The 72,089-nt window shown below is 37.5% G+C and overlaps 2 protein-coding genes and 1 long non-coding RNA gene across 4 annotated transcripts; 2 read left to right on the top strand and 1 right to left on the bottom strand.

Annotated features, from left to right (window-relative positions):
• The first annotated feature begins 19,134 nt into the window (after positions 1 to 19,134).
• On the top strand, positions 19,135 to 20,329 carry LOC147475416 (uncharacterized). Its single transcript, XR_015207483.1, has 3 exons — positions 19,135 to 19,428; positions 19,973 to 20,138; positions 20,249 to 20,329. It is a non-coding gene; the product is annotated as an uncharacterized LOC147475416 (long non-coding RNA).
• Positions 20,330 to 29,150: 8,821 nt separating this feature from the next.
• LOC147475415 (P-loop containing nucleoside triphosphate hydrolases superfamily protein) lies at positions 29,151 to 46,232 on the top strand. Of its 2 annotated transcripts, XM_086581819.1 has the most exons (14): positions 29,158 to 29,255; positions 29,365 to 29,420; positions 29,491 to 29,679; positions 29,745 to 29,875; positions 30,053 to 30,194; positions 30,289 to 30,566; positions 31,159 to 31,283; positions 33,773 to 33,816; positions 39,256 to 39,387; positions 39,534 to 39,611; positions 42,776 to 42,858; positions 42,945 to 43,067; positions 45,758 to 45,818; positions 45,909 to 46,232. In XM_086581819.1, the coding sequence occupies exons 2-14, from the start codon at positions 29,388 to 29,390 to the stop codon at positions 46,074 to 46,076; spliced, it is 1,587 nt and encodes a 528-aa protein (XP_086437945.1). In that variant the 5' UTR covers positions 29,158 to 29,255; positions 29,365 to 29,387; the 3' UTR covers positions 46,077 to 46,232. The 2 variants fall into 2 exon arrangements, with proteins under 2 accessions (XP_086437944.1, XP_086437945.1); XM_086581818.1 differs by having other exon boundaries at positions 29,151 to 29,420.
• A 582-nt stretch (positions 46,233 to 46,814) lies between these two features.
• Positions 46,815 to 51,791, bottom strand: LOC147475414 (homeobox protein knotted-1-like LET6). Its single transcript, XM_086581820.1, has 4 exons — positions 51,332 to 51,791; positions 50,836 to 51,079; positions 48,112 to 48,356; positions 46,815 to 47,260 (listed from the first exon to the last, which is right to left on the bottom strand). Exons 1-4 carry the CDS (start codon positions 51,638 to 51,640, stop codon positions 47,060 to 47,062), a joined length of 999 nt encoding a protein of 332 aa, XP_086437946.1. The 5' UTR covers positions 51,641 to 51,791; the 3' UTR covers positions 46,815 to 47,059.
• Between the last annotated feature and the right edge of the window lie 20,298 nt (positions 51,792 to 72,089).

The following is a 72,089-nucleotide window of genomic DNA, read 5'->3' as shown; positions in this document are numbered from 1 at the left end:
TGAGGTTTCTTCCGTGTTTTCGCGAGCTGTTCTACAGAGTAGTTTTGAGATGACACCTCCTATAGTGATTCCCGAACAGTCATTTGAAGACTTGATGGGAACCGATACCTATGGAGCATCGTTCAGCGGCCGGATCGTCTGCGATTAGGATGGCGGCATCTTAAAGTGAGTGATGACGATTCTTTTTCACCTAAACTAACTGAATTCTTCTATAATAATATTACTTTTTTTTACCTAAGAAGGAGAACAAAAATTTTCCTTTGCTATTCATGGCGACTATGGAATTCAATAAGCAATTGATAGCTTTGGTTTGGGGTTGCCATTACGACCTATGCACACGTGGGGATATATGACGGAGATAACTTCATACCTATATGAATATGCCTATTTCCATGAGTATTATGGGGAGGGTGTTTAAATATCATGGACCAAGACCAATATAACATATACTCGGTAGCCTATCGAATGTAGGCACAACCATGTTGTTCATCATGATGAACATTCTAGGGAACGGCGGTTTATACGCCAATAATATCGGTGGTGGCGTTTTCCTTGCTTTAGGCGAGGGGCGTCGTCGGTATGACATTCCCGAGTTTTAGTTGCTACTCTGAAGCGAGGCCATACCTTGAGGCATAAGTACCTTCTTATGCCTATCTTGGTTTGCCGCATTATCGCGGCGCTTGCCTACCCATATTTTGTTACCACGATACCTGAGTTGGGAAAAGGTCGAAACCATGAGACCCACCAATGTCAGCGTGGTAAGATCATTCCGAGCCATGACTTGGCGGGATGGCAAGTGCAACTACATTTGGTTGCCCCTTACACCCCATCGGACCAAGTAACACTAGAGGTTAGCACTAGTTGATGATACCGCGGCCGGGCGTGGCAAGTTGTTATGGCATGGCGGGATCGCGAAAGAACCTCATATAGAAGAGGAGGATGGCGAGAAAATCTTTGGGGTGCGGGTAAGTTTTAGTTAAGTTAGTGTCTGCTTATGTCCCAAGCAATTTCATTCATTAACCCCATAATGGGTGGAACCCTCTTATAGAGTTCGCGTCGGTTTTTATATTACTATATTTGTATGTTTTAACCTTGTTTTGCGGATGTTCACGAATTTCACGCTTTCAATGGTATTTTTCTACCCTCTTTATTTAAATGCTTTGAGGACAAAGCATGCTTCTTGTTTGGGGGCATAGAAACACGTGTAATTAAGACATCTGTTAGGATATAGATATGTATAATATGCACTTGTTTTCTAGTTAAAATTTCAAAAATTCAAAAATATAAATAAAAAGTATGATATACACTTAGGAATATTGGTATTGTTTTCTTTCTCTATGCTCTTAACAATTTAGAAGTCTCACATAGCTTTTGTATCGTAATAATTGTTAGAAACTTAGGTTAATATGTAGGTAATAATCTTTGCATCTATCTATAAATCTATTACATGAGTATCTATGATTGTTAGCGATAAGTTTAAAATCTAGGCTAGAGTACTTATTCTACAAATCCTGTGAGAATATAGCCTAAAAGCCGTATATGAGCAAAACATTTGAGAAATGACACAAGGGAGAAGTAAAATCGGGATAGAGAAATCACACGTCCACTTGCTTGATCACTAAACCATATCCTAAGCGAGAATTTAGGCCCTCTTTGGATCGATATAGCCAAATTCAAACCTATGAATTATTTTCCGCTAGTTAAGCCCCTCGAGCCTTTCTTTAGCCTTCCATAAACCACAATTCCTTTACCCATTACAAAAACAAAACAAAATAAAAAAAAAAATAAAAATCAACCTACCCATTTTAGAATAAGTCCGAGAATAGAATGAGGAAGAAAGAAAAAGAGAAAAACCTCAGTATAAACAAAAATTAGTTAGTTGCTTGGAAATAAAGAAAAGAAGTTTCCATTCAAAGAAAAAGAAAAATAGAAATAAATCAAAACTCCAAAATAGAATAAAGGGAGTCAAAAAGCCAAAGAAAAGAAAAAGAAAAATATGGCTAAGGATGGAAACAAAGTGTAGAAGCAAAAGTAAATAACAAGGTTTCTCTAGTTACATAATATGAAGACTCTATTATCTCGGACTTGTCCTTTTTGAATATCCATTTCCTTCCTTCTTAAACCATCTCCTAATCCCATGAACACCTAATAAAGACCTCTAGCTCAATTAGGAATAGGTTAGTGTGATAGTAAGTGGCAGATGTGTTTGATCGACTCCGGCTTCCTTGTTGTCATTGAGATTGTAAGGTAAAGTGTGCCCACTTTTAATCGGAGCAAATGAAACTTGAGTGGAAAAATCGAGTGGTTTTGTCTTGACATTTATGTGAGGACCTACTTAAGGACGCTTATTCGAAGTTTTCAGAAACGGACCTGCTATTACATTTCATAGTATTACTCATTGTTATATGTTTATTTTAGATGATTGATTATTATGCATATATTAGCTTAGGGTTATTTGGGTTATTCTTATGTATTTGCTAGTGAGAGGTATAGATAGTTGAGACATGAATGAGAAAACAATAGTTTTATTTCTTAGTCGTTGTAGTATAGATGAAGTTTGTGAGTACCTTCACTGGAAAACTCTCACGAGGCTATAACTTCGTCCACTAGGAATTCCTAGTGGTTTAAAGACCTTATTGCATATGGTCAATGCAATCGCTTTTCAGTGAGGCAGTAGATAGAACTCCATTTTTGGTCACTTATGCTAATTTCTCATATTTGCTTGAGGACAAGCAAAATGCTGTTTGGGGTGGTTGATAAGAGCCCAAAACTGTAGTTTTAACCCCTTAGCAGTCATACTTTTAGACCAATTATGTGAGTAATAAGTAAGAGTTAAGGCCCGATTACATGTTTTTATGTATTTCAGGCTTCAAAGTCAATTATGTGCAGGAATGTGCCACTTTGATGAGATAAAGGAGCAATGGTTGGTTACTAAGGAGTTTGGTGATTAAAGGCCAAGATTCAAGAAGACAAAGCCTTTGTAAAGCCTGGTCAAAAGATGAAAAGTCAAAGTCCACGCAGGCAGAAATAGTGCACAAAGTCAACAGAACTTCCGAAGACCATATCTTTAGACTCAGACCTCGGAATTGGGCCTACCTTATGTCAAAACGACCGGCTCGGAAAGAGCTTTCTAATGGTCCAAGCCTTGACCCAATCAGAGGAGCAAAAGTGGACGAAAAGTCTGTTGAAGAGAACTGCAGCTGAAGAGTCCTTTTTGGACTGAAAGAATTGGGTTTTGGGCCTGATTCTCTGGCCCAAAACATGGCTCCAAGCCCATGCACGATTTTTGGATCTGGATGTATAAAAACAAAAGCTTCACTCTTTGTTAATGGTAGCTAGTTAGACCTAAATTAATATATAGAATTCTAGATCTAGTTTTATTAATTAATTAAGTGTTAGTTCCATTTCAATTCCTGTTTTAGATTAAATTCTTGAATCATTGTTCTTGATTGATTAGATAAATAAAATAGTTAGTTTGTTAATTTCGATTTTGTCATTTCCATTCTAGATCTAATTTCAATTCTTGTTCTTATTTCATTCCAGCCATTAAATTAGATTCATTATTGTTTAATTAAGTAAATCAACATTTCTTACATTATGTTTAGTTTAAATTCAATGGGAAATGTTAGTTTGATGAATCAAGGCTAAAACCTCCATTAGAGGGGTTGATGAAGCCTTGATGAAAACTTAGTGGTTAGTATAGAATTGGTTGTAGAATCTATTCCACTCTAGAAGGTCGTGTTTCGCCATGAGAATGGGTGGACGACCTCACATGCTAGTTAGTATCCGGTAGGAATGCCATGAACACTAGGGATTAGAACTTCGAAATTCTCACGTAAGAACGTGAGAATTGAGATACAACATTCTACGCTAGGTCGTTAAGTTAGATTCGAGGTGGATTCAATTCCCCTCTAATTTATTTATCTAGATTCAAACAATCGTATTTCCGTAGCTTCGTAGATTAACTTTAGTTTATATTTTATCTTGTTATTTATTATATCTAGTTATTTAAAATAACGCGTCTTGTTAGCATAACATTTTGTAAAGCTCTCATTGACTTAAGACTGATTTCTTAGATTTAGAAGACAATCCATGCTAGGGAACTAGGAGTGGAACGAACTTCCTACTCCACTTAGTGCAATTTGCATCGAGAGTAGAAACTTTGATAATTGAGATAGTAAAAGATTAGTTTTAGTTTACTTACGGGTTGAATTCATCTTTCATTTCGTAGGTAAACTATACATTTTACGGTTATCACATCTCCTTCTTTCCCTTTTATCTGTGACTTCCTTTCCCGCCAAAAAGTCCTTAATAGGCTCCATCCAACCCTCATTCTCTTCCGCGACCTGACCAATCTCCATCTCATCCTCGGTGCTCGGTTTCTCCAACCTTCCCACGTGTATTATTCTCTCCTCCAACCCAGGAATTGCAGCTGCTACATATGCTAGAGCATCGGCGTGTCTGTTCTCTCCTCGGCCCAAGTGAAGGAAATAGAGTTTTGTGAATTTCTCAGCTCGTTTACACACCACATCCAAATATCTTGCCATCCTGGGGCATCGAGCGGTGAACCTTCCGTTCACTTGACACACCACTAAGTTTGAATCAGAATAGACTGTCAGCTCCTTCACTCCCAAATCCTCGGCCATTCTCAATCCGGCGATCATCGCTTCGTACTCTGCCTCATTGCTAGACGCCGTGAACCCGAGTTTCATGGTTTGCTCTATTCTGCTATTATCAGGTGTAACCAACACGACTCCTATGTCGCTGCATGCATCGGTAGCCGATCCATCCGCGAATACCCTCCACCCATTTCCTCTTATCCCACAGGTCTAGAAGGTCTGGCTCACTCTCCCTCTCCGGCTCCATAATCATTTCCTCTCCCCACGTGAGATCCTCTGTGGGAAACTCTGCCAGAAACTCAGCCACCGCCTGCGCTTTCTCCGCGGTTCTTATTTGATAATGTATCTCATAGGAACTCAGCATCACTGCCCACTTCAACATTCTACCAGATTTTTCCGTTCTCAGTGCTTGTCTCAGAGGCAAATTCGTTACCACCATCACCACATGTGCTTCAAAATAGGGTTTCAGCTTTAGGGTTGAAAATACTAATGTCAAGGCATACCTCTCGATTCTACTATATCGTGTTTCTGCATCTAACAAAGTCTTGCTCTGAAAATATACCGGCTTCTCCACCTTGTCTACCACCCGAACTAAAACCGAGTTGACTGCATACTTCGTGCCCCCCAAGTACAAATACAACTTCTCCCCGGTCTCGGGCCGTGACAGCAAAGGCGCTTTGCCCAAATATTTTTTCAATTCCTGGAATGCCTCCTCACACTCTGCGGTCCATACAAAATTTGGTGTGCTCCTCAACAGTCGGTACAGCGGTCTGCACTTATCAGATGACTTGAAAATGAATCTATTCAGGGCCGCGACCCTTCCTGCTAACCGTTGTACTTCCTTCACATTTTGCGGAGATAGCATCTCTATCAAGGACCTTATCTGCTCGGGGTTAGCCTCGATTCCCCTATAAGTAACGATATACCCCAAAAACTTTCCTGTAGTCACCCCGAAAGTACACTTCTCAGGGTTCAGTTTCAAGTTGTATTTACGTAGTATCCCGAAGGTTTCTCGTAACCCCTTTATATGTTCCTCTTCTGACATACTTTTCTCCCCCATGTCGTCTATATAAATCTCAATTCTCTTTTGAATCTTGCTTTCGAACATTTTCTCACCCAACCGCTGGAAGGTTGCCCCTGCATTTTTCAAACCAAACGGCATCCTCGTATAGCAGTAAGTACCACCCTCCACCACAAACGAGGTCTTCTCCTGATCGGGTCCATACATCGCGACCTGATTATACCCCATCGATGCGTCCATAAAGGAAAAAATCTTGAACCCGGTCGTCCTGTCCACCAACTCATCTACTCGCGGCATGGGATAGCTGTCCTTTGGACACTCTAGATTTACATCAGTAAAGTCCACGCACATACGCACTTTCCCATTCTTTTTTTGATACCGTAACTATATTAGATAACCAGTCTGTGAACTCTACCTCTCAGATTATCCCCGCCTCTTTCAATCTAGCGACCTCTTCCCGGATCCCTTCAGCGTATTTTGGCCTAATACTGCGCGTCTTTTGCCTCACGGGTTTGGCATTCTCTTTCATATGTGATGACATGCGAACTCGGGGTCCAACTCAGTAACATCCTCTATTGTCCAAGCGAAGACATCTCTATTATCTGACAAGAACTGTATCAACTTACCCCTCCACTCCTCAGGTAAACTAGATCCTATCGATGTAAACTTCTCATCTTCCCTTATCCCAATATTCACCACCTCTATCTCATCGAGCGTCTTTGAATCCGCCGCTGTCTCACCCTCCCCCGCCTCCGAGGTGCACTGTAATTGCTATGTCAGCCTCTTCCTAGGATTGGAAGCCTCTCCTTCTGATCTGCCGATCAGCCGCTTCACGGTTCCCCGATGACTGTTTTTTGCCGTAACCTGATCACTGTAGACCTCATACATGCCAGTAGGGGTGGGGAATTGTATTACCTGATAATACGTTGATAGGACCGCCTTCATCTCGTGAATCCACCGCTTTCCCAAGATTGCATTATATTGCGAAGCCAAATCCACCACCATGAAATGGGCGAAGACTGTCACCAGCCCTGTTGTCACGGGCAGTAAGAGTTCCCCCATGGCCTCTATCATACTTCCGTTAAATCCATACAAATTAGTTTGCGAAGGACGCAGCTGCTTATGATCAACTCCCATTTCCTCCAGAGCACCTCTGAACAACAGATCTACCGCACTCCCACAATCAATCAATACCCTTTTCACCATGTAATTCTCCATTGCCACTATAATGACCAATGCGTCTTCATGTGGTGAGTCCACTGCTCGTAGGTCCGCATTGCTAAACACGATTCTATCATTTTCTGTCGTTGCCACCGCTCGCTGCCGAGGCCTATCCATTCTCTCATTAATCTGCTGGATGCTCGCAGTCCGTCGTATCTCGTCTCTATGAACGTTATGACTCATAACCTCCCCGCTGTAAATCACGTTGATGGTTCCCAGTATCCTTCCCTGCGGCGGCATGCGCTCCTCATTTCGACCGTCTCTCACAAATTCACCCATCCTCCATTTTTCCACCATTCTCTGAACCAACCATTTTAGAGCTTAACAGTCATTCGTCTCATGATTCCTTATCTGATGATATGCACAGAAGAGCTTCTCCGGTATCTCCATTAGCATGGTTCGCGGTCCTTCATACCCCGACATATTCTTTATTAAGGGCAAGATCTCACTGAGCGGTTTGTTCAATGGAGTCTGCTCCATCTCGCGGTATGACTTCCTCTCTCTGTACTCTCTTCGGATTCCTTCCCGGCTTCCCTCTGCTCGCGCTCCGTACCCGCGGTATCTCCCACTTTCTTTTTCCGACGTCCCCACTTTCTAGCGTTCCCGATCCTTCTCCAAAGACAACACGGCCTTCCTCGTCCTCTTGGAATCCTTCTGCATAGAATCTTCATATCTTATATACTTTTCCACTCGTGGATACAGCTCATGTAGTGTCGCAATCTCATTCTTGGCCATGGATTGGTGCACTCCTGTCCCCGGGCGCAAGCCTTTCTCAAAGGCTATCACCGCTGTCTTCTCATCCAGATTTTCAACTTTCAGTGTCTCTGCCTTGAACCGACACAGAAACTCCCTAACTGATTCCGTGGATCTTTATCACACATTGAATAGAGCCGTGATGTCCACCACCCGCTTTTTTTTATGTATGAAGTGATTTATGAACGCCTGCTCCAACTCCTGGAAATTCTTGATCCTCCCCACTGGCAGTCGGTAATACCAATCTGACGCCCCTCCTTTAAGACTAGCCGGGAACATCATACATCGTAGACCGTCATATCGAGCCTCCTGCCATAGTGGCATCTGTTGCCGAAAATGATGAATGTGGTCTGCTGGATCCCCTTTACCGTCATACCTCTCGAACCTCGGTTGGGCGAACCGCTTTGGAACCTCTGAAGCCCATATGTCATCTGCTAGCGGGTTGCGATTCAACCTAACCACCACCTAACTGGCCGCTCCCCCGTGCTCCTTCGACTGTCGCCGGTTTGCCTCCCTATGTCTATCATTTCTTGGACTTGCTCCATTGTCAACCCCGCTATCGGGTTTTCTACTAGATTCGGTCCAGGCTCCTCCTCATCTTCAGATCCCTCATTTTCGGACCCCTCGCTAAACTCTTCCCTGGCTTCCTCCTCCGTCTTCTCTCTCTCTTTTCGCAGTTCATCATTCTCCTCTCTCAGCCTCTCAATCTCCTCTCGCATCAAGCGTGTTTCTTCCACTGCTCGCCCTTCTTCTAGTTCTTCTCCCTCCTCAATCACCACTTCTGGCGACGGCTCATGAACCCTAACCTTCTTTGGCCTACCCACTACTCTCTTCGGTGCCATTTTTAAGTTGCTTTTTTCTAGTCCCCACAGATGGTGCCAAATGTATGAACCCTAACTCTCTCACTCACCTCTATCACTGTTCTCTCCTTTTCTTTACCCTAGCGGCCTCTCCCCTTTTCCTCATCCCACCTCTTCTTTTTATATCTCTCTCCTCCTCTTCTAGGTCGTCCATCTGTCGCATCATCACATGGCTCTCCTTCCTGCCGTATGTATGCCACGTCGTGGTCTAGGGTTCCGCAGTATTGATCTCGTACTTCCCCTCTTTTCCATCTTATGTTGCGTCCTATCCGCTGCGCCGCTAACCTAGTCCAATTTCCTACACTATGCCACTACAAATCTGTTGAGATTTGTTTTGGTGCTAAATCTATCGTACTTAGGGTCACTTTTGTCGCCAGGAGAACATTAAAGCTCAGTTTGATTAAGGGAATCATGATTTCCTGGGAAATGGAGAGTAAGTAGAGAATGTCGTTATGTTTGAAGAGGGAGAGGGGTAGAGATCTATGTTTGTAGAAATTTTAGTGGAAAATAACTTTTTAAATATAGAGTTGTTGCTTTTCTCTAGAGCTTTTATAAATAATTTGCTCTTTGCCACACTTTGCCTATTAAAGAAAAAATGACGCCGCCTGACTCTATCTTCATTTCGCTGAATCAGGATTCCGTGAACCAAACGAGCCTATTTCCGGTTATACGCTCTTGTTAGCTTTGACCATCATTGGTAATGTAGGTTAAATTGAAGATTAAAATAGCAATAATGTTTAGATTTGTCCTAAAATTCATGTGTTAGACCCACTTGGACGAAAGTTCTAATAAGAAAGGCATTGGGTCTTTTTGTCAATTAGTGATTGTCAACAAGTAAAGTATGATGTGCTCGACTGAAAATTCCTTTTGAGTTTCCAGGTAATGCCATTGCAGCTTGACTAGAAGGTCTAGTATGCGAGCAACAGTAGCAAGTAGTATGAAGGACCAAGTTTTAGCACTAAAGTATACAAATCTATTTACACTCTATATGGTGGATTTAACATTTATGACCACTTAGTATTTGTAATAGTGCAGTTTCAGCCTCAATTCTTTTGCAGGCAAAAACTTAGCTAGCAGCATAAATGCATAATGTACCAATCGAATCTAAACACATAAAGTAACCTGAGCATGAAGTATGCAATCATACGATAGTAATATCGGTAAAGCTTCTCTCTCGCACATCGGTTGGTTCAACAAATCCAACTTCCTCGATACTGCATTGCACAAAAATTACCACTACTCAAAATCTCAAACACAAATATACAACCCCTTCTTTATTCTCTCAACTTTATGAGTTCAACACAATCATATAATCAAAATATAAGACAAACAAGAAAAAGAGTATCACTTTTCTTTGAAGTATATGTTTTGGAACATGCCCTTCACATATTTCTCTAAGTGTTAAAGCTCTCTCTGCAATCTCAACTGTGTTGGGGACACAAGAAATGGGGAGAGAGGTTTGTGAAGGACTGAAAGTAGTGGAAATGAGAGAAGTATTTGGAAATTTAAGGATTGGGATTTTTGAAGGGGGTAGAAAATGAGGGAGTCCGGGGTTGTTGTGGGAGAAAAACAAGTTAGAGAAATTGAGAGGGAAGCCATTGAAGGGGAGTGAAGTGAACAGAGCAGTAACTGGATTAGCTTTAAAGTTCAAAGACCATTATTCCAAGTGATAGTATATACTAATGTGGGAAAGACAAAAACAGCCATTACCATTTCACAGCGGATTGAATTGGTTTAGTTGAAACCACAAATACTTGCAAGCCTATGAGACATAACCTAATTTTTTGGATTAAAAAGAAAACCAAACCATTTAGTTTAACATGAATTCCAGAAATATGCTATTCAATGCGGGGGGGTTTTCTCTTTTCTTACCCATTAGGGTGGCGATGAACATATTGAGTATGCCTGGACTGGATTTATGAAATCTGAAAACAATAAGGAGGAGATTAGAGCTATCAATCTATGTCACCAACACAAGACACAAAAACGAGACAAGAAATATATAAGTAAAGTAAAGACTAACCAGGCTAAATATGTAACAAAATTGGAGTCGGATGAGGGAGGGCGACCGGGCGATCGTCGATATTGGGTACAAGAAGGCCATGTAGCTCTTCGTCTTCTTCCTCTTGCTGATGAGGTGACGCTGTTTTTGGTATTTTGTGCCCGTCGTTCATTGGATTATCTAGGACACTGAAAAGAAGAGAAGAGAAGAGAACACAAGCGAGAGTGTTTTTCAGATTTAAAGTCATTCGGTGAAGAAGGAGGCGATGAAGGTTGACAATGAAGAGTAATTTTTTTTTCTTTGGATTTTGGAAGCATTAGAGACTTGGTAACTTGGTGCGGCCGGTTACACAACTAATCTACCGGTTTTACCCTTTATACATTTTCTTATCTTTATAGTGTAAGATGATAGATATGTGGTCCGGATATGTGCGCATTGATACTCATTTCAAGCCCTGCGCATTGTAGATTTGGTATAAATAAATATAAGGAAATAATAAGTGGGTGATTCTTTGGTCTTTCCATTTTGGGCCGTAGCATTATTATATCAAGGACTGTAGAGAACAGTGTTTTGTGATAATGACTCACAAAACCATTTTCATCAATGAAATAACTCACGGACTCAATTTCTTTATGTTAATAACTCTCAAGGACAAAATAAGTTGGCCTGGTTTATTTTATATTTCTTAAATACCACTTTTACCATTTTCTATTAATAAACAAAATTACGAGTGAGAAAACCCAAAACTCCTTTCTTCTCCAACTAACCTGACTTTTTGATTCATGACGCACCTCATCAAACTACAAATTGAATTCTTTCTCTGTTTTAATCAAACGAAATTACGAGAGAGAAAACCCAAAACCCCTTCTCTGTTTTAATCAAACGAAGTTACGAGAGAAAAAACCTAAAACCATTGTCACCAAGTTCGGCATTTTTTTGAAAAAAACGCGTTTAAAACCCGAGATATTGGCAAGGCGTCTGGTTCCAGTTTAAAACCCGGGTTTTTAAAAAAAAAACCCCGTTTTAAACGCATTTTAAACTTAAAAAACGTTTAAAACCTGAGATTTTGAAAATCTCTCGTTTAAAACTTTTTTTTTTTTTTTTAATCTAAAAGAAAACATAAAGAAGAAAAAGGGGTTTTGGAGTTTACCTTTTTGAAGAGTGGGCGTTAGATTGACTTATTGAGACAGTTTTATTTTGTTTTGGACTATTAATAATTAATTATAAATTTTACAATTATTAACTTATTTGTAGAACTTGATTATGCCATTATGGTTGGTAATTAGTAGTATCTTATTTAGAGTCGTGTTTTGGTACTGAATCTAAAACTTCTAGTATTTGGATGAGTAATGATAATTTGATACTTTTATATATTTGAATTTTCTTTGATTTGTATTATTTTTATTTTTATTTTATGTGTCAATTATTTTTTCCACTCTTATAAAAAAATCAAATTCTTTATCTATTATATTCTTTATCATCGGTTTTTACCGTTTCTTTTACGTATTGTACGTATTATACGTTTTAAACCCGTTTTTTTACGCTTTTTTTTCCCGTTTTTTTTCCGAGACGTTCTGTTTAAAACACAAACTAAGTTTTTTTTTCAAATACACCGTTTTAAACCCGTACCGTAATTGGTGACAATGCCTAAAACCAAAGTCGAGAAATAGATGAAGTTGTGTGAAGCTTCAGTTATTTTAAAGAAGTTGAACAAAGATGACAACCATTATCCAAAAAATCAAAGATATTGAAGATGAAGTATCACACCATTATCATTTTATCTTTTTTTTATTTTATTTTTATTTTTTTTAAATTAATTAAACCCTGGTGGATTTTTAGCTCAAATGGGCGAGCACTTTGGAGATATCCAAAGGTGATGGTGGTTCGATTCCACCAAGATCCTCTAAAATTTTAATGTTAATCAAACAATGATTGTTCATTTTTACTGTTGAATACGTATTGTTCATACCTACTTTAAGTATGAACACGTATTGTTCATATCTGTTTTGGGTATAAACATTTATTGTTCATATCTGCTTTGGGTTCATGTTTTTTTGTTGATATGAACACGTATTTTTCATATCTGTTTTGGGTATGAACAATCAATGTTCATATCTGTTTTGGGTTCATATATTTTTTCGGGTATGAACACGGATTGTTCATACCTATTGTTTGGGTTCAATGTTCATATCTGTTTTGGGTGTGAACATTTATTGTTCATATCTGTTTTGTTCATACCTATTGTTTATAGCTAATGGTCATAATTTGGGGTATGAACAATTATTGTTCATATCTGTTTTGGGTTCATGTTTTCATAGCCACAATCAATGTTCATAGCTGATGTTCAGCATGGGTTGGTATGAATGTTCATACCTATTGTGGGTATGAACAATCAATGTTCATACATGGATAGATATGAACAATGCTTGTTCATAGCTCAAATAGGTATGAACACTCATTGTTCATAGCTAATGTTCATAATTGGGGGTATGAACAATTAATATTCATAACTATTGTTCATACATGGATAGGTATGAACATGGATAGTACATGGATAGCTATTGTTCATAGCTAATGTTCATAATTGGGGGTATGAACAATTAATATTCATAGCTATTGTTCATACATGGATAGCTATTGTTCATACCTATCGTGGGTATGAACAATCAATGTTCATAATCGGGTTGTTTCAGTTGGGTCAGGCCATTTTTTTTCCAGGGGTATACTTGACCTTTCATTTACCCGAGCCGTTCTTATTTCGTGTCAAGGGTAAACTTGAACTTTCATCCACCCCGTCCTTGTGAGTGATTACAAAAATAACATGTCCTCTAAAGTTCCTCTTTCGGCCGATTTGTCCTTTAGAGTCACTCCCTCTTATTATATTCTCCTTCCTCTGCCTAGCATGCCTGCTGTTCTGTCCATAACCAACAAGGATAGATATTCTTACGCCTTTAACATTTGACTAGGCGTTTAAGTCTCCCACCAATGATTTAAGATTTTGGGCAGCATTGTCAACTGCATTTTAATATGTGACAAGGTCTTACTAATGGTGTCTGGCACATTTTACACCAGTTGACAACTTTTCTGCATTGGGTTTGATTATAAAGTTAAGTTCAACTTTCTGATGAGAAATTTTTACTGGATGCAGAGCAAGCTGAAAGTTAATAAAATGTTTGAGGAAATGAAATCAAAGGGAGAAGAGCCTTTAAGCAAAAAGGATTATAGCTCCGCAATATTTTGGTACACTAAGGTATGGTTTTTCTGGGAACCTTCATGATGTTAGAAGTAATCTGAAATTCAACTTAGATTTGCCAGTGCATGATTGTTATTATACATAGTGCACTTACACCTAACTTTTTGTATAATGCACTTGCACCTAATTTTGAATTTCTTATTTCTCATGATAATGAGAGTGAACTGGTGAAATACTTTTGTTGCATGCTTCACTGTGGCCACAGGGTATAAATTAGCAAGTGTTTCCTTGAGTGCGTGTTGGTGGAGCTCATTGTAATCTTTAGTTCTGCTTGTGAATGCAAAGAATGTCAAAGGTTTACCCAAGGGATTCTCTTGCCCTTTTATAATTTATTTAATTGTCAGTTTCTCTGGTTATTATGAACTTATCTTTATATATATATAATAACAGTCCCTTTTGCTGGTCTGTGAGGGTGTCCACGTAGGCAAATTTTAAGTACCCTTTTTACTCACTAGAAATCAGGAAGAGAAACAGAAGGATTACTAAAAAAAAGGGAGAAAAAAATTGCGATAGATGTCTCCAACTTATAATGGAAACCCACCTCAAAAACCCACGACTGTTCCAAAAAAAAAGAAAAACCCACAACTAAAATTAAAAACAACTCTTGAGATTCTCTGATGAGTCGACCAATTCCTCTGCCCAGATGAACGAAACCGTTAATCTGAGACCTATGGATTACTGATTGTTGACCAATTCCTCTACCCAGACGATGAAACCGTTAATCTGAGACCTGTGGATTACCCAGAAGTGTGTCGATGTGCAAGACTTAATGATTGTTTACTGCTCATATGTCGAAAATGTTAATGGATCATCACAGAGTTCTCAGAGTTCTCATCCTACGAACATTAGAACTGACGCGGCAATTGACAGTTCTATAGAGCAGAGAGCTTCAGGTATGAAAAAGAAATTACATTCTCTGGTTTTATCCTTATTATTGTTTTCGACCAGTTTGAATCAATGGAAGTACCACGGTACTCTACATGTTCAACTAATTAAAACCTTCCATCGGGTGTTTTGTCTCTTTTACAGGAGGTGCAACTGATGGTAAAGAATTTCAGCATCCATCTTTCCGAATGAGAATTATTTATCTCCAAATAGGCGAAACTGGAACATGGAATTTAAGGGCGCAACATTTGCGGCACGGTAATTCTTGAAGTCTGGCGAAAGGGCAAGTTTTGCTGCTAGGGCTGGAGCAGAGCTGTCGGGCTTGGAAAAGCAATATTCCACGGGATCTCACAAGCCATTGATGCAGTTAGGTGTATGCTATACCTTAGAATCACATCTCTGCAAATTGAATTTTTTCATCCGTTTTCAATGCATTATATGTAAATCTGTTCAAAAATAATCATTAAATTTATTATTAGATATTTTAATGTTTATTGCATGTGATTAGTGTGGATAGAGCACTCTATATTAGTTTTGGTTCATTCTTGTTTTCTCAAGAAAACATATGTCATTATCAAGTTTTCACTTTCAATCACGAACACAATCGCCATTATTGAGAGCACAACGATGTCAATGGGTTTAAGGAGTCCAAATCCTAAAGCTTCATTTGGGTTCTTGGATAATAACTTATAACAATAATAGGAATTTTAAAATTTGTTTGTGTTCTTGCTGGTAAGTTTTTGTTTTCACTAAACTGTACTGCTAGGTGAAGATATCAGATCGTACACAGAGCTTCTTCCTGTGTTTGTGTCTTCGAAGAACTTATAGATGGTGAAACTTTCTAGAATCAAATTGTCTATGAGACTATGATTATTGTTTGTAATTGCAAATATTTTTGGTGTATTAGTTTGTATTATGTCTTATTGAAGGTCACCCTTGGGTTGGTCGATGGTGTAGCTCTAATGAGCGAGCCTCTTGACTCGATTGTCTTATCTCATTTGAAGCAATTCTCTCGCCATGAACAAGTTCAAGAAATTAGCAATCATAGTAAGTATTCCGCGTGCCTGTTTTGCTAATGACACTTCTTTGTCAAATAGCTCAAATTAAGTAATTGAGATTAAGGTGCTTTGAGGGTCTAGAGCAAAAACATTTACTTGAAGCATTATATCTATCACGAATGTCTCAAAGTGTATGATATATTCATCTACAATAATCAACTTCTATTGATTTAAACTCTTTCATGTTATTCTAAGTTCAAACTGTTTTCCTTTATGTTCAATATCACTAAACAATCTCATATCCTTTTTGTGTATGCGCCTTTCAATCACTACAAGCTCAATCTTTGGAAAAAGTTATAATGTCGTGATTATACAATGATTCAACAAGCTTAACACAATTCTTGAAGGATAATTGGTATGTACTTTATTTTTTTTCTTTCTCATTTCTTATGCACTTATTCATTTTCAGCAAATTATTAATGCATCACTGACTGCATAAAATTATAAGAATTCAATTCGAATGATTGCAAGTTTGCAACCCCGAAAACCTAACAGTGTGTTTCCATTCTAAATTTCTAATATAACTCTTTGATTTTTATTAGCGCAACGCTTAGCTACCTTAACTCTTTAGTGGCTCAAATATTTGTCCTTCCACCAGTAGCTTTCCACCAAAATCCCTTCAAAATAATGAAAACATCTTGATAAAAATTCACGAAGCAGCCACAAAACACAACTGGATGGAGTGATAAGAAAAAACTAAAGAGACCTTTAACCAGATTTTTCTAAAGAATGGATGAGAACACTACTAAACCATTGATCGAATGCTTAAATTACATAGCAAGATGCATGATATCAGTGCAAACTCCAAACTAATTCTTTTATTTTCTTTTTACAAGTAGAAGGGGGAGGGGGGAATATACAATAGACTGTTAAAGTGGGAAGTCTATGGAAGTGTTTTTTACAATAGCACTCTCGAGTTTTTCTACAATAACACTCCCGAGTATTCAAAAACTCAAAACCTTGCCAAACTTACTACACACTACAAGAGTGATCTCAGTCGATAAATTTGTAGTACTACTACTTAGTATGACACTTAACTTAAGGAACGTAATAATCATTTGCTTCCAACTGTGTGTGTGAATAGAGATCTTTTATGATTAAGTTTGCTTCAGGAATATATGTTGTCCTTGGGTATTGTCGGGTTTCCAGTTTCACGAAATTTGACTGAACTTCTATTTTATAGTGAAGTAAGTATGCCTCAATGTTCAGATCGTTCTTTAATCATTCACTCTTTTCCATATCATTTTTTTTTATTAGCAAAACCCGCAAAACCTCAAAACACTAACCGCCAACTCCAATTACCCACCCCCATTCGATGACAGTGATGGATTTTTTTTTATTTTCACGTAGCCAGCATAATCTTTATACTCTCCTAAGCATAGAAGGTTCAAAGAGAGGTGATATAGAATCAATAGACCAAGCCTACCGATTTTTTTAGCAAGGTACGAAATCTTGCTACAAGTTTTTGAGTTCTTTAGAATATAAAAAAAAAAAAAAAACACTGAAGTTTCAATTTTTTTCCCCTCCTGAGTTGAGTTTTTAGTGGTTACTCAGTCACCCTGAGTTCCTCTCACATTCAGTCTACATTGGCGGTGGAGATCTACTTTATAGTGCCAGTACTTCCATTTGTAGCTTAAAGTAGCTTTTGTGCCGCATATGATAAAGTAGATGGTAACACACACATGGTTCAGTTATAGTTTAACCACATTAATGATATTATAAAGTATCATGTTATGGCTCAGATCTTTATGAAATTCGGGTAAAAAGAGGTGTCTCACGGGTAAGAAAGTTGTAATTTTTCTATGTAGCTGCTCCAGCATTGGTCTTATAGAGGTGTATTTTTTCTAGAATCAATAGAGAAACGATAAAAGAGGCTAATATCGGGTCTATACTACAGTGTAAGAAAGTATCCTGTTAGAAACTCAAATCAAGCGTGTAATCAACCTCCATTAGGTATAATTCAACAACTTTTTATATTACCTTAGTAAAAAGTAAGGAATAGCATGCCTGAAAAAAGTGCTAAAAGTTGTAAGCTATGGGGTCTAGCAAATGGGTACATGAAGAAAAAAAAAAGAGGTAGTAAACCCATCTCTCTCTCTCCGTTAGCGATTGGGCACTTCATGTGATTTGTAGCTATTCCGTTGTTGTTAAGGTCTTCTACCATATTTTTTAGGGGTATAAAACAACTCATTAATAATAGGCTAGCATAGTTTGGTATAGGAGAAAATGTGTACTTTAGCTATTCGTCCTAATTATTTACATTTTTTTTTCCTTAATTTTGGACAAGTCCTCCTACATTGGAGTTGATGTACGACGATGATGGGGGTTTGCATTTAATTTGAGTGGTTGCCTTGGATCACTTCATTCAGGTATGTCTGATAAAATTAATGGAAGTCGTACTTGAACTTATAATTAATTTGCCTGTAGGATGCCCACAAATGGAAAATAGCTTAGATTTCCATTAGTTACCAAAATAAAATAGTTCAGATTGCCATTGCTTTTTTATTTTTCTTCGTATAGTACGCCATGTATCTTATAATATTGGTTGGAAGAGGAAAGTAGGAATCAAATGGTTTGTTCCAGTTGAGTACAAGTTCTTGATGGTGGTAGACCTTATCTTTGAATAATGTGATTGCATTAGTCTCTAAAGCTTGGTTCTAACTATCACGATCCCTCCGATTTTTTGCCACACCTTTAATTAGCCAAATACACGTATGTTGTGATTGAAATTTGTTGTTTAAGTTATTTTTTTTTCAATTACCAATTGAATCATGTGCTTAGTTGTGACATGTATATTAAAAGGAGTAAAAGAAAACCCTTTTGTAGCTAATCTTATTGGGAAAAATTGTAAGGCTCAACATGAGGGTAGAAAACGGTACAATGGTAACTTGGTCATGGGGATCTACAGCTGTTTTAAAAAAAAATATGGGCCTAGCCTATTGGATAACGCTATGTTAAATCAATTGTCAAATGTTTTTTCATAGATTGGAAATGCACTGATCGATTATCAGACAGATCAAGGAATGATGGATTATGCTTGGGTGCATGCTTTAATATCTGATGGAGTACATGAAGCAATTGTGAAAAATTGTGATTTTGCTAAATTGGGTCGTCAAACAGAAGAATGTGAGAATGCCTTGGACGATTATTATGGCTTATATGATATCATGGACATGTATAGTTTGTATACTCCTATGTATCTAGAGGGAAGCCCACTCAACAAATCTTTAATGGTTTCTCGAGTACTACAACCCCAAATCATCTAGGACTGGTAAGTACTTCAATCTGTTCAATTATTTACACGAAAAAAATGATGAAAAAGAAAGGACACATGTTCTCATTGTATGAAACTTTGAATATAAAATGAAAATAGCTTTCATTGATTTTTTTTTTCTATGCAATTTAAATAGGGTATCTGCGTAAAATACTAGGCTACCAGCAGGTTATGATTTATGGCTAATGAATTACTCAACAATGTACTTCAACCGTCCAGATGTTCAAGAAGTTTTGCATGCAAATGTTACAAATATTTCTATACCATGGGCTCTTTGCAAGTAATAAAAAGAATATTTGCTTTCTTTTTTAAATTCAAATGTTGGGAACTTGGGGTTGCTTTTCACAAATTTCATATTTTCATCTCCAACATATACTGCAGCTTTGATGTTCTGTATATATGGAATGACTCGGCCGACTCAGTGCTTCAATTCCTATTATTAAAAGACTCAGTGATGGTGGTCTTCTCATATGGATCTATAGGTAAATTAATGTTTTCTTCTGATATATTCAAATTATGTGCAAACTATCCTTAATTTTTACATGTAATAATATATAATGGCACCCGTTCATAGGAGTTGATATTCAAATTATGGACAACGTTGTCACGAATGAAGCCCTCTAAAGGTGTCCACGTCGACAGGGGGTCATCTTGGGATATACGTTGTCCATAATATAAACAAATTGTCGGGTTTTAAATTTTGTCAATATGGTCAAGGGAAATTTGAAATATGGTTACAAAATTGGTCAATAAGGGTCGTGAATCTTGTATCCAACTCACAAAATTCACATTTATTGTTGATATCTAACAATATCCTTTATATTTTCGCCATGTAATCAATTACCATCCACAAACATCTGTTTTTATTTTTCATATTTTGGGTAGCTTCCAGTTCTAGCAAATACTTTCTCAACATTACAACCAATATTTCCTATACCTTTATAAGCAGTGTAATCTGTCCATCTCAAATCCTTGGTCAAGTATGCTTTTTCATTTTGAGTTGATTGTTGGTGTTAGTTGGAGCAGGAGTGGGAGATCATAAACGATTTGAGGTTGGACATGGCTAGGCTTCAGCAGGGAATGAGCCACATGCAGAGGATGTTGGAGGCCTGCATGGATATGCAACTTGAGTTGCAACGGTCAGTTAGACAGGAAGTCTCTGCAGCTCTAAATCGCTCAACTGGTGGGTCAGGTCTGTAATGATAAGTGAGTATTTATTTTATTTTTTTGTCCGAACTTTTATTTGCAAATATCCTACCTATATCGTAGAAAATGGTTTCTGAAGTTTCTAATTGGTTACAGAGGTTGGTGTGGAGACATCAGAGGATGGATCTAAATGGGGTCATGTGAGAAAAGGAACATGTTGTGTCTGTTGTGATAGTCATATTGATTATTCGTTGTACAGGTACGTATCCTTACCTGCTTCCCGCCTATATGCTATTGAGATTAAAATATAAGAGTAGATGAGTTTTGCCTCTATGTTAGATAACTTGATTAATTTTCTTTTCTTTTTCTTTTTTTAAATTACAGATGTGGGCATATGTGCACCTGTGCAAAATGTGCTAACGAGTTGGTTCGTAGTGGAGGGAAATGCCCATTGTGTTGTGCAGCGATCGTTGAAGTAATCCAAACTTATTCTATATTGTAAAGAAGGAATAGGATAACAAAGTACAGGAAAAGAAAAGAGAAAACGAAAGGTGAATGTTGGAGCCTTCTCATTTTTGAAATGGAATCTACTACATCTACTCCATGTATTTGTCAATAGTTTGTTTGGTTCTTTACTGCTATTGTTTTGATTATTTTTGGAACATATGCAATGTATGATTTGAATCACAAATGGAATTATGATTCTTCATTCATTTGTCAATAATTATGCTGAGGTTAAGTTCTTGCTGTCCTTTAGTTCAAATCTCCGTTTTCAAATGAGTTTTTTTCCTTTGAAGTACTCGGCACAACACTCTTGAGATGGCTTGATGGTTCTTCTGGGTAAGTGTTTGATTTGTAATTTGATACAGGAATGAGATTTATTATTTATACTTAGGAATTAGGATGTTAATCTCTATGCTACATGCAGGATTTTTGGTCTTATTATGCAAGCTTCTTTCGAATTGCATGAAAACTTGAGCATCTGTTGAATTAGGAGCCAAACCTAGAAGAGCTTGATCCACCAAATATATCATCCGTCCATAAACAAGGTTCACAAGAATTATCAGCAATAATGTATGTGAATAACAATAAACATAAGAGTGTTGGAAACAATTAATAGTACTATTCTTGCTTTACAGAGATAGTTCTACTACACTAATTACCAAGCTAAGGTAAGTTAAACATACAATTTTGAGGAATTTGAAAATTATGTTCACATTTTATTACATGGAACTGCAAAGGCTGTTCAAAGTTGGCTGAACACATGCATCTGCATGAACATGCAAAACTATATACTATCTGAGACCACAGTTTTTGAACACGCTTTAGATCACAAGCTCACAACCGTAGTTTCTATGGGACACATTGTACTAAATGAGGTTCTAAATCCGTTGTGGGAGGATGCTGTCATGGTTAATTAATTTATTATGGGCAAACTACGATTGTGCCAAACATACAATCAAGTTATTTGTTGCTATATGTAGTGCTATGAAGATTACATTCTAGGACAATCAAAGAATACTAACATCCGATTTGCAGATGGAAGGTAGGTTCAGAGCAAGAGTGGCATTGACCTTGAGACCAAGGCTTGGATCATTTCGATTTTTAACTAGAAGGCACAAACATTTCTTGCTCTTTGCAAGAACTGTCTTCAAACCCTTGATGGTTGGGAAACAACATCCAAATCTCAAGAGGGCAATGTCCGGGAGATTTCGCAAAGAGAAGAAGACATCCTTCTCCAAGCGTTTGGCCGGATTGCATCTGATAAATTCCGGTATCATAACACATTTCAATTTTATAAATCTACCGAACATTATGTTCTATTGATGTCTTTAGGAAGGACTATAATAGTTTATGAGTCCCCTAATTTGCAGAAATGTCCCCCTTTTGTCCTCCGTTAACACAAGCCATATCCTACAAATCATATTTACATGATAGTTCTGTTATGTCGCCGAACTTTCGTCAATTACTTTCACTATGGAAACATAGCACAGCAACCTTGGGATAGGAAACTTTTATAACACCAATGAACTTAAAAAATTAAATAAAAGGAGGTGAAATAAACCAACCAACTTGATAAAAAGACCATAATGGAAAGGATTGAACACCTTTTTGTGTGAGCAGTTACAGGCCTTAAACAAATCTCTGTATTGGATATTGCACTAAACCTAAATGAACTTAGTGACGGAATTGAAGAGTAATGATGTGGTTGGAATGTTGATACCAAGAGTACAAGGTGTGCCTGGAGCCTTACACTTTCGGAGAGTCTTGGAAGTTAAGTTCCAGTAGATACAGAACTTTAATGTGGAAATGAGTTCTTGATCACTCTGAACAATTTTATGGTAGGTGATAGGATTTTTAGTAGGATTGGTCCATTATGGAGATTTTGAGATAATGGGAGGGTCGAAGGAGAATCCTTCAAAAAGGTAGAGAATTAAAATTAACAGCTTCTTGGAACACTGTTTCAATATGAGGATACCATTTCCTTTATCTAAATCTTAAAGTGTGTGGAGTTGAGGAACTTTCATGCGGTGATTACAGATATTGGGCAAGACACTAACATTGATCAAATTCAAAGATAGTCATAGTCTAACAAAATAGGAGGTTACCATATAAAAACTATTAAAAGTTGGAGGATCCAATCAATATGTAAATTATCAAAATGCAAAGTGAACTTTTCAATCCCACTAGATGTCAAAGTAAGGTTTGATTGGTAATTCAAGGCACACCTACTACAAACCTACGTACTCGCAAGAATTAGTACCAAGTACTTAACCAGTTAATTTCCTCATCAATTGAAGCCTTTCCAATATGGTACAATAAGTTACTAAAAAAAAACCAGAGAGAACAAAGCAAAAAATGAGAACGAGAGCGAATATATATGATATGATGGTGATGATTGTTTTTAATCTTTTTTCTTTTGCACACAAATTCCAATTGTATCATGACTTTCTTCTAATGGCAAATGTCTCTTATAAAAAATATAAAGATGGAATTTCAAATGAGGGATCGTTACCAAAAACTGAGTGAGTGATTAATATAATTTTCATATTTCATAGCTATTATACACTCATGAGGGGCTAATTATAGCACAAATTCCAATTGTATCATGACTTTCTTCTAATGGCAAATGTCTCAATCTTGAAGGATGAAAGACTTCTAATTTATATTTTAAAATAATATTATTAAATGGTTATTTCTTATTTTATTCTTCTTTAATCTTCTATGATTCAAATAAAAATTGTTTCATGTCACCAAGTTGGTTTGATGGTATCTACATTATAATTTTGATATTGGTTGTTTTGTTTGAATGATTACTCTTGATGTTAATGTGTGTGCGTGTGTGCTATCTAGGTGCTTCTACAACGAGTTAATGACCAAACTTCAGTTGGAACATGCTTCACCCACTCTCTTTCCTTACAGTGTTCATAAATATTTTTTTTACTTCCATGTCTTATGTGCATAAATGTTCTCCCTGTTCTTTGGATATTCCAATAGATAACATGCTCCGTCAATCATATTTATGGATGAAATTAATAGGCATTGGATATGCAAATGGAATCTGGGACTGGCAATGGTGACAATGAAGTGCTTGAGCTTCTTAATCAGCAGGATGGATTTGAAGCAGCAAACAAAGGAAAGGTTTTCCTTGCTCTTTTAAGTTTCATACACCCTTGCTTGGTCCATTAGACAAGAAGGTAGTAGTTTAGCACCTTATTATTTGTAACACATTATTGTGTTGTTCTATCTTAGGTCTTAATGGCTACAAATTTAATTGATATATTGGATAAGCACTCCTTTCCTCTGGACGAATTGACAGGAAAATTGAGTTTCCCAACCCCAATGAAGAGATGCCTTTTCTTTTTAACCATTCATCTGAACATCTTATATGGCGCCTTATTATGATGGAACAGTTTACCGAATTTTATTATTATATCGAAATTTTTTTAGGAAACAGTAGAGATATATATAATAGCATGCCCGTTATTGAGCTCTTTGGGGGTGTCAACGCCATAACTTTAGATAAGGAAACTATCGTACAAAGGGGATTTACAAGAAATAAGAAAAGGCAATACAATACCCATTAACCCTACGTATTCCCACTTTTCTCTTCTTCCCTACCAAGACAGACTTCTCTCCTCATAAAAAGTTCCTTCCGCCATGTTTGAGCTCTGAATAGTATTCTTCTTTGTACATATCATGTTTGTTGTAGTTATTAATCTAAAATTGCATCTTTTTAGGCATATGGATAAGAATCAAAGTTTTCCATAATGTGTGCATATGTTCATTGGCGATCTACTTTAGGATAAATAAAATGATACTCTTAGTTTTACTTTCTGTTGTTGCTTTATTAACTGATTTAAGGATTATGAGCAGGTGCTCTTATAGGTAGAGAGTCAGACATTTGTGTAAATTTAATTAGTATAATTTGTTTACCGAAAACTAATGCTACATATAATAGCAGTCCTTTTTGGACCGCTCTGAGGGTGTCCACGTCTCATAGTTGATTACAAGAAATCAGGAGAAAAAAACTGCGATGTGAGAGTTCCACAAAATTTAACCTTGAAGGTTTTCTAATCTAAGTCATACACTCTGATATATTTAGAAGCTTGAATATTTACCAAATTTTTCAATAAAGAAAACGTATCTTCAACAACACAAGTTCGAAAGCCGCTAAATTGATCGGATAAAACCAAATAAGAACTTCGACGTGGACGAAGAAGAAGATAGTATTGTTTTTTGTGTCGTTCAATTTGCTTCATACATATGTGAGTGGTAGGTGTTTCTGTTTTATTTAGTTATATGTGTTATTGTCTTCCTTATATCTGTTGATTGTGTCTACATGGACACACATATCGATTCCATGTTCCCATACAAGATACATTTTCTATCTTCTCCTTTCGTCATCTACCTCTCTCACTAATTGTTTGCACAAAAGAATGGGGTTTGATCGAAGATCTATTTAGTGCTTTAGTGGAACAGTGATCAAGTTGGCTAAATTGGTTTCTTACAGTTTTACGTCGATCATTTATTCTGCTTATAATAATTGAAAGATATGTCACGTTTTCATTTTGTAAAGGTTATGAAAGATGGAGAACCAAATTAGCTTTTGGCGGTTAGGAGCTTAGATGAGCTTAAATGGGGCAGTCAAAAGTTTATGAGGCTCACAAGTTTTTGAGGAAAACAAATGTGAATGCTCCTTCATAAAATGCAAAAGCAAATGGCAAATTTTCTAAATTTTTTGCTTTGCTATAAAGGTCAAAGGCCAATTTAAATCATAGATTTATAGTTATATTTATGAATGAGGTTAGTTTCTATTCTTGATCAGTAATTTTATTTTTGAATCCGACAATAGGCTATAGTTGTAATGGTAGAAAGAAGAACTTAAGTTACAGTGAGGGACAAAACCAAAAGTTTACTACAAAACCTTATTGTCATTATATATGAGCAGAACCCAAATGATCGACTTTTAGGTTTTCCCAAATTTAGCTACATCTTATCCATGCTTCTTCACATTCCCATTCCCAATCCAAGTTTAATTTTAACTGACTATTTCATTCTTATGTATTACGTATTAACAAAACCCACAAAAGTATTCATTAAAATTCACTCCGTCTCTGTTCCCAATTACATTGTTGTTGTTTTGTTTAATGCACTGAATCTTCTTCTTTCATTGAATTCAGTTATATAAACGTCATCAGTGGAGATTCAGTCAATCCATCTATTCACTGCCCTCATAGCTCGATCTTTCATTGAATTTAGGTATCAAGTATGCCTCATTTGCTCATCCCCGTTTGTTTTTTGATATATCGTTTGTATTATACGAAGATTTGCAATTGATGAGATGATGAGCAATCAAACCTTAAGTTACTACATCAAGGTTTATTCTTAAGAAGGTTTTTTTTATGGATTTGATATAGATGCTGATGATGAGTATAAGCAATCGAGTCATTGTTTGTTGCAGATTTCGTCATACTCGCCCCATCGAATGACACAGTTTCTTCTATATTGATTCACATATATCCATACTCCAACAAAGATATGGATTTTTGTGTTATATTGCAAAAAAGGTATTACAAGAAATCAGGAGACTAAGTAGGAAATAACTAAACCCTTCGTCAAAAGTCAAAAGTTTCCGATTTCTAAGCCTCTCTCTCTCATCTCCCACCGTGTCTATCTCTCTCATCTACATGTCACAGGACTAAATACCCCATCTCTTATATGTGATCTATGGAGATTTCTTTATATGGAAGCAATTTGGCATCAATGCAATTACGAGTTCCAAATTATACTTATTAATAATTTCTGAGGAAGGTATATTCATATAGAATTATAAATCCTAGATATCGCAATGATATTTAAGTTTAACTTCTCATATTATGATTGTGTATATTATAGGAATTAGTGAGTAACTATAATTTGGGTGTATTAATTGAGTATTTCCTGCACTGCTGCAATTTAAGGCTAAAAAAACTAGATTTTGTGATTTTATGGCACCCGTTCGTAGGACGGGTTCAAAAACTAGTGATACATTACACTCTTCCCATTCTGCTCAGTTTATACTATGTCTATGGTGTCAGAGTATTCGTGAATGGTCACAACTCACAAACTTGTGCTAAAAAGACGTCAATTAACAAACAGAAAATATGAAGCATCCACTCTATCCCTTTTGAAGATAGTCTTATCGTGTGATAGACTGATAGTATCCCTTTTGAAGATAGTCTTATCGTGTGATAGTATCCCTTTTGAAGATAGTCTTATCGTGTGACAGTATAATAACGAGATTTTAAATAGGAACAGTAATAAATTTATTTAAACCAAACTTCTTGCCTTAGAATGATTTACCTTAGGCACCTTCCCAATCCCCTCTCCTCTCCTCCCCCGTGTGCGTGTGGGTGGGGGAGGAGGTTTACGCGTGCTTGCATGCATACAGTTCAGGAACTATATTCTTTGCCAATTTCTGTACCTTTTCTTTCTATTTTCCTGTTTTTACTATCTTCCGTTGTGTCTGGTCAATATGGCTCTCTCTTGGAGATTGGTGTATTTTCAATTTTTTAATAGATCTAACCTTTTCTAGATCAGGAGATTGTCTAGATTATCATTAAGCTGATTTTTATGCGTTTGAAATAGATACTATGTTTTTCATTGGTGAAAAGTTATTTCTATTTGTCCGTTTACTGACATGTTTGTTAAAACATCTTTGTCGTACTCATGGAGAGGTTGTTTCAATTCTATTGCCCATAGAGAATTAGTTTGTTTCCCCATGTCTTTCACCTTTCAACTTGTTGAGATTTGTTTGTTCTAACTACAAACATTCACTTGAGCTGACATTTTTTTCCTTCTTTTCTCACACACCATTGACTGCTTGCTCTGGTGATTATTTTTTTCACAATACATAGGCCATAAATGAAGACCCTTCCAATGCAATTGTACTATCCAATAGGAGCCTTTGTTGGGCTCGCATGAAAGAAGGGAAGCGTGCTCTAAGTGATGCGATGGCATACATAACGTTGAAGCCCGACTGGCCTAAAGCGTACTACAGGTTAGGTGCAGCGTATACCATATTAGAAGTACGTAAAATTTATGCTTCATAATTTCATGTCTTGCTTCTATATAAACATGTAGGCCAATATATTTGAATTAGGATTTTGTTTCTCTTATCATTTTGTTCCTTGCTATATGCATCACTGCAGAAGTTTGACCGAGCAACTGATGTGTTCCTGGAGGGTATGAAGCTGGCACCTGAAAATGAAGATCTTCGTAACGTTGAGAATGTAATATTTGTTTCTAAAGTAAAGAACTGTGTAACTTCTTATATGTATACTGTTTTAAAACTTTCGAGATGTTACTTTAGTTTTCTGATGGTGTTGTATATATATATTTTTGGTTATTCAAATAACGAAAGACAAAAACATGTTTATTTGGAATGACAGGTTATGTGATTTAATGTTGAAAATATAGAGAAGATTTTGCCGAAAATTTCGTTCTTATCCATTTGGAGAATGTAATATTGCTTTAAAATTAAATGTACATTGATAAGATATTATATGACTTAGCTCCAAACATAAAAAGGCTCTATTGGGGTGTCCATCGTAATGCATGACTACTTAACAAGAGAAATTTCTGCAAATACTAGCTTCTTTCATTGTTGGGATAATGGTCTACTTCTTCACATTTACCGCACATGTAATTATTGATAGATAATTCTGTGTACGTGCTAAAGCGTTACACATGTTAATACACGACTGTTAGTTCAAGTACGCAATAAAATAACCGTAGCAAAAAGATTCAATCAATATTGTTATACTTTAATAAACTAGACAATGATATAGTCTATTTTTCTTAATTTATCTGTCTAATTATCAAAAAATTAATTAAGTGAGCGGAAAACGTTGTGGGCCGAGGGGGTTATGCGGACAAAAAATCATTTGGTTGGTTTCTGTTTGTCTATCCTCATTCCTCGTCTCTCCTCTTAGTCCCTCTCCCTCTTCACGCCCACTCAATTTCTCCCTCTCCACTCTCCACTCACGCCCCCACTGCATAGCAGTTTCAAGTGAGCGGAGCGAACGTTCTGGGACGAGGGGGCTATGCAGACAAAAAGTCATTTGGTTGGTTTATGTCTGTCCTCATTCCTCGTCTCTCCCCTTAGTCCCTCTCCCTCTTCACGCCCACTCAATCTCTCCCTCTCCACTCTCCACTCTCCACTCTCCACTCTCCACTCACGCCCCCACTGCATAGCAGTTTCAAGTGAGCGGAGCGAACATTCTGGGCCGAGGGGGCTATGTGGACAAAAAATCATTTGGTTGGTTTGTGTGCTTTCTCATTCCTCGTTTCTCCTCTTAACCCCTCTTCCGCTTCACGCCCACTCAATCTCTCCCTCTATCCTCTCCACTCTCTACTCATGCCCCAGTGCGTGCATAGCAGTATACTAGATATAAAAAATGAGAGCCAAATAAATGATATAGTACTACGCTCGCGCCCCATTGCAGTATACTAGTAACTCTTAGTTGCGTCATGCGTACCGCACCAGTAGTTTATTTACAACAAAACCGTCTTACTTTACTTAACTCATAAAAACAGATACAGTCATACAGCCCTAAACCGAATGAAGAAGATGAAGCGACTACTTCTAAAACCAACCCAGTCAGCGTTCAGTCATTCGGTCAGAGCCTTAACTTCCTCCTCTTACTCCTCTTTAATAGGTCCTCCTACTAGTACATCAAATGTTTCGTATTCGAAATCATCACCGGAATTTTGTTGTCTAATGCCAGCTGTAATAGCTAGTTTTCTTGGTATGCAACTCTCTTATGCCGATGCCAATAACGAGGTACGTAAAATTTGTTGTGTTTTAGTTTTTGTGTTTTAGTTTTTGAGTTTTTTTTTTTTTTTTTTTGCAGGTTGACTCATTAACTCCACCGGGTTTAGAAGAATCTACTCCGCCTTTACCTGAATTGTCTCCACCGGATTATGTTGATGTAGAGAAAATTGTTAAACAAGAACGGAAACGGTTAGAAGAGTTGTTGAAAAATAAGGGAATGCAACAGACTTCTTACCCTCGATTTGTTGTTGCTATGAAGGGACAAAAGGTGAATAATGAATGTTAATATTTATGTGGTATTCTACTTTTATGATTTCAACATGTATTTTACAGGTCAGTATCAAATTCCAAATTCCTCCCGATTGTGAGGTACCACAGCTGATTGTGGACCTCATTTCACATCTTGGATTGAAGGCTGAAGAGCATGGTGGGGGTTCAGATATGGTATTGCGTGCTTGGAACAGGTTTGTAGAGCAACGACTTGTTATGCTCATGTTATATGCAATCTATTTGTTTTGGACCGTTTACTCTATTCCATGTTGCTGAAAAAAATATGTAGTTTTCTTGCAGCTTGTGTTATCACTTGATTTTGTAACTGTGAAAGTGTTAATATAAACCTTTATATGCTTTATATTTTTCAGTACAGTTGCTTGGCAAATGACACTTCATCCCCCAGAAATGCAGAAAGGAGATCTAGGAGGCGGGGTCCTTACTGAAAATAAGGATGGACATGAGGGGAATTTATGCGTACTTATTTTCCATTCACTCATCAGCTCTGACAAGGCACTTTGTTTCCATCTATCTATATATTTTTAACCATGAACAAACTGTTATTTGGTGGTTTCTCTTACTATCTTCCAAAACTTTGTGCATTCAGGAAATCGAGTTCATAAAGCAGGGGAGCTTTAGCCCCAATGAACTTGATGCATTGGTGTCTGCACTGAAGTTAGCTGGTAGAAAGATGGGTGCAAAAAGATTTTTGGAAAGAAGACCAACTGAGCATCTAGATAGACAAGAGAATCCAGATACCCAAAAATTATTGGCTGCTTTAGAGGCCATGGGAGTGAGAGTGTTCGGGATTAAAGAGACACATGAAGTTTCCTCAGAGAGGGAGATATCATGGGACAACATTGCAGGATATCATCAGCAAAAACGGTACTTCAAATGAAAATATAAATCATATCATGCAATATATGTTCTACACCATATTGTTACTTAAAACTCATATTTTACTTAATGACTTTAAACAATATACATCAATCATATAGTCCACATAAGGGATTTACCGAAAAATTAAGGATATGCATGTAAGAAACAAAACATTATGAATATGTAGAATCCTTGAGTCTGGGGGCCGAAACTTCTCATTTTATTTTCCAAAACTACTTTCCTCTTTTCTTTTCTCTTTTAATTTTTAACTCTTCTCAGTTTACTTTTCCTTTTATATAAAAGCATCGCAAGTATATGATTTCATTCCTTTTAAATAAGTATATATGTAGTATATGATTTAGGACCTGCCATCTTATATGCTCCCCAAATTCTTTATCAAAATCTGGTACAGACTGTTCGATAGTTTTACATGTTGTTTGGCAAATTTAATAACAAATAGGACTTGTATTGAGATGTGCCATATTTTCCCTATATGCCTATTATTCTATTGAAAGCATTCATCATGTCAAGTTTTCCTATTCTTAGAAGATTAAATTCTTTAGCATATGAAATTGAAATAACATTGTTTGTTTTGCAGTGAAATAGAGGATACTATATTGTTGGCGCTACATAGTCCTAAAGTCTACGATGATATTGCTCGTGGCACCCGGCGGAAGTTTGAATCTAACAGACCTCGTGCTGTACTTTTTGAGGGGCCACCAGGTTTGCCATCTTCTGCAATCTTGGCAATTTAATACATTTCACTTATTACTCCTAGGTTTGAGTTGTGTCACTTATGAGAAGCCCAATATTCGTATTGTCTTTTTTCTTAAAAAAAAAACAAAGTTTAGAGTTAGCAGACCCCTACCTCCGCTGATGTCTTAGATGTCTCCTTTTTTTGGTGTCTTCTAACATTTTTGTTAATTTCATAAGAAGAGGAGGTACAAACTAGTTAGTCATGATAATAATCTAAAGCACTGTATGCATGTGTAAAAGTTTTAGGAGTCCCTTTTCTTGATTGCCTGATTAAGTATGCCACTCCAAAAGTGCTTCCACCGTCTCCGCCAACCAATCCACACTCTTGAGACGGAATAATGTAGATTGAAGTGGCGGAAGCAACACTTAATCAAAATCTACACTTTATAAAATCCTAAAAGTCTCACCTTTATTGATAATCACTCAATAATTCATAACACACATAAACACAACTAAAACAACTCCCTGAAACCCTAACTATAAGCCCTTATTTATACTAATAACAATAAAGCAACAACTTTTGGTCTCCTCTTGGGTGTGTCCTCGATCTGCTTGTGATCTTTTGATGATGTGGTCTAGTCTTTGGTCTCCCACCCGTACTAAGAGAAAGTTGTGGAGTATCATTCCCTTTGCGATACTATGGGGTATATGGTTGGAAAGAAACCGGAGATATTTCGAGGATAGAAGCCTTGACGTTGCACATTTGATTCTTCACATCAAAGGATTGCTTTTCCTTTGGTGTAAGCGGTGGAAGGAGTTCAAGGAGATACCATTCGGGTCCTTTGCTTTTTCTTGTGAGGATATCATTCGAGATGTCTAATCACTGTTGTATTTCTGCGTTTCCTTGTTGTCTTTTATTTTATTTTACGGTTCTTAGTAGGATATCTCATCCTATTTTGTAATTATCTTTTATATAGTTTATATATATATTGATCGTTTACCTCTCAAAAAAAAGAAAAAAAAAAAGCAACAACTAAACTAGTGGGCTCACGGCCCATGTGCTTGACCACCGAACCTTAAAGAAACGAACTCATGTTCTACATCATTCTTCCTAGTTTGAAAAGAACTCGTCTCGAGTTTGTATACGTAATTGACTGATGAAATTCATTGTAGCTGATGCCCATCACTCTCCCGCTATTCAAACGAATTTGACCTCGAATTTTACCCAGATAATTACTCATAATAAAAAGAATGCACCATAATGTCTGCAAGTTTGCAAAATCACCATATGCAAAGCGATGCAAGAAGAAAGATATAAAGCCACCAACATGATTTCTCTGCTCTATAAGAAAACTACCACATCCCAAAACAGAAAATGCGCATACCTTCAATTGTAACTTTAGATGCACAGAACTAAAGAGTTTTTTATACTGAATATCAAAACCCTCTCAAACCGGATCAACATACTCAACAAAACTAGACTCATCTTCATACTTATCAAAGATTGGTAGAGCGCCAAATACGGGAGCTTCAACACTTGCCGGCAGCCGAGCGACGCCATTATTGAGGGGTACACCCTCACGTTCAGGGGAGGATCCCTGTTGGTGTTATCTTTTCCACCAACTCTGTTCTCTCTATCGTTTTCTGGATCTGTAGCCGTCAGAAGAGGGATTGAACCGTCAACTTGAGATGCATCATCAGTACTAGCCACTACTAGCCACTGAACCATTATTCTGTGGTGGTGGTTGCACCTCTCTTTGGACTGGAAACCTTGCTTCCATCTGGTTCTGGAACATCTGTGTCATGTTCTTCATGTTTTCTTCTAAACGAGACATGCGAGTATCCATGGATGGAGGATGACTTCAAGTTGATCTGTGATTCACCATAATAACAATAAAAATTTGATTATTATTTTTTTTTTTTTTTTTTTCAAAAGAAACAAATCGCGAAACAACGATAACGGGCGGTGTTCGGTGAACGATTAGTGCCGTGAAATGCACCTTGATGAACATCTAATGAACGATATTTTATGCACAATCTCCCAAAAATTAATCGCTCTGATACCAAATAATATAGATTAAAGTGGCGGAAGCAACATTTAATCAAAATCTACACTTTATAAAACTCAAAAGTCTCACCTTTATTGATGATCATTCAATAATTCATAACACACATAAACATAACTAAAACAACTCCCTGAAACCCTAACCATAAACCCTTATTTATACTAATAACAATAAAGCAGCAACTAAACTAGTCGGCTCACGGCCCATGGGCTTGACCACCGAACCTTAAAGAAACGAACTCATGTTCCACATCACGGAATCTTGGCAGGAAAGTCTCTTAGCAGATGTTTCGTAATCGTTACCCCACTCCCTCCAATAATTGTTGCCAGTTTAATTTAAACTTCCTGTTTTAACAGTAATCTATATTTATTTAAAATTTTTCTTCTAGTTATCTAGCGTCTAAAGCAGCATATATTGATAGCTGTTTATGCTTGGAAATGTGACTTGTAGGGACAGGGAAGACATCATGTGCTCGGGTTATCGCTAATCAAGCAGTAAGTAATCAAACACTATTTCCTTTTTTCCCCATTAATACACACATTTGTTATTTTCCTCCTATAAATAGACTTACATTTGTGACCCTTTCTACTTGAATCTTTTTAGCTGGAAAGAATTCCTGTTTTCTGTTAGTAAATTCAGCTAAACATGATTTACCATGTTTTGTTGTCATATCTGTTCCTTTTACTTTATTTTATTTTGTTGTCATGACTCCACCTCTAGAAGAAATGTGTTGTTACCAAAGGAAGCAACAGGAGACTTAGTGATGAGTGATGACCTAATGACCGGATGAACTGCCTTTCTCAGTTCAACCTTAATCTGCCTAAGGTTGGGGTAAAAGGTAGGGTAAGTTCTACAAACCCATAGACATCACCCCCACCAATCCAAACACACATAATCCAAAGAAATAAAAAAGAAAAGAAAAGAGTAACTGCTAGAAAGCAAATTAAAAATAATGCTATAGAACACACAATAAAAAAGAATGCTATCAGAGGCAAACTTAGGGCCTAACCCCTACAAGCTTTCCACTGGATCATCATTATGGGGGGGCAATGGGGCATCTTTATGGTGATGGTTCTGCATGAAAGTGTCTCATGCACACCCATGTTTATGAAGAGTTTATTTAATAAGCGAGTTTCTCATATGAACTCTTCACCATGTGAATTACAGAGACTGTTACACACTAAAGATGTTTTACATCCGATAAGTCGGTTCTTGATTATGTCAAAATTCACCGATTAGTAGATTTGGAGGAAAGCCTAGTTTCATTTTTGTTAAGAAATTTAAGTTTTGTTAGCCTAAAATCAACGTGTGGAGCAAGGAAGTCTTTGGGAGTGTGGATGCTAGGAAAAGGAATGGGCTGAAGGAGCTTAAAGAGTTAGATACAGTGAAGGAGGAGCCTAATGTAACACAGTGGCAGAGGGAAAGGTGGGATGTGATTAAAAGGGAGTTAGAAAGGGTGATTTTGATGGAAGAGGTTGCATGGAAGCAACGATCGTAGGTCCTAGAAAGAGATCAAAATACGATATATTTTCAAGGCTTAACAAATGCTAGAAGAAGAGTTGATTCGATCTCTAAGTTGAATATCGAGGGATCTATAGTTCATGCTGAAGAAATAATCTGCAACGAGATTGTGAATTTCTATACAGAGTTGCAATAGGAGCCTATGAGACTTGGACCTCAACTTGATAACCTTGAGGTTGATCAAGTCTCGGTGGAAGATAGGCAGAGCTTAGAGAAATCGTTACAGGATGATGAGATTCTTGGAGCTCTCTATTTGTGCCCCTGTCTTGACGGTTTTCCAGTGGAATTTCTTAAAAAACTTTCGACTACTATTAAAGGATATTTTTTGGAGATGGTGAGATTTTCAACTGAATTTGATTTTGGAGCGTAGTTTGAATCAAGGCCCAAAATATCGCCGATATATCTGATATATCGCCGATATGTCGTTTTTTTGGTACACCGACATGGATATATTTGATATATCTCAACCGAATATTAAATCTTTTTTTTTCTGATATATATCGCAATTTCCAATACAACGATATATATCGACCAATATATATGATATAAATTGTTGACTTTGACCAAATATTATTGACTTTGACCGATATATCGATGATATTTCCGATATAATCGACGATATTTCCGATATATCGACATATAAAACAAAATTTTGACTGGTGAACAAAAAAATAGATATCTCTGATATTTTCGATATATATCGGTTTTTGGGTACATCAAAATATTCACCGAATTCGATATTTTGGGCCTTGGTTTGAATCATACCTTTCTTACTGATTTCTAAGATGCAAAGGGCGGTGGAGATGGGGGAATTTCAGGCCTATTAGTCTTGTGGGCACTGCCAAAATCATTTCCATGACATTCTCTTTGAGGTTAAAGAAGGTGCTTGACTCGGTCCTCTCACAGGGACAAGGAGCCTTGATGATGTCTCATTGCTAATGAAACTATTGATGATAGGATGAAAGTCTTGTGAGTCAGGGGTTGTGAGTAAAGTGGACATTTCCAAAGCATATGATAATGTGAGTTGGTCCTTTTTAAATTACATGTTGTGGCAAATGGGTTTTGGAGAGGTGTGGAGGAGTTGGATTCGTAAGTGCATTTCTTTTGTGTTTTATCTGTATTAGTAAAAAGTCTTCTGCAAGGTGGTTTGAAAGTTCTAGGGTAAGGCTGGGTGATCCTCTTTCTCTCTTCCTTTTTCTTATCGTGGTGGAAGCTTTGAGTAGGATTATTCGGAGAGCTAATGAGTGGTGTTTTATTGGGTTTCACCTTGGGGAAAGACAATATTAAGATCACCGATGACACCATAATCTTTCTGGGTAATGAGGTGAACAAATTAGATACCTTAAAGCTAGAGGTCTTCTTGCTTGCTTTGAGGCAGTATCAGGTTTGAGGATTTTCATTGTTTGAGGATCGACGTTGCTAAGAGTACGGTGTATTGTGTAGGAGGGACAGCTTAGTAACCCAAAGCGCCATACCAAGATACCGCTCACGCACTAGATTCGCACTTTTAGGTCGAAAACGTGTCCAAAGCTCACTCTATGATTAGCAAAAGCGCGTTCTCACTTACTTGGAAAGTGTGCAGTAATAAAAAAAAAACCACAAATCAATAGCTGTAAAGTTGCAAGTCTGACTCATGCTGGGAAAAGGTGATTGGCTAGTCTATGCCTCTATGGGTGCAACACAAATGTTTTACAATAAAGTAAGTTGAGGATTAAATTATTAATTGCTTGATCATGTGCAATGTGCACTTTTTCAAGATAAATAATTCATATTTAAGGGTAGTGGAATTTGTCGGTGGTAAGTCTTATATTTCAGAAGCATTCGACAAACCAGTTTAAACAAAATCTATTAAGCATCATAAGGAAAAAAAAATCTCATGTTATTTACAATCATTCCATATTCAGTACTGAAAAATGCAATATATTTTAGTGTCCTGTAAATTAAAAAATTTCAATATATATGCTATACACGCTCTCAGGATGCTTTAAAATGTTGGCAAATTTTATGTTAGCCGCTTTGGCATTCACGCTCCCGTTCTTGCTCTCGTTCGCGCACTACGCTTTGGTTGCTAAGGGAGGGAGCAATAGTGCAGTTCAGCTTGTCATGGTCCTGGGGTGCTCCTCGTGTTCTCTTCCGACCTGTACTTGGGTCTTCTCTTGGGTGCTGAGTGTAGGTGTTTCTATTTGGGACTTGGTGACAGAGATTTGAGCACATGTTGGCCTCTTGGAGAGGGCTGTACCTATTGAAAGGAGGTAGATTTGTCCTCATCAAGAGTTCTTTGTCTAGCCTACCTGTTTATATCATGCCACTCTTTAGAGCGCCAGTGAGTGTCACCAAGCGGTTGGATAAGATCTCCAGAGACTTTTTATTGGTTGATTCCGAGGAGGTACATCACTACCATGTTGTTAGTTGGGATAGAGTTTCTACTTCTAAGGATCTTGGGGCCTTGGTTTAAAGAAGACTAGATTTCTGAATCGTGCTCATCTGAGTAAGTGGTTGTGGAGGTTTGGCACTGAGATTGAGAAGCTTTGGAGGAGAATTATTGTCTCTAGGAATGGGTTGAAATTTTTGGGGTGGTAGAGTTGTAAAGTTGTAGCATGATGATCCCTTATGGGATGTGGAGTGTGTAAGGGGATTATGAAGGAAGTGGAGGACTATAAGAAGAACATCTCCTTAAGTTAATAATGGGGACAAGGTTAGATTTTGGGAAGATGTCTGGGCTAGTGATAGAGCTTTATGTTGGGATTTTGGTAATTTGTATGCCATGCCAGATAGGAAGCATCATCCGGTCAAGGATTTCATTTGTTATGGTAGATGGTATTGCCTCATGGAACATTGATCTCAGACAGATATTTAATGACTGGGATATTGGTGATTAAGCCTCCTTGATGGCGAGATTAGGGCCTTTTCCTATCCTCACACTCTAAGATGACCAGCAGCCCATGATACCAAAGGAATTTTCACGGTTAGATCTTGGTTACAGCTCTTCTACTTAGCTAGCCTAACCAACCTCCTATCATATCATTTGTTACAGCTCAGTTTTGGGTAGAATTGTAACCATTTTCACGGTTAGATCTTGGTTACAACTCAGTTTTGGGTAGAATTGTAACCATTGAAAATCTTTGGAAAAAGAAAATTATTATTGTTACGTTTTGTCCTTTTTATTATGCATCTGGCAATCTGCTGTTCATAGCCTTATCCTCTGCACCCTATTCCTCTGTCCCTATTCGTACACCATTTGGAGCTATTTTCTTCAATCCTCCTCGATTACATGGGTGTGTCCTAAGCCTGTGTGTAACCTCCTGATGATGTGGTTTAGTCTATGGTCCCCCACCTGTACTAAGAGGAAGTTGTGGAGCATCATTCCCCTCCAAAATACTTTGGGGCATATGGTTGGAAAGGAACTGGAGACACTTTGAGGCTAGAAGCGTTGACATTGCTGAGTTGATTCTTCACATAAAAGGATTGCTTTTCCTTTGGTGTTAGCGGTGGAGGGAGTTAAAGGAGATACCCTTTGGGTCTTTTGCATTTTCTTGGGAAGCTATCATTCGAGAAGCCTAATTCAATGTCGTCTTTTTGTTTGTTCTTGTAGTTTTTTTCTGTTTTTTTGCGCTCTTAGCGCTTTCCGTAGTAGGATATCCTACAGTGCACTTATTTATTTATTTTTTAATTTTTTATTTTGCTAATAAATAAATTGATCGTATATTATTCTGTATTATTCCTATAAGACGCTTACCAACTTCTTCACATATCTCGAGAGTTGGATCTTTAACACTCATGATGATGCACATGTATGGGGAAACATAGGACTTTGGAACCTAATTCCAAAGTCTGTCGATTTTTGGGTTTCACAACCTTGTTTCCCGCAAAGAACACAACTTGAATTTGTGGAACACACTTCTCCAAAAGTTTCATTTGTTAGAGAAATCTTCAAGACTAGTGCACTAAGAAAGAGAGCAGAGAACAATATAATTTAAACAAATATATATTTTGTTTCGGTATGATATTCAGTTTGAAGATCCAATCTTGAATTGATCAGAGTGTTGTGAGACTTTAATTGACCATTTACAGTTATTCCTGTACTGAATGTGTGTCCCTTATATTGTAAATTTGAGTTGATTAATCTTTATTAAGATGCTGGGTTTTGGCATGAACAATAAGCTACAAGGTCTAAGAATGATATTCTGGTATAGTCTGTGTACTCTCATTTGAGGAATTAAAATTACTGTTATTAAGATACTGGGTTTTCGCATGAACAATAAGCTACAAGGTCCAAGAATGATGTTCTGGTATAGTCTGTGTACTCTCATTTGAGGAATTAAAATTACTGTAATGAGCACTTATTGTCCTGTTCTTTTGGGTACGTGATTTATTTGGCTGCAGCTTTTTGAGCTTGTAGTTTGTCATGGCAGGGTGTCCCTTTGCTCTATGTGCCACTGGAGGCTGTCATGTCTAAGTATTATGGTGAAAGTGAACGATTGTTTGGGACAGTCTTCTCACTAGCTAATGGGCTTCCTGAGGGTGCAATTATTTTCCTGGATGAGGTGATTGCCACTAACTACATTTAGGGTGTAGATTCATTTTATTTGTGCTCTTTCTTTTATTTTGTATTTCTGAACTGATTGGTTCTAGGTTTGGACTTTGGATGTATTCACTTTAGACCTTTCACATTTTGTTTATTTCCTTATAGATTGATTCCTTTGCCTCTTCTCGTGATGACGGAATGCACGAAGCTACACGTAGGATATTATCGGTACTACTGAGACAGGTAAAATCGTGGTTTCTTGGGCTCTACAGATGTGACTTCTGACATGGGCTCTTTCTTTTGTATGACGTCCTTGTTTGATTTAACATGACTGCTCCTGCATTCTCTACCTATTTTCATTAATACTGTCATTTTTATTGTTACTGCACGAAATTGGGGGCCAAGCACATCATAAAACATCAGATTAAGTTCTTAGTTTGACATGGCTTACAGTTGTCATCCCTACTCTATAGAGTACTTAAAAACCAGTTCTCTGACAGAGAGTGACAAAAAACAGGGGTTTTATGTGATTCCACCACATGACCACGTCTTCCGGCGTACTTTTCCATGATGTTTTGCATAGTAACAGGATGTGCAAATCATGTTTTGCACAGTAAATCAAATTAAATATACACTACAAGTTTCTTTCTTTTTCTATGTAACTGAGGTTTGATAGTTATTTATTCATTAAGGCACTAATCAATTGGACTAGATGTATGTAAAAGTCGCCCCCTAAAAGGACCTTAGCGGCTAAGTTACATTGATACGGATACGTGTGTCCGTATCTGACACGGCGAAATATAAAAAACTGAGGTATATTACATACAATATGTGTCTGTATTTGTCCGACACGGACACATGGATACGTATCAACATGGATTATTTTTGAAATATGGCGTGTCCATGTAACATAGCTTAGCCTAATTGTCGATTGTTTTTGTTATTTTCTGCATGTTGTGCGTGATTTGGAAATTGCAAATTTTCACTTAGTTAATTGATTTTTCTTTAATGAACATAATATTCTATGATGTTGACTTTTATTTGTAAAGAAAGATATCGATCGTACTAATACGCAGTTTAGGTCTTCTTTAATAGCACAAGAAGTCGTGGCTTTTACTTATATGAGTTTGTTGCATGTACTTGATCGTCCTCTGAGGTCCAATTATACGTGAAAAAGTATCTCATGTAAATACTTATTTGGATTTGGATGACTGGTAGGACTCCTCCTTTAAGTGGAGTAAGTTTTAAGTGGTGACGAAATGTCAGGTGGGGTTAGCAACTAGAATATGCCCCGTGCCTTAAAAGGCACTCATCGGAGGCGCACTTTGGGTCAGTGATTTACCCAAGATACATGACATTTTGAATAGACTAAGGAACTAATTAGATAAAATCATGTAGCATGGTGGATACGGGTTAGTAGTACCGTCTAAGTACAGTGAGTTTCCTGGGTTCGACTTACAACGTCGACCATATTCAATTGTTTAATTTATTATTTAACTTAAAATGAGAACAGAAAGGAAAAAACAGAAAAGAAAAAATGTTTGCAGCAAGATTCTAACCAACAACTACACACCGACGGAACAGCTGTTCCAACTTCCAAATGGTATGCAAACACTACCTATGTGATTTGATACTGACATACACTAATTAAAAACCGCTAGAAACACGCATCTCAAGGATGATCAGCCCACATCAGCCGTTTGATAGTGGTAGAATCAATCTGGACCGTTCTATGTGTTTACCTAAATGTTATTTTGTCTTTTAGTGGTGGAAAAAGTGTATCTTATTATATAGATATTGAATCAGTTGAGACAATCTCCTCTTTCAAGAACTTGGAGATGGCGACAAACTCTCCTTTCAAGATGCCTTTTAACTTTCCTAAAAGTTCCATATTTTCCATGTATGAAAGATTAGTTAAAATTACCTTTTCTTTGCTCTCGTTTGCAATTAAGAAGTCGTCTTGTTTTTCTCTTTCATAATCATTTTCCCAATCTGCAATTTGATCTCATTTCTCTTTTCACTATTTCTCAGTCGTTTTCCATGCTGTTCTTCCACCACTTAAAAATGTGATCTTTTTGCGAAATCAGCTGTCTTCAATTGAAATAACACATGGCTTCAATTTTCACATACAAGTCCAATTCTCCTGTCCACCCCCTGTAACTCTTTGTTTTCTTAAGCAGCCTAGCCTCATCGGCTGTGTACTCATTATTAAATTTGGGTTAACAATCGAAACCAATTGGTTATTAGTGGAGCGGTCCCAAGATATACTAGATATCTGATATTTGTGATATGGGATTATAAATCTTAGCAGGCCCCCTCATGTGTGGCGTGTCTTGAGCCAACCATGGGGAGTTTTTTTTTAATGGGTGACATGGAGTACTTGAGAGGTGGGCATAAACTGGATAGTCTTGACTAGTGGTGGCCCAATACCTATATGGAACACCAAATGCAATCGCTTTAGCCCACTCTGATACCATATTAAATTTGGGCATGCAAATATGCAATTCAAAAGTATGAGTGGAGCGACCCCAGCATTTATATATTTTAATGCAAGGCATTATGTACACCCATCTCCATGGTCGTGCCTCATACTCATCTCTCTTGTTGGTTGAAGCCCACCAATGAAACTCCAATGCTCAATCATATACTTTTGATTTCAGTCTCTTGTTCTAGTACCAATCTTCTCTTCTTTCCTATTCTTCTCCACCAAATTCAACTTCTATCTTCAACGACGTGGTTCTTCTTTGGTGTCTCACACTTAGTCATATGCTGCCACCACATCTTTTGCTAATTGCTCTACAACTGCATAATTTGGAGCTGAATTTTGAGTATGAGGATCATTCTGGAAGTTTGCAACAATCGTTTCATCTAGGAAGCAAGATCTTGGTCTTTTGACCATTTTTCATGTTATGTTTTAGTTGACTGCTTAAGTATATTGATGTAAGATGCATAGGGGTGCCTTACATTGGGAAAATATAGTCATCCGTTATCATTGATATTGTGGATATAGGGTTTACACACTTAGATGGTCATAAGTTGCGTCAATTACTCATGTAAATATACAGCTTTGACCTAGTTTCTGTTGCTTTTGGAAAAGGAAAGGAAGATCCCCTTAATGTGCACCAAATTCAAATAGAAAACTGGAAGACGATCCATATCTTCTTATTAAAAGGCTAAACTGATGAGGCTTGATTTTCTAGGTTCTAGGTGTGAGGATCGACAGTTTTGCGTGTCTAAAAGAGTGCCACTTCGCAATTTGAGGGTGTGGGGCATGATATTTTTTAACCTTTCTCACTATTACTCAGATTGCTTTAACATGATTAAATACACCTTTTATGTTACTAATTTGAGTCTGTTCCAAGCTTTCATTACATATGCTGATGAAGAGTTCACTTTTGTGCACAAAGATAGATGGATTTGAGCAGGAGAAAAAAGTGGTTGTAATCGCCGCAACGAATAGAAAGGAAGACCTTGATCCTGCTCTTATCAGGCAAATGTTTTCACTTTTTCAAAGTTTCTGGTGATACCTGAATAAATACTAAATTCTAATTTATTCTTATGTATTCTTCTGTTCAGTCGGTTCGATTCAATGATTGAATTTGGCTTACCTGATCAACAAAATCGTCAAGAAATTGCTGCACAATATGCAAAACACCTAAAAGAGTCTGAGCTGGTTGAATTTGCTGCTGCTACTGAAGAGTAAGTTGTCTAAATTTCGTAGATTTGCTGCATATATGTTTTTGATTATATGCTCAATGGCCATCTTTTGTCACCGTCACCTTTGTGCAAGTAGAGGACACTTCTGAATCAGGCGTTAATGTTGTTTTAGCCATAACTACTGGGCATGGCCTTTATCACTGGCCTTTGAATATACACCTTGCGAGGAGTGGAAATGGTCTAGTTTACCTGCCTTAGGTGTATATTATCTTGGTTCTGGTCTCTTGTAGTGTGTAGTTGACCTGCCTTAGGTGCACATTGTCGTGATTACATATTGACTTCATCTAGTTAAGCTTTTGTTTATATTTTTCTTGTACACACTGTTGGATTACCTAGTTATTGTGGTAGTGGTGCACTGATGCTTGATGGACCAACCTGAATTATTAGGCTTAAGACAATGGTCCATGTGGCTGACTTGGATTAAGATCCTAAACTATAACTTGGAGGATCTTATAACTTATTTATAACAGCTAACCTTGAAGTTCGTGAATAAATTTTCCAAGATTCTAATCCGGACAGAAATGTCTTCACTATTTTTACACTTTCATTTAGTTTCAGTCTCCACCGCTTCTATCCAACTTAGTGAAGTTCCGTAAAAATGAAGTGTATTTTTTCTCCTGATAGTACATTCGTTTCCAGCTGGTGCTTATTGTTGGCCTAGGCATAAATTGTCGGGCAATGGAATTAGATGGTGCCAAAGTGCTGGTACCTCCAAAGAGCCTCATCCTGAGAACTGTCTCCATGGATCTCAGTGATGAGCATAATATATTAAGAAAGTAGCATTCATTCCTCCTATTCTCTAGAAAAATAAAATAAGACAAAAAGTAAAAAATTAAAAAATAAAAAAAAAGTTGTTATGAATTGTTCAATGAAACAGAGGGTCAGATGGTTACGTATGTACATTTCTTGTGTGAGGTGATGCTACAAGATGAATATCCCTTCTTTTCTTTACTTTTTTCTTTTTGTTGTTGGCAAAATAGAGATGTTATTAATAGTCAGATTGAACATGTAGGACATATCCTACTTACAGTATGAATCAGGAAGCAAAAAAACAAACAACAAATAACAGAACTACACACAACCCAAAGCAACTAATGTCAACTACAACAACGATACCCACCCGAACACAAATGTCGCCAAGCGTGGGTTCCTCCAAGTCTCCCATATCTTTGACCACAGGAAGATCAAGCCTTCGATCGGTGATAATAAGCTCCTCTGTTCATGACATTTTATCATCGAAGTGCCTCCTCTTGCTCTCCATCCAAAGACCCCACATGATTGCGCAAGGAAGATTGTTCCACAGCTTGCCCGATGAGTTAATCCTCTGCACCCAGAATTGTAAAAAACCTTCACCGACCGCATAGCAACCCAGGCCACCCCTGAATGACGGACAAGAGAACTCCAAACCTCCCTAGAAGTGGATGAAAGTGTGACTAACTGACTCACCATCAGAGATACACAGTAACCAGATCTTGATGATAATTTTCTTTCTTCTAAGGGATGGGATCTAGGGACATATGAAGGACTCATAAAACCACTCAAGTTCTGAGATGTCGGATCTTGTCAAAAGAAGTAAGTTGTGGGTTTGGTCTGGTTGAACCGGAACTAACCAGTGAACCGGTTGGGGATTATACGTGAGGAAAAAAACTCCCATCATCTTCTTCACTAAGCCCTTTCTCTCTCTCCAGTATTGTCTATAACAGTACCGGTGTTATACAATTTTGCTTAAAGGTTGGGACACGTTCGAAGAGTCTCTAAATCTAATGTGAGTATTATGTGGGTCCTCCACCTTATGGAGAAGTGGAGCCTACCAACAAAAGTCTGAATGACGTCAATACTAAGTAATACACCATGGTTAGCTAGGATGTCTGCAGCAAATTTCACTTCCCACCAAGTTGGTCTTCTAGAGCATGCTGCCACCTGCTCTCCAGTTGCCAAGATACCATGTTATTGCAAAAAGGATTGTACTGTAGCAGTGAGTACTCAATCCAAAGATGAAGCCATCCATCGGTCACTGCTTATTTAGCTCCGTGTTCTATGACATAGCATTCAGCTTGTTGGCGCTTTTAGGCTCTCTACAAATTGTTCAAATCTTTTTGAATGTGACAGCCTATCACGGTGCCATTAAAAGAAAGAATTATATACCTGATGAACTGATAAACATTATATCGTTACCGCTATCCCAATCCTTGTGTTTGTAAAATTCAGTGTCCTATTATGTATCCATGATGTCGTATAAATATCCGCGTACATATCTGGGTATCATAGACTGTGGTGTAACTATAATGTATTTTGGAAGTTTTTTTCCTCTCCTTGGTACCTTGCTAAGGGAGCAAGAAATGGGGCTTTCTGAACCTACTCTCTCTATGATGCGTTTCAACTTGCCCATTGAAGAGTATATTTTATTTTAACATGATATTTTATTTTATCTACATAATTGAAGAGTATATTTAGTATTCTGCTCCCCTTGCTTAAACAATATTTTCTATTCAGACACAAGGATGGAATGCCGATAGAGAAACTAAATAGTCATCATCTTTGAGAACCATTCATACTGACCAATCCTTTTCTTTTTTCTTTTTTTCCTTTTTTGACATGGTGTAGCAGTATTCCTTTGGTTCTGACTTACTGCAGTATTTGATCTGTATGTGACTAACATTATACATATTCAGAATGTCAGGAAGAGATATTAGGGATGTTTGTCAACAAGCAGAGAGGCACTGGGCATCAAAGGTATTTGCTCTTTTCATTGGAGTTTTAAACCTTTCTTTTTCTGGTGCAAAATTCAGAACAACACACTTTTATTTTTTTATCATTTTATAGATAATTCGAGGTCAAGTATCGAGTGAGGCAGAACAAGGGTGTCTTCCACCACTCCAAGAATATATCGATAGTGCTCTGACCAGGCGAAACGCTCTTCTGACCTTACAAGGGAAGAAAAACCAATATACCAGCAGTGAAACCAAAAAGAACCCCATGGAACTTGCTTGATGTAAATGGTGTAGAAGCAAGTTCATCTATAGCTCGTGTAACTGTTTTAGTTAGATGAAGTAGACATACTATAAAAGTAACTGTAGATTGTCGTTTGTAAAGCCAATGGTCCCTGTTTCATTTTCCCTTTTGGTAAAATTGAAACACCCGTGCCCCTTTGCACAGTTCCACTAACTAATCTCTAACAGAAATTCAGTCAGCTATCCTTATTTGTTGGCACATATACAAATTTTGTGCTTAAGCTCCTCCGTTTCCCTTTTACAAATTCCAGCAGACCAACGATGTCAAGTGTCTTCATTACTTTTCTTTTTGTCCTCATGAGGAGGTACAGCTCTCTTTTAATGTCCATCTTAGACGCACGAAATGAATTTCTAAATTGCACTTATACTATATACAGTAGTAGACTTGATAAAGAGTATAAGACACAGTTAAGAGTGGCAGAGGCAAGGTTTGGGTTACACCCATTATCACAAAGACTTGACAACTTCTTAGATTTATTAGGCTTGCTGGTGACACGTGAAAACCTCTTGGGGCCTTGGCGGTGAAACTCATATAATCAAACTCAGGTAAATAGGTTCACATGCATCCTTTCACAGCAATTTACAAGCAAGAAAGATGCAGTTCCACACCAACCCATTGAGACAGAGAGAGCTGGCTGTTTTCATCAACCTTTGTTGTTGACATTTAGATTAAGAGAAACGACTAGGATGCTGCTTATAATTCCTTCTTTCCATGTTATTTGTCTTAAAAGGGGCTGACTGCTGGTAAATTAAAGAGCTCGAAGCAAAAAAATTACTCTTTGCTCCAGGATTGTTATTTAAAAGCACCAGTTAATTGGCTTATAATTCTCTGACAGAATAACCAGTCTTCAAGTAACTAGGTATTCTTTTACCCATACATAGGCATTACAACAAAAGCTAGCGGTATGTCTGGCTTTAAGGTTACACAGTTAAATGCAGCACACATTATAAAGCATTACATGATCAGAGTAATGGTGTGCCATCCATGGAAAACGGATTGGCCAGCATGTTGTCTATGTAGTAGTGGGGTTGCATTCCTTCCATCACTGCAAACTGCAGTTCTTCCGAGGGCTTCCAATGGCGCTTTCTCTGGTTGATAAACCAATTATTTATTTGCCTTGGATCTAATCCAGTACACTCTGCAAGTGCTAGCTTCTGTGATTCCTGAGATCATGTCCAAATTCAAAATTAAATCAGTAAGAAGAAATCATAAAATGGGTTTCTAGCTTTTAACCACAAACTTCTTGACCCATTTAAAATTGAAGAATGAAGATAATGTATGGACGGGTAAGCAAGTGATCCTTCCAATGATATTAGTAATTAACTTCTTGCACACAAGATTACATAAAGAGTATGACTGGTTCCAAAAGCTGACATAATATTCAGTAATTGAAACTCATTTTCAGGATCAATCCCACGGAAGAACTTGGTTTTTTCTTTTCTTATCATATCAGCATTCATGTTATGTACTAAACCGTAAGAATCCACACAAAAACAGTTTACATATGCAGTTTAGTTCTTGCACTTAGTTCAAGAAGTAATAATCTTTGAGGCTCATAATCTTTGTGTACCATTGCAGACCATGTATCGAACAACTTTATAAAATGCATTATTCATCTTCTATAAAAGAAAAGTATCTAGAACGTATTCAAGTTGTTGACATCTTTTTTTTTTTTTGATGGTATTCAAGTTGTTGGCATCAAATGTTAATGACATGCAATAAAATAACATACTATATTTTGAGGTCATGCAATCAAGTGAATCAAGAATATATATACCAACCAGGCCAACAAGTTTTCTTTCTGCACTACCTTACCTAGATCTATCATAGAGAAACTAATGCCAGGAATTGTGCATCGCGACCATTCGAGTAGACAGACAAGTGGGCAACCCCACAAATAGACAGATGAAAAATTCATGCTATGTGGATGCTCGCCCAGAGAAGGAACATAAACAACAAAACAAACAGCAAATAGAATGTTCAAAAAACAGTAATAGAGTAATAGACAACATACCGATGGGTAAGGCCATTTGTGGTGCCTACTCCACCAGTCGTGCAACTTTTGCCTAGCTTCCTTGGGGAGTTTCCCTTTCTTTTTCTTCTTCATAAATTCCTGCTTAAGACCTCCCAAATACCCACTGTACTTCCGCAAAAGTTTAAGCTTCAGTTCCCTGTCTTCCGCTTGAGGATCAATATAGTGATCACTTACATCAACATTTTCCTCGAATTTCTCGTTCAAATCAGCAGCCTCAAAATGACCTGATGATTGACATGTCACTTTACAAGAAGCTTTTAACAATCCTACTAAGCAAATATATAATCCCCATTGTGGCAAAAAGAGATTATTTTTGCATGGATTCCCAGCACATGAACAGCTTGGACAACTGATTTTATGTAACCTGAACTCCTATATATGTTAAGGTCAGCTCAATGATTCTACTGAAGAAAAATACAAGGTCTAAATTAAAATTTACTACTTTATCTCAACAGTTGAGGGCTTATCTTGCGAGTAAATAAAGCTAAGTTACATTAACACATATACGGAGAGTCTGACACAACAATATAAAAAAATTGAGGTATATCACATACAGTACAATATGCGTTTGTATCGTGTCCGGCACGGGGATACTTATGAGACACGGAGTAGTTTTAAAATGTGGTGCGTCCATGTAACATAGAATTAAAATATTAGTATACAGTGGACTGGCGAGAGATGAAAAATGTAATTTTTTATTTGCCTTTACTGGAGGACGAGATGAGCATTCGATCCTGTTTCAAGGGTTAGAGGCAATAGATAGTGGGCTTAGTATAGGCATAACTCATGGATTTCAAAGAGTCATAGTGGCATCCGACTCGGTAAGAGCAATTCAAATTCTAAGAGAGATAGAGATTTCTCCATGGCAATACTGGAATCTGGTGGCCATAATCAGAAGATTGATGCTTTGTCTTAATGTGGTTTCTTTCTCCATGTTTTTCGAGAAGAAAATGGAGCTGTCGATCACTTGGCAAAACTATCTCTTGGTGAGAACAAAGATGTTTTTGTTTTTATTCCTCCTTTATGTAATGTTTTGAACTCTCATAGAAGAAGATGTAACAATGGCTTATGAAAAGTTATAATACAGATGGAAATCCCAGCATCTTTTAAAAAAAATAAAAGAATTAAAGGATTAGTAACTTCCAGTCAAAATCAGCAAGCAATACCCAGAATAATTTCCACCACTTAAGTTAGCATACTATAGATAAAAATCAACCATATGTGCCATTTTCAGATACCTCTATTTAAATCATTATAGTTACAACTTAAATAGTAGAATCCCACTATCCGACGTGAGGTTTGTTTAATTTTTTCTAGTGGAACTTCCATCCAAACACAACAAGTTATCATGTTTCAACAGCCACACAGTGATAAACTTCACATGAATTTGCTACACATTGCGAAAATCGAATCAAGCTTCTGACTACTTTGCATCCTTCGATCTGCAACTCTACTGTACATCATCTAGTTCAGTTTGTACCCCGTCTTGAATGTGGAGTAAAACATATAGCGTACAATGATATGATGGGGACAATGTACATTCATTATGTTAATCAACACGGGTAGAGGTAACAGGTGCCGACTAGCAAAGTCGGTAAAACCTTTGGGTGTTGATACCAGAGGTCTGGGGCTCGAACTCCGCCAGTATCAAAGAGTTACTGATCTTCATTTAAAACAGGCTTGCCAATCAAACAAAAAAAACCTCAGGTAGAGGTCTGCCTAACCCCAATTTATCGCCAAAACATCTGTTGATCGAGGTTCCATAATGCAGTTAAATGATCCTAATATAAAACTTTGCTAGAGTATCTCATTTGTCTTGTATGATATACTTGAAAGATGTGGCTCGACTGAAAATTCAGGGAATTGCTAAGAGTCAACAGAACTGTCCTAGCTCATTAATAAACTTACCTGTTTAGTTGGTTTCTAGGTAATTGCTTAGTTTCACACAATTCTCTGAAAGTATCTCATTTGTCTACCATACTATCATGAATCATGAGTTCAGAACAAGATCTCCTGTTTGGCAATGTTGGATGCATATTATGGCTTTGAACTGATCTTCACTCTTGGAAACATGTATTCACCTTTCTATAAGCTAATAGGTTTCTCTCTTTCACTTTGCTCTAACTCCATTCAGTTTCCACACTTACAGCCAAACAATTATTTATATAGCTTAGTAATTAGTATTACGGTCCGCATCTGGAAACAATCTTGATCTTCAACAACGATTTTACTAATAGGAAATTCCCTTTTCATTAAATTCCGACCGAGTTGAAAGTTAGGGTTAGGGTTTCCTTTCCAACATTTTGCTTGTGTATATATATGACTGTGTCAGTGTGCGTATTTAGTTTCATATTCGAAATATCTGCTCAAAATATGTAACACAACAATTTACTATCAGTTCCACACCTACCAAAATATCAAATGGGAATCAATAAGAATTAATATTGTATGAGTTTCAAAACACAACCTTAAAACTGTTATAAGAATCAATAAGAATATATCTATATGATCACAGAACAACAAATATAACGTCTCTCTCTCTCTCTCTCTCTCTCAGTACTAAAACATTTTTATCACTCAGAGGATCCCTTATCCCTATATTCTACTTCGCCTTGCTATCATGCAATGCATGACTTGTAAGAGAAGTACTGCTTAGAATTAAATTACCAAGAAAATAGAAGTATGAGAAAAGAGGATCATCACCAGAATTTGAAGAAACGGTGAGGGCTTTAAATTGGCACTCAATCCTGGACAGAAACATCATGGCTTCTTTAAAAGGCTTCGTGAGTTCTTGTTCATACTTGGCAAGCATCTCACAGTATGCCTCCATGAACTGATCAAGTGCTGGGTCTTCCCCAATGCTGTCCCTCCTCGGCACTCGACCATAAGTCGCCTCAGACGTGCACGCCTCCTCTAACCTTGCTAACACTTCGGGTGGTGCTCCAATCTGTTAGTTTTTTATTACAACGGTCCATATGGATCCAAGTAAACAACATAAACATAATCAGTTAATCACTCATTTCATATAGATGGTGTAAAATTTTCCATCTTTATACCTAATGATGTAAGCTTTTGATGTAAAAAGGGAGCATCAGTAGATCAATTCTTAGTTTTTAGTGGTTTATTTATTTAGACCTTTAGGGTGAAGTGCCTTATTTGTTGGGTATCCACACTGCTAGATCAGTTATATTTATTTTACCTTCTGACAGTTGATGTAGGCAGCTAAGAGACGAGGATAGAGGGGATGAGACATGATCTGAACTTTCATAGAGCCAAAAGCAGCAGTGTCAGTCTCAATATTGTTGTTGTCCATGAAATAACAACGTTGTTGAGGGTTGTTGTCTTTGTTGAGTAGCAAAGAAGAGTTGTGGGTATTAGTAGTAGTAGTATTAGTAGCACTAGTGTTAGGGTTAGAAGAAAAAGGAGAAAAACTCATGAAAGTAGGCATCATCATAGATGACACTCCACCACCAACACTCTCTCCAAAACCCATCCCACCACCTTCCATATTCTCTTTCTATCTCTTTTTTGTTTTCTCTCTTTCTTCTTCTCTATTAAATGACCCCTCTTCTGTCTCTTTCCCTTTCTACTGTTCTCTTTGTATTTGATCAAGAAAACTCCCGGATTTTGTGGTACAGATTTTCAGTCCTTTTGCAGAAAATACTAAGTAGTAGCTCTTGTTTACTTTGCTTAATAAAAAGCAGATTTCAGACTTCCATTGGAAAGGGGTGTTTTTCTTCTGACCACATCATCATGATTAGCCAAGCAACAAGAATAAAGAGAGAGAGAGTGAAAGAAGTGGTGGGCAGGGTGCACGCGGTATATGGCAGAAAAAGGTGTAAAATCCAAGAAGCAACAAGTTTAGTAAAGTTAGCTAGGGAATTAGAACACGTAAACATAATATGATCTTCTTTAAAATCTTTCCTTCCCAATGAAATCAAACTCACACTTGTCCAACTTCCTTCCTCGTTTATTGCACTACTACTGTTCAGTACTCAACATAGTACATAGTACATACTATTGATTGAAGGTGAGGTGATGAGGAGAGAGAGAGACAAGGTAGAGGGAATCAAAAGGCAGAATTGTGATTGATGGCAATCAGTTGTCAGTCCATTTGATATTCGTTTGGCTTGTGGGATTATTTGTCATGAACCATTCTTGAGTACTAGTGGTGAATGGTGAACCGTACCTTTCCGCACTAATGCCTGCCGCGAACGGGGAACTCATCCTTTCGGTAAAATTTGATAGGGCGCTTATTGCCTCAATCCGCCCACATAAACCAATGTCTTTGGCGAACATTTATCTTATTGGACCTTTTTTTTTTTCTCTTTTCTTTTTCCCAACACTTCGTGCTTCTTAGGCCACTTTTTTCATTTTTCATATAGAGACATGATAAACATTCAAAACTCTATAGATACATAGCATGTTAGTTAATTATGTGTTTAATAATAATAAAATAATTATATTTTCGTATTTTTACAGATTTTCACATTCAATATAAAAATAATAACAAAGCCAATATTTAAGTACAGAATGGTGTGTATGCATGAAGTATTCGAATTTAGCTCATGTAAAGCTCAATAAAATATGACTAAAGCCCAGGAACTCAAACATGACATTTTCAGGTTAGAACAGGATTAACGTGCCAACAAATATCAGACTTCCGACGCACACAATTTATGAACCTAGACTCTAAATTCGGTAAGTGAACCATAAGAACGATTAGTGCAACGAGCTCTATCCAATGCTAGATTTTGCAGAAAATCAATTGTCGGACCTGCTACTGGTCAGAGTACTTGGGCCCACTATGCAGGCCTACAAGATTTGGTTCTCCGTTATTGATCAAGTCAAACTCTCATAATTTGTGCCCAAGTCAAACTTGATAATTGATGATTGAAGGCTTTTGTGCACATGTTATTAATTGTATTTTTGTCTTAATTAGAAATGGATAAGAAAGAAATAATTAGAATAGATGGAAATTGAATGAAGGTGGATGATTTCACGTAGGTGGAAAGGAAAGCAATCCCTTGATATGCTTAAGGAGTAAACACTTTACTCCAGATCTAGCTAACACCTTACTCCATAGCTAGTTTCTTTTTAGATTTTACTCCAATTTTAGTTCTTCGATCACTTTTTTATCAAGCAAAAACTTCCATTTTTATAGCTTCCTAGTTTTCATGTAAACTTAAGTTTTTTTTTTTTTTTTTTTTTTTCCAAATAAGCTAGGGTTAGGCAGACCCCCACCTGTATTAATTTAACTTTTCCTTAGATACATAGTTCCACTCTCATTCTCGTTTACAATGTTCTGTACAACAAAATCCAGAGGATGAGCAAAGTGTACAGTAGAAAATTTTCAATATTTCTATGTAAACTAGCAAAATAATCAGCTACCCTATTCACTTCTCGAAAAACATGTGAAAAAGATATGAAACTGAAGCCTTCCTTCTTTCTTTCAATAGCAGCCACTACATCTCGACAATACAATGGAGGTTTCTCAATTTTGTTGATCGCATTGATGACTCTTAATGAATCAGATTCTACTTCGACCTCTAAGTAGCCTTCTACCAAACATCGACCAAGACAGACCTCTATAGCTTTCAGTTCTTGAAATATAACTGACGCCATACCACCACTTCCACTAAATGCAGCCATAACCCTGCTTTCATAATTTCTTATCACTTCTCTATGACCTGACCCATAATTATCTAAGGCACCATCTGTCACACCCCGAATTTCGACAGAATTCGGAAAAACATTATTTGTTTCCGACTCTTCGATCTCCGAGGTGTGACGCACTCTCCACTTCCAAAAACCCATAAACAGTTTAAATATGCGGATAATTTAAAAATCAATAAAAATTTCAAATTAACAAAAGTCCTCTTCATTACAAAAATTAACAAATGAAAATGCAAATAACTTATCTCAACTGAAAATCTATATCACCTCAAAGGAAAAACAAGGCCTATCTTGAAATGCGACGCTAATGCAAACCACAAGCAGCAACCAATTTTCTTCAACACTAAATCTGTCAAGACTTATCAAGTGTGTTCATTTAATGAATACACCCGATAAGCAAACATGCAAATCGGGTCAGCATTATAAAAATGCTGGTGTGAGTAGCTCTAAAATACAACATATAATTATACATATATATATACACAATCCATAATGGCAGCTTAGTTCCTCCATCGAGCCTTTAACTTTCAACGACTAATACAACATCCTTAAGTACAATAATTAAGGCAGGTAGTTCCTCCACTGAGGCGCCTTAACTTCCCACTAACCACACAACAAACTATACGCATCATAAATAAGGCATGTAGTTCCTCCTTCGAGGCACCTTAGGTTCTAACTAAACAAATAACCAACCAAATATATTATATCCGTACCGCATTTCATACTCAATAACAGAGTGGGTCGTCTCTGCCCAAGTAATTAGTTTGACCCACCCTTATGCCAACCATATACAATCATCTGTCTAAAGATATATCATTAACCAACATATTACCATAGTTATATTAATTAAGGCTTTCTTTGTGTGTCCCTAAAATCACGTCGTATCTATGTCTTACCTAGTTTTCCTGGCTACCACAATCGCTTCCCAACGCCGAACATGTACATCCACATGCCTCCCCTTACATAATGAACAACTCCGTGCATAACTACCCTAAGCGGGATGCCGCACACCAGGTAACCCTCACACGGAAGCCATTATGTAAGTACTGCCACTATTCGGCATAAAATATCGTGCGTCTCGTTCTATTTTGCGAACGGAATAATCAAGCCACTATTCGGCTACGCCAGAAGGGCCATTCAGATTCACTAAAACGCCAGAAGGGCCAATCACATTACTTACGCCCGAAGGCCATTCAGATTCACTGAAACGCCAGAAGGGCCAAATCACATTACTTACGCCCGAATGCCATTCAGATTCACTGAAACGCCAGAAGGGCCAATCACATTACTTACGCCAGAAGGCCATTCAGATTCACTGAAATGCCAGAAGGGCCAAATCACATGAGTTGTGGTAGCTAGGTTCTACGATTTTCGTTACGTAATTTATTCAAATGTCATCCATTTATGACTCATAATAATTCCACTATATCACGTACAGGTCAAATACCTTATTGCACTATGCCCTAATATTTAGAAATATCTCAATTATATCTCATAATCACTTTCATTCTTTCACGTGTCAATATATTATTGCACTACGCCACACTCCCGTGGGAAATATCCACAAATATTATACTACCTCATAGTAGCATCTCACATATATAATAATGGAGTGTTTATACATTTATTTCTCCACAATTATTGCATTTAATATATATATCCCAACATATTATAAAATGTCACAATATCAACGTCAAATCTTAATTAGATAATGACAACCAAATATATACAAGCTTCCACAGCATTTTAGCATTTGATTTTTTCATACAATTTACAACATAAAATGTAGCACAATTAAACAGTCCATAGTCCACAATCAAAGCCCAATATATATATGCTTTACACACTACTCACGTCAAATCTTAATTAGATAATGACAAACAAGGTTATACAATGTTCGACAATATTTTATTACTACATTTGTCCATATTCTTAAATATGAGAAAAACTGAAAAAAGTCAACATTCCACAGTCCACGGTCAACGGTCAAAGTCAACGGTCAATGGTCAAAGTCAAACTGTCGTTTCCATGTTCGACAGGTTCAGGGTCATAGCCATGGTTCATGGCTAAGGGCAATGTGCATTGCTCATGGGCTCCTGACTAAGGTAATGGTTCAGACCCAACTGGCCAAGCCCAAACCTTAGAACCCGGCCCCAAAAGTTTACACTTGCCTAGTGAATCAACCTGACCCACTTTAAAACATATGGACCAAGCCCAAAACAAAAACAGAAAAAAAGGGTCCAAAGAAAGCTAATTGGGTTCGACCCAAGCTAACAGAAAATGAAACTTAAACTGGCCCAAAACCTTAATTGGTTCGGCCCATAAACCACTAAAATGAAACTGGCCCTATAACAAACTAAACTAATCTTGGGCCTAAAGACTAAACTGAAAATGGCCCAACACTTAATCTAATCCGGCCCAAAACAAAACCAAAAGACTATGGCCCAACCAAAATTAAAAGAAAAGAATCCGGCCCAACCACCTAAACCACCTAATGCCCAAGCCCCAGGCCCAAGGAAAACCATCAGGTTGTCTTCCTCACCTCACCAGCCACCACCGGCGAGAATCCCGGCCACCACCATCTCATCTCCTCCTTCCAGCGGTTTTGCTCCAAATCAAAACCCCTATAGCTTTAATGAAAGCTCCAACTCGATTCCTCACCTCACATCCCCTCCTTCAAACTGGATCGCCTCCTTCAAACTTCCACATCCCCATACATCAGTACTCACCCACACACTACAATCAACCATAAACCCATTGATTTTAGTCTATATGCAAGCCCTACAATTCTAATCAACACAAAACTCGATTTACTTCCATCACTCACTTTTTCTCCACACTGGATCGCGCCACCATTACTGCCGGTTCAAAGCTTCAACCACACCTACCCAATCAACCAACAACCAACCTCCATCCCTTGATTCCCCGATATCAAACAACAATACAAAACCACCACAACAATTAAAATCGCATATAAAACCAACTCTCAGTATCACAGTAATGACGTTTTTACAGGGAGGAGGTTTGGGGGCTCGCGCCTCCCTCTACAACCACCTACGGGTGTTGACAGTCCTAACAAATCGCATAAGTTTTAAACATTTACAGGAAGAATAATTGTTGAAGAGAACAAAGAAGAAAAATGCTAAATGAACGAAAACATGTTTCTACAGTAAAGCTACTTGTGTGTATAAACGAGAAAAAATGAAAACTAACTACTCACAAGAATTAATGTTTCGGCAAATTCGGCGAATTCCTCCTAATCCGAAGTCGTCAAAAATTCACCCAACGCCGAAAAAAAAGCGCCTCCATTTTTTTTATTTTTTTTTATTATCTAAGAACCCTATTCTCTAGAACAATATGAATATATACTTGGGTTTGAAACCCAAGCCCAATGCAGACTCGGGCCCAGAAACCAGGCCCACATATCCCAAATCCAATCCAACGAATTTTATATAAATAATTAAATTAAATAATTAATAAATAGATAAATACGTCTTTTAAATACGGGCGTTACACCATCTGTGTTTGCTTTCATTCTCGTACCCGTCGGAGGAATCCATGAGCAGTTTGTGTACATCTGTTGCTTGAAATCACCGGTAATACCGATTCTGAGAAACAACCCTCTTCCACTTGTACTATCTCTGAGTTCAGGTCTTAGAATTTGTAAATAGTTTATCAAATCCCTTACCATCTTGTTAAACACTATCTCAGGAGGTTTTTCATTGTGTCGAAAGCGTCTTGCATTATGTTCTTTCCATATGTAATCCACCGAAGTACATATCAACACCTTATAGATCTCCCCCACCTCTACATTTTTACTTTGTCGAATTATCGAAAACCATTTCTTATTCGCATTGGTTCCATCATTGCAAATTCCTAATAACCGTTTCACTCTTCCAAAGAAATTCCTTGACTATGAACACTCAAAGAATAAATTGAGAATTCTCTGCTTTCATTACATATGCAGCACACCGAACTGTTGAGAATCTTCTTATGTACTAACCTGTCCTGTGTAGGTATGCTATTAGAAAATAATTGCCATGTGGAAAAGGAGTGGCGTGGCAGAACCCATCTTCCCCATACCATACTGCACCAAGCCTTCTTCTCTCTTTCTCTGGTCAAAGCGTCGTATGCACTCCTGAAAGTAAATTTACCACTTTGATGAGGAGTCCAGACGATGAAGTCTTTGTCAAGGTGCGAATTGATTTGCACTTCATTGATCTCCTTCTTCAATCCTGCCGCCTGCAAATTTTGAACTTTTGAATTCCATGTGCCATCGGAAATAAGGATATTTACTGTAGCATTCAGTTGAAAATCTCATGCTGCTCTTGCGTCTGCATCTTCGATCAAAGGAGATCTTGAACACCAAATATCATGCCATAAGAGAGTGTCTTCACCATTAGCAATTTCATATATGATAAATCTTTTAGCTTGCTTCCTAGTATCCAAAATGTTTCTCCACGTCCATGAGCAGTCTTTTGGGATACTCATGGACCAGAAAAACTTTTCTTTAATGTGTTGCTGCCATGTCCAGTCGACCCAAACAGTTTCTTCTCTTGTGATCAACTTAAAAATCAAACCACAGTAGGCCCCAATGTTCCACCTTTGTAGGTTCATGACTCCCAAACCCCCTTCCTCCTTAGAAAGACAAACAGTATTCCAACTAGCTTGGTGATGCCCTTTCTTCTTTGTAGAACCAGTCCACAAAATTTTTGCACATACCTGTCGCACTTGTTCAAGAACCGTGGAAGGTAGAATGAAAGTTCTGGACCAATATGTATGGAAAGCAATAAGAATAGAGTTTATAACTTGTAGCCTTCCTGCATGAGACAACAGCTTTGACTTCCATTTCGAAATCTTGCTAGTAACCTTCTCTATTAAAGGCTGCCATTCTCTAATCCCCAACCTTGCAGAGATGAGTGGTAGCCCAAGATATCTCATTGGAGGTTTAATTAATTCTATTCCCATAACCTCCGCTAAAGCTTTTGCATCTTGCTGGCTAAGGCCTCCAGCTAGTAAAGACATCTTGTGATTATTGATCTTTAACCCAGATGCATCTCCGAAGACTTTTAATCTGTCTTTAATAGCTTGCACTGATGCACTATCACCTTTGCAGAACATAAGAACATCATTTGCAAATGCTAGATGTGACAATCTCACCTTGCTACATTTGGAATGGAATAAGATGTCTTTGTTGTTGATACGTTGCATAAGAATACCATTCAGGATTTCCATAACCATCACAAATAGATAATGTGATAAAGGGTCACCTTGACGAATACCCTTTTTACCAACAAAGAATCCTTCAGGAGATCCATTGATAAGGATAGAGTATGAGGGAGTTGCAATGCACAACTCTGTCCATTTAACCATAGAGTCCAGAAATTTGAAAACTCTGATCATCACTAAGATAGACTCCCAACTCACAGTGTTGTAAGCTTTCCTAATGTCCAACTTTATAGAACATCTGCGGTGTACCATACTTCCTGTCATAGCCTCTGAGAAGTTCATGAGACAGAAGGATATTATCCTGTATATATCTGTTAGGAATGAACGCCGACTGGTTAGAGTATATAATATCATTGATCACCATCTTAATCCTATATGCTATGATTTTAGATATGCATTTATACACAGTATTACATAGTGAAATAGGTCTAAAGTCTTCAACCTTTGTGGTGTAAACTTAAGTTTTGTAACATCTTTAACTCTAAAAGGCTAATAAATCTTTTCTTCAAGTGTAAAATTAGGAATTCCTCTACTTCTCCTTCCTTCTATTGTTTTGTTTATGAATTTGTGCATATCTTGAACCCTGCATTGTGGAGGGTTAATGAAGCTCATGTGAGGAATCCGTATTTGTAAAATGGTTCAGTTATTAGCATTAGGAATATCAAGTTTTACTTGACATCTTACCACAAATAAATGGTAGTGACCGGCCAAGTTTGGAGTCTGGACCTCAAGATAGACTCGCGCGCGTGACCCAGGTGACACTGGGACTAATCGCGCGCGCTACTACTTGGTGGAATCAGACTGTGAACTTTGGATGGCTGGTGAAAAGTCAAGCTAGGAGTTGAATGGTCCATTCAGAGATGAAGTACTGGTTTAACTTCTTATGCTAACAAAGTGTTCTCAGAGATGAGTTCGTTTTGTTAGGAACCAAGACTCTAATCTATTACACGTTTATTTATGAACCCAAAAATTGATTAAGAGATGCAATGATAAAGATCATTATTGATAGTTAAACCTTGCATGAGTGGATTTAGCTCTCCACATATCTCTTTATATCTATATCTCACTTTTGCATTATAATTAAGTACTTAGTAAAATTAAAGCTTTTAGTAACTTGTAATCCAAGTAACGTAGTAAGTAATTTAGTCGACATCAATTAAAAATCTTTCTCACAAGTTCCTTAGAGAGTAGGTTCCAGTGAACGATAACCAAGTGTTCAGGTCTTTGGGTTTGGGACGAAATCCTTGCTCGAACTATATTTCAACGTGAACGTGAGCGAGGTACTTGAATAAGTTGCATTTGAGTGTGTGTTTGTCGAAATTCTTACACATACAAAAGTGCAAACATCATATATGGCTTTTGATAAGCACCCAAAATTGTGTTATAAATCCCATAGAGACACTACATATTTGTTGATTATGTGTTTAATAAATATAAATTAATTGTGTTTTCATGTTTTCACAGGTTTCAGTAGTTAATTAATGACAAATTTCTAGCAAAACCTACGTTTTAGCATGAAAATGTTGTACGAAATAGTGCTTGAACTTGAAGTCTTCTCTCTCAATCCATTTGAAGCTCAAAAAGTCTAAAATAATGCCCGTGGACTCAACACCAATCATTTCTGGGTCAAACCAGGACAACAATGTTGAAAAGTCGTAAAACTTCAAACCCTCATATTTTGTGATTCTGGACCCCGAATTCGGCAAGTGAACTGTCAAAACGATCAGTACAGTGAGCTCTACACAAAAATGTGAAGATATAAAAGTCAACCTAGGCCCACATGGACCCACCACTAGTCAAAACACATGAGCTCATTACTTATTTGGTTTACCATTATTTGAGCACTAAGGGAGACAAAGCTAAAGTGAATCACTAAGGGTGTGTTTGTTTAGTGGCAAACCTTTAGTGGGAAAATATTAGATTTGCCAGCATTTTCCCACTAGAGTTTTGCCCGGCTAATTTGTAGTGGGAAAATTTCAATTTGCCAGTGTTTGTTTGCAAAAATTTCTAGTGGTAAAAATTAATGAAGGAGAGATAAAGAGATGAAGAGACAAGTGAGAGAGGAGAGCAGGTGAAGAGAGAGAGATGAGAGGAGAGAGAGAGAGAGAGAGAGAAGATGAGAGTGAGAGATTACCTCTTGAGAGCTAGGGCTTGAGAGATCGAGTTACAGCTGTGAAAGAGAGAGAGGAGATGGTGGAAAATTATTGTTGCCCTAGTGGGAAAATAAGGGGTGGCAAAAGAGTTTAGGGGGGGAGTTGGATTATATTTTCCCACTTCTAGTGGGAAAATTTCATTTGCTGGCAAATAGTAAATAGTGTTTGCCACTACCCTTAAATGCAGCTAAATACTGGCAAATGGTGCATCTATTGAGAAAATTTTATTTGCCACCCCCATTTGCCACTAAACAAACACAGCCTAAGAGCACTAAATGCACTAAGTGGAGCACTTATGATTTGCACTCATTCCATTAAGTTAGATTTAAAATTAATAGTTTTAAAAGTAAGAATTCATATCATGTTTTAGTTTTAGAAAACCTTGTAAGTTGTTAATGGAGTCTTCTCTGTAGGTAATAAGAAACTTCTTCTTCTTCGTCATCTTCCTTCTTCTTTAGTTATTGATTTCCTAGGATCATGAGCTAAAACCCCTATCTTGTGGAGGGTTAATGAAGCTCATGTGAGGAATCTAGCTCTGTTTCTACCTTCTAGTTATTTGCTAAGGGTGTTTGATAAAAATGCTAATTGTACGTTTATTGGTTTTTATACTTAGTTTCTTAAGTCCAAGGTCCACAGTCCGAAGTCCGAAGTCCAAAGACCAAGTTCCAAAGTCCAAAGTCCGTATAGTCGTACGTTTTAGTCAAGTTACCTTACGTGGGTTTGGTAGGATAGGTCGAGTAAGGGATCGTCCAAACCTTAGGTCTCGGAAAAGGTTCACAACTGGAATTACAACTTTTGGTGAGTAGGATTTAGGTTTTTTAGTTGGTTTTAATTAAATTAACGATAATGCAAATAATGTAAATTACTACGGTAATTTATATCTAGGTAAACAAAGATAAAGAAATAGGGAAAGAGTTAATCATACTCATGCAAGAATCATTTCTCAACAGTTTATATTACCACATCACTACATCTCTAATTCGTCTCGTGTTCGGAGACGACGTCGAGTATTGATCCCTAGCGCATGCCCACATCTCTGAGCATGCATCGCACTAGCATAAGGAATTGAACTAATATTTCATCTCGAATATCATTTCAGCTCCCTCGATTCCACATCAGCCGGACAAATTGGAGAGTCGTCGACACCATAGAGTCGCTTGAGACATTTTGGGTCACGCGACGAGACTGATTCCGAGCATCGGACTCAAATTTGTACCGATCTCGTCATTTTGGGACCGGATGTCTAATCTATGCCTAATTCCTAAGTAGTGATTCTAGAGTATTAAAGAGTCAATCCGTTCTCACACGAAGCGGATAACCCTCCCGGGGGGCGGATTAGCTTCATGGTCATTGAAGGAATAATAAAACTTCTTTGTATACATTAAGTAAATAAATGCGAGCGAGAATTAAACTAGAAAAGAAATGACCGCTATTATTAAGGGTAAATTGACTTACGATTTTTAAGCCGCTAGAATGAAAATGGCCGAGTTTAAGTCTTTGGAATGAAACTACGAGGACGTAAAGTAAAACTCTTGATAGCTAAAGCATAGAATCTTTGAAGGAGAATATCGAAGACCCCTTTACATATATATAGGTGATGTCTCGAAAGGATTAATTGGCTTTTGTTTGTTTGCTAATTGAAAAGTTCAAAACTTTGAAAAAGTTTTGTCTTTACCTATTTGCATTGTCTTTTACCTTATTAAGGTTTCGTCCTTTAGCCAATTTCAATTCAAACCACCTGCTTTGAATTGGTACGTGTCTCCTCCCATTGCAAGGTGGCACTAAATTGTGACCATCACTTGCCACCTGCATATGCTGACTCGTCATGCCTTTTGGGCCCGCAGAGTGGGTTCACTTAGTATGTCCAAATTGGCGCCCGATTTTTGGCGTTTTTACAACTTTCTGTCTTTGCGTAGAGTTTGTCGCCTTGGTCGCTCTGGCAGTTCACTAGCCAACGTCGGCACCCAGATTTATCAGATGTGAGCTTCAGAAGTTTTCTACTTCTTTATATGTGGACCCGTTCTGCACTAGTTTTGTTCTTTTGGAAACTTCGGCTCTAGTCAGGCTTTGTTGGGCTTCACTAGGGTTGAGTGGGAAACTTCAAATATTCCAGTATTCCTGTACTTCGATGCATGTTTTATCATTATATTCATTTTAAATGCGGAAACCTGCAAAAGTACGAAAATATAATTATTACATGATTATTAAACACATAATCGACCAAAATGCTATGTCTCTCAGGGTTTAATATTACAGTTTTGGGTGCTTATCACACCACCCCCAAACAGCATTTTGCTTGTCCTCAAGCAAAGAGGAGACATTAAAATGATAAGTGGTCAAAAATGTGTTGTCATAAGCTAAATCTCATTTCACAGAGTGCGGTTGCATTGACCGTATGCAACAAAGCCTTGAACCACTAGGAATTCCCTAGTGGACGAGTTATAGCCTTGTGAGAGTTTTCCAGAGAAGATACTCACAAACTTCATTTATACTACAACGACTCAGTAACAAAGGCTTGTTTCCTTAATTAATCTCAGGTATCTAGACATCTCACTAGCGGGGGAAACAAGGATTTAATTCTTTCGAATTTCAAGTTAATATACATACAATAATAAAAACATCTACGTATGAGCATGCATGCAGTGATCTTATAATGAAATGTATGAGCAGGGCCGTTTCTGGATCCTTTGGATAGCGTTCTTAAATAGGTTCTCACAGGTATGTGTCGAAACACAATTTCTCTCTTATTTTTTCACTCAAGTTTTGCTATCTCCAGTGTGCAGTGGGCACACGTTTCCTCACATACTCAATGACAGTTAGAGGAGCCGAGGTTGAAAAGTCACAACTACTACTTATTATCATACTATCCTACTCCTAATTGAGCTAGAGGTCTTTATTAGGTGTTATGGGGCTTAGGAGGTAGTGTAGAAGAAACTGGAATGGAAAATTCAAAAATGATAAGTATGAGAGAATAAGGTCTTCGAGATATTTATACTAGAGAATCCTTATTTTCTTTTCTGCTTCTAACATGGGTTTCCATACTTGGATTTTTCAAGCTTTTGTATTCCCTTTTGATTTGATTTTTGGGGGGAATTCTAACCTTGATATTTCTTTTGATTTTTGGAAACATTTTTCTATTTTTTTTTTCTTTTCTTTTGAAACAGGTAACAGATTTTGATTTGTGACAAGGTTTTTCTCTTTATTTTTCTGCACTTCATCCTATTTCTCATACTCATCATCTAGGTAGGCTTATTTATTTGTGGTTAATAGATGGGTAATGATTTTTTTGGTGAGAAAGGATTAATGAAAGGTTCAGTGGAGCGATTAGCGGTAATTTTTTTTACAGGTGTGAATTTTTTGCTATATCGATCCAAAGAAGGCCTAAATTCTCGCCTAGGATTTGGGTAGTGATAAGCACGTAAATGATATATATTTACGCTCAATTTTATATTAGTTAGTCCAGTTATTTTATTTGTTTGATTTAGTTAGTGTGTTTTTAGTGATTTTGCAGGATTGGAGTTAACTTGATTAAAAGTGTTGAAACTGTCGAGATTCGAAGATATTAGTGTGTGTACGTTGATCTAGTTCAGTGGAGGTATCCCAGGTTGGTCAAGATATTGTTTGCGTGCATTGGATTTGGCCTTGTTGTCTGCTAATGAGAATTTGGGCTCGGTACCTTACTACCTCAGCGCCTGATGATCAGTAATAGAGAAACAAAACTATGGATATGAATATTTGGTGAATACACGTGAAGACAAAATTTAATTTAGCACGTGACCTGCATTCTCTAGTTTTGACCTATGGTTGGACCTTAAGTATTTGGCCTCAAGTATTTGTACTGAGCGAAAATGTGGTCATGAGCTTAAAGTCACATGGCTAAATTAAATGAAAGTAAGGAGCTGTGAGTGGGAATACGAAGACGTAAAGGAAGTTTAGATGAGCACGTCAGCAAGGGTATGGACCAAGTCATAAGCTCAAAGTCACATGACTCAAGACTAAAGAAAGTGTAGATTTGTTTAATTAGAATCATTAGACTATGGACCTAATATTGATCCAAAGTGACCCATGACCAAAAACTAAGGACCGGCCCATGTGCACCCAATTAAACATAAGCACACACTACTACCTAACTTACCGACCGGACCACCGAATCAGTCTTTAAGACTCTTTCCTTTTCCATCGCGAACAGACTCAAAATCCCTCAAATCCCTTCGAATGAAATCGAACATTCAACCCTCCAAAATCGGACCAACCAATAAACCAAAATCAACATCATAACCCTTTTATCATTCCTTCCATGCAACTCGAACCACCTGATAAATCCGTTTTGTATGAACCCACGAGAACAGTACCCCGAATCTTGGGGTGTTTCTATTTTCGACCGAATCCCGAAATTGTTGGCGCGAGCTAAACCGAATTAGAACTTTCCCAATTCAAATCAAACACTACTCGTCGTGACCTAAAGAAAATCTATAAAAACAAGAGCGAGGGACAAAACAGGCGCTCCACAACACAAAAAAAGAGAGAGCCAAAGAACCGAAGAGCCGAAGAGCAAGAATTGGAGCGAGAAGAAGAAGGCCAAGCCGAACCTACTGTCGACATGAGTTTTTCTTTACCTTACTTTAATTTTAGTTCTATTATTATCATGTGTAACTAAACTTTGTCTAGGACTTTGATGAACCTTTAGATTACTGTTTGTATATTGGGATTGATTTTAATAATTTCCAGTTGGTTTAATATTGATTATATTCTTCTAAGTTCGTAATTTGATAGTGAAAATTTATCTTTCATATAGTATGTCACGCATGCGATATAGTTCGATATTCGTCGTTATTGATTAAGCCCGTTTTAACTGTTTGTATCAAGTTTAGATATTACTCGTGCCGTAAAAAGACGAGCAATCTTTTTAGTTTGATCTTTAATGCTGAACTTTTAGAAGATACATGTTTAGTTAAGAGATGTCACGATCATATCTTCGAGAAAGCAAGGGTTACCTTTCCCTCGTGCTACTCGTATTAAATCTGGAATATTAAAATTACTCCTAGAAATATAAACAGAAGTCTAAGGTGGATTCAACAGTCCTAGAATTCTCTTTATTGAATTTCAATTGTTTAATTTATTATTTTCATAAACGTAGTTAAAATAATTAGCTTTAGTTAATAATAATTCCAAATTTCTATAAAACAACATTGTCGAATTAGGTTAGGTAATATTTTAGTACTCGTTTGTCCGAAGTAGCAATCCCTGTGGGATCGACCCGTTTGCCGCAACTATTTTCAATGATAGCTGTGCGCTTGCGGTTTAATTAGGGTTAGATTAGTCTATTAATTTAGACCGACTAATTCTCTATCAGGTAGTGATCAAGTAAGTAGACGTGTGAACTTCTCTATTCGGAAGAACTACTCCTCTGTGTCATTACTCATATATCACACATTTTGAGGCTTTTGGTTAGATTCTTACATGATATGAAAACTAAGTTGTCTAACCGTGGGTCCCAAAAACTTACTGCTGTGTACATTTAATGATAGTCAGTGCATGAATGCTCATGAAAAGATATAAAAACTATTGCATACGTATTAAATTAAGTTTCTAAGAACAAGTCCTAATTATAATTCTAGGGTGAGATTTCTAAATATTTTTCATCATAGAAAGGGAAACGAGAATTTATCACTAAATACATTTATTTAGACATCAAGTAAACTATATACAACTATGCATGCCTAATTTTTGCAAAAGGTTCTCACCACCCCCAAACAATCGGACACTGGTGTCCTCAAAGTGTTAAGAGGAAGAAAAAGTATACCTGAGAGGCTTTGAGCAAAAATATAGCTGACATCTTCCACAGAAATTTATTGTAACACACTATATATTATACATCATAAAAGTGGAAGCACACTTTTAGAGTAGCACACTATTAGGTTATTTATTTATTTCACATCAAAACGTAAAACAAATATGTACATGCATCAACTCATATTGCCCCAACCTTGAACTGGGGGATAGTCCATTCTTCGTCCCTGTAGAAATGCCATTCCTTTGCATCACGCCAATCTATCATAGCTTTCCAGACTTCGCTCTACTTCCTCTTCTTTGCATTGTCCAGATGAGCTATCATTTTATCATCATTAGGGAAAGAACGAACTTTCTTTAGATACCTTGCAGGGCATCGCCATGTCCTAAATTGCAAAGAACAAATTATCTTGTTTGTTGGACACATAGAGTCGACCTTTACCCAGTCTTGAAAGGTGGCAGCAAACTGTGGGAAGTACGTCCTCACTATCCTGCATGCTGTAACTGGTAGGGTGATATAGTGTTGCCGAAAAGACCGAGCCCTCTTAATATTCTCAATTACTAGGTCTGTAATGTCAAAGGCGGTATGTTGCTGGGCCAAGGCATGGAATGTCTTACAAGCTAACTTTGAAGCAGTGGAAAAATGCCAATCCCCCATGATGTTCAGAAGAATAAATAACATGGCAGTTCCAACATTCATGGTCATACTAGCTAGTGGAATAGTGAAGTCTGGCCATCGGCCAGCTTCGGCACGTTCACTGACCTGGGCAAGGCCATCGCCATAATGGGCGGCAAATTTTTTCCAAGAATAGTCGTTAAAGTTGTTTTATATCATGTATTGGACGGGGATGTTTAGCTAAAAAGGGGGAAGGTATAGAGCCATAGCAACTGTTGGCTCATAAAAAGGGTGTCGGTTGTTACCAATACGGATTGTAAATCCATTCAAAGGGAAGCCCTGTACAGCTGGTAGATCTTCCATGTGATCATAAAAATAAGTTGCCAAACACAGGGAGTATATGTCCCTTTCTCGGGTGTAGAATAAGAGAGTTCCAACCAACTTAAGTGATGTAGTCTCTGAAAAGATGTCCATATGTAGGAGAATTCAGCAACGAATGGAAAGATTGTTCTGGAATAATCTTTGGAGCTTCCATTGTAGAAGATGTGTGAAAATAAAAAATGTGACTTGTTTAGACAAGGATAAACAAATATTAGAGTATGATGAGAATAATTAAGTAAAAACAAATTACCATAGGGAAATTTCACTATATATATATATATATATGTATATAAAAAAAAAACTAAAAAAAAAATGACAAAGAACATAAAATTGCAAAATTTTAAATGGTGTCATTGGCCCAAGTAACGTCGAGGATCCTTTTGTGGGAGGGATCCATTTATAAGATTTTCTATGCCGTCAATAACTGCGGCAAATGACCCGTTGCAACATTTAAACTTTTGTCTGGTAAATCTCGGCGTGGTTCTCTATTATGAGAGTGTGATTTGCCAAGAACTGGTTGTGGCTGTGCAAGAATTGTGCTTGTTCCTCTTCGTTTATTGTCCGCAGGTCCTGAAATTCAAGAAGACTAGTGATGATAATGTTCTGACATTTGAATAATGTCATCAGTCCTTGTTGAATTAAATGAAGGCTTTCCATGGGATTAAATACGTTGCATAATGCATTTTCAGTGAAGATGTTGTCGGCGGAACAATCTTCGTCGGTTTCTGCACCGACATGGTTCTTTGCAACGTCGGGGTTCCAGAATCCGTTCCTACATATTGAGTGAATGGTAAGAATGTTAGCTGTTCGAAGAGGTGTGTGAGGAGAAGTACTAGAAAAACCCCAACGTATCATGATAAGTGTCACAATGGTTGGTAAAGGAGCTGCCTTTTTCCTGGCACGTGCGATCACGTTCCAGAGAAATTTAATAATGCAAAAATCATTGTAGTTACTCTGTAAGACCCAGAGTAGATGGAGGAGGGGTTTGGTTATTTCGGAAGTCTTAGACGTGCCGAGCACATTATGAGCTACCCATTGGATCACAGATAATTGGTTCTTTTGCAAAGATCGCTGATAAACAATACGGTTTTTCCGGTTGTATTCGCCGTAAAGGATAGTTGCAAACATCAGATGCCTGATATTGTCGAAAGGTGAATCCTGAAGGTGTACTCCTTGGTTTGTAATAGGAATTTGAAGTACCTCAGAGATGATTTCCATAGTCAATTCACGCTCGCATCCGTTAGCACGGACAAAGAATTGCCCATTTTGGAAATAACTGCTTTTATAGAACAACAAGACCAATTCTCTGGAACAAAATGCCTGCTTATGATGTAAAAGAGGGTACCATCCTCGACGTAATATTTTTTTGTCAAAAAAGGGATGAAAAAGACCATTTTGGAAAATTTCCATAAAATTTTGCTCGGGCACGAAACTTCGAGTGAGGGCCATTAAGGATGGAGTGGTGAAGAAAAAAAATATTTTGGAAAAAGGGAAGTTAGATTTTTGAGGTGTCTATCCTGGTTATAAATAGGCACCAATCCAAAATTGTAAAAAATACAGATCGAGGTGTCACAGGGTAGTTAGACCACGTGTATCTTCTAAGATATGCGCAAAAGTGGATGTAGTGTGGATGAGAAGAATGGGGCATGTGACAAGGAGTGCCCCTTTTTTTTTTTTTTTTCAAGTAAATAGCATAAGTAGAAAGACAAGGAAAATGTAGATATACTATCACAATAAGATGTAAGAACATACAACGGTATGGAAATACAACATAATGATACGGGGAATGAAATACAAACCTAAATATTAGATAGAACTATATGCCACATTAACAACATTACTATAATGAAACAAACAAGCATGAAGACTTGAGTAGCATATTCAATTTGCCGCTGCTCAAACTTTTCTAGTGCATCCATGAAGCTTGAAATTTGGAGCGGACTAAAAATGATTTTTAGAATAAGAAGTGTAGAAGGAAGAATATGAAATGAGTGAATGTGGAGGAAGTGTTGAACTTATTTATAGAAAGAAAATTGCCATTTTCTGACCATTTTTTATATGCGATTTCATGACCGTTTTCTGACCGTTTTTTGTGCGTTTTCATGACCGTTTTCTGACCGTTTAATAAAATGTTAGTTTACGGTAAAGTTTGTTGTTAAGTGTGACATCTAAAAATATATATGTATATATATTTATATATATGTATTAAATTATTATTAAATATTATTATATATGTTCCTACCTATATAATATAATATTAGATATAACTAATATATCCGTGCAGAAATTTTTAGGAAATAACCTACTATTAAGCCGAAATGCAAACACGTAAATCAAATATCCGACATAAATATTATACAAGACTGGAAAAATAAACTAGCTACCGATGATCCTCGGGAGCTGCGCGAAGAATCCTCGGGCCGCAGAAGAAGAACCGGGAGTCCCGCGACGTCGTCGGCAAAGACGAGCTCCCGTGGAGGCTAATTGCTCCCCGGATATCACCCAGTATCCATCACCGAGCCTAAAATCGATGCCGGCTTGCCATGAACATTCGCCGAACCGGTTTCGGGCGAAAGCATATGGTCCTGAAATGCAGTCATGGAAGCTCTCATTTCCTGCTGGAATTAAGCCCATCTTTCTCATCATCGACTCGTGGCGAGTGGTCATATCTGTCCTTAACTTCGCCCAAAGATGCGTTTCATCGATACCGGCGAAAGTGTACATGTATCTCAAATCACTGTTCACAGCACGTAAGGCATCTATGGGGTGGGTCATCTTACTCATGGCAGTCTCATCAAAGTAGGGTGGGTGAGATGAGCCTACGCTAGTGTGCTCAGTAGTCCTTGGTGCTGTGGGTTCCCAAGGGTCCAGTATGCATTTCTTGAAGACAAGCATATTCTCATATTGTGGTATAGGGAGTAGCGGGGTGGTGGACAGAAATCCCAAGGTAATCATAACTTGCGTTACCAGAACAGCAAGAGGGGCTGATCTAAGAGTGGCATGTGTAATAATATCAAAAAGAAAGGTAACGATGCAGAAGTTACCCTTTCGCTCCTGGAGGATCCAGAGAAGGTGGAGGAAGGTCTTGTTGATGTCTAAGGGTTTCGAGGTGCCAATGACGTTCAATCCCAGCCATTGAGTCACAGCCAACTGGTTCCGTCGCACCGAGCACTAATACGCGCATTTTTCGTCTATGTTGTATTCTCCCTCGATTAGCATGTTGAGCATTAGGTCGTAAGTCCGTGGGTACACGGACTGCTGTTGAGTCAGCACGTGGTCGATCAGAGGAATGCCCGTGATCCCGGAGAGCAAAACAGGGGTGACTTTGTGGCGCACACCCTCGATGGTAACCCAAAAATGGTCGCCATTAAAGCTCCCATTGTCGTAGAATTTCATCACCAAATCCTTGGAATAAAGCCCTCCATTAGTATATAACAAGTACTCCCATCCTCTAGAGTGAATTTCATTATTAATGAATGGAGCAAACATCCCATTTTCAAATAAATTTCCAAAATTTTTCTCCACACATATACGCCTGTTACTGGCCATCACTGGTCTTAGGGAGAGGCTGGCTACTGATTAATGATGAGGGGGAGAAATGGGACTTGTTGACGGAAGGAAATTGTGGTCGGAGTTGTAAGAGTCTCGTGCGAGACCTGGATTTAGCGTGGGACTGTCTCGTACGAGACTTAAACGAGAGGGGGGCAAGATTCGGAAATTAGGGAAGACGAAATGAGTGATGGTGACGCGTGTGGTCGGGTTTGTCGGGTTTAAAGGGCCCAAGATTTCGATATTTTGGTTGGGCCAAAAATTTTCCCAAGCCCAAATCAAGCCAAAAACCCGATTTAAGCCTAAAAAAACTAAACGCTTACCCACGACTCGTTTGGACTACGAATTAGATGAATGAGATATCGAAATGATCTGCACAAAAAATGCTATCCAATTATATGAGTCATTCTCAAAGGTCACAAGAGTTTTTGAAAAGAAGGAGAGTGTTTTATTTATAAACAAGGGTTTTATTTATATACAAGGGAGATATACGTGAAGAACACTGGATGTCCAGAAGAGTCACCATCTTAAATCATAGACAACTGTCATGTCGGCTCTAGAGC

This window comes from Coptis chinensis, chromosome 9 (assembly GCF_015680905.1).
Source record: "Coptis chinensis isolate HL-2020 chromosome 9, ASM1568090v1, whole genome shotgun sequence".
NCBI classification, from domain to species: domain Eukaryota; kingdom Viridiplantae; phylum Streptophyta; class Magnoliopsida; order Ranunculales; family Ranunculaceae; genus Coptis; species Coptis chinensis.
The sequence above is the reverse complement of the archived record's forward strand: the minus strand, read 5'-3'. Positions and strand labels throughout refer to the sequence as shown.

Bases quoted from the DNA above. Each gene is read 5' to 3' on its own strand.
- LOC147475414 (XM_086581820.1), bottom strand. From the start codon at position 51,640: ATGGAAGGTGGTGGGATGGGTTTTGGAGAGAGTGTTGGTGGTGGAGTG. The intron at 51,080-51,331 runs GTAAAATAAATA...AAAAACTAACAG, and splicing joins CCTACATCAACTGTCAGAAG to ATTGGAGCACCACCCGAAGT. The intron at 48,357-50,835 runs GTGATGATCCTC...GTCAATCATCAG, and splicing joins CACCGTTTCTTCAAATTCTG to GTCATTTTGAGGCTGCTGAT.
- LOC147475415 (XM_086581818.1), top strand. From the start codon at position 29,199: ATGAAGAAGATGAAGCGACTACTTCTAAAACCAACCCAGTCAGCGTTC. The intron at 29,876-30,052 runs GTTTGTAGAGCA...TATATTTTTCAG, and splicing joins GTATTGCGTGCTTGGAACAG to TACAGTTGCTTGGCAAATGA. The intron at 39,612-42,775 runs GTAAAATCGTGG...TTGTGCACAAAG, and splicing joins TATCGGTACTACTGAGACAG to ATAGATGGATTTGAGCAGGA.